The sequence below is a fragment of the Macaca fascicularis genome, chromosome 20 (assembly GCF_037993035.2).
Source record: "Macaca fascicularis isolate 582-1 chromosome 20, T2T-MFA8v1.1".
NCBI lineage: Eukaryota > Metazoa > Chordata > Mammalia > Primates > Cercopithecidae > Macaca > Macaca fascicularis.
The window spans coordinates 78032066-78104154 of NC_088394.1; the positions used below are offsets into that span (position 1 = coordinate 78032066).

General features: G+C 40.2%; 1 protein-coding gene across 6 annotated transcripts; it reads right to left on the reverse strand.

Moving 5' to 3' along the window:
• Positions 1-485: 485 nt before the first annotated feature.
• On the reverse strand, positions 486-21742 carry MPHOSPH6 (M-phase phosphoprotein 6). 6 transcript variants are annotated; one of them, XM_065537559.1, is made up of 7 exons: positions 21641-21734; positions 21198-21319; positions 19453-19510; positions 16061-16173; positions 3751-3841; positions 1634-1728; positions 486-1189 (listed from the first exon to the last, which is right to left on the reverse strand). In XM_065537559.1, exons 3-7 carry the CDS (start codon positions 19453-19455, stop codon positions 1057-1059), a joined length of 435 nt encoding a protein of 144 aa, XP_065393631.1. In that variant the 5' UTR covers positions 19456-19510; positions 21198-21319; positions 21641-21734; the 3' UTR covers positions 486-1056. The 6 variants fall into 6 exon arrangements, 5 of the variants coding, with proteins under 5 accessions (XP_065393631.1, XP_005592704.1, XP_065393632.1 ...); XM_005592647.4 differs by lacking the exon at positions 21198-21319; XM_065537560.1 differs by lacking the exon at positions 19453-19510.
• Between the last annotated feature and the right edge of the window lie 50347 nt (positions 21743-72089).

The window sequence follows — 72089 nt, forward strand, 5'->3', positions numbered from 1 at the left end:
AATGAAAAAAAAAAAAAAAAGCCAGATTAACTTCAAATTCCTATCTTTTCTCGTAACTCACCAGAGAACCGAGGTCACAGAGCAATAAAACCTTACAGAGATTTGAGGAGAGAGGAGACATGTACCTCATTCACTTCCTGGGAGCAAAATTAAACCAGTAGTTCTCAGAAGTCCTAGGTACTTATCTCCAGACAGACAGACACACATACACACACTTAATTCTATGTGCTTCTTTCTATACTTAGCATTTAGACTAGAGTTCAGACTAGGAGATGGTGCCATTGGTCAGTGGTAAATTCTATGGGGCTTTACCGTAAGAAACTAATGGTTGTTTTTGACCTGTAAAAGACAATTTCTTACGGTTCAACCGCATACATCACTATATTCTGACCAATGGCTGTTTTTTAAAGTTACTATTTGGAAAACAGTTATATTACTGAATTAGACTAAAATTGTTATTTGAAAGTACAAGAAAATATAAAAAGTATGTGAAAGCAGGTTTTTATTACAGAGCAATTTTTTTCTATTAATTCAATGCTTTAAATAACACAATACCATAAACTGACAATGACCTGGGAGCACGTAAACACTTAAGCCTGGAGAGGCATATTTATTCTTGATAAATTTATTTAATAAATTCTTAGAATATTTGATTCCAAACTGTATGTATGAATTGGCTTGACATAATAATTTAAATATAAACATAAGGGCAATTTAAACATTGGCAGTAATTTATATGAGTCAATTCAAGGTCAGTGACTGGAGAACTATATTACGATAAACCCGAGGTCAAAAAAACTTTAGGAAGCAGCCCTGTAAAAACATATACATTTGTAGATCAGGGGCTAAAAATTTATGAATGAATACCATGAAGCAAAGGATGTACAACATCCATCACACATCTGTTTTTTTAAACAGCATGGTTCCAAAATGATACATCTCTTTACAAAGTAAACGTTACAGTATTAATAACTATAGAGACGCTATCGGGATGAGCTCCAGATGCGCTGCTGACTTCCATCAAGCACCCATGGTCCATTGCTTAAGGCATCCATCTTAATCCTGGGGCTTTAAGAACATCTTCTTTGCTTTAATCGGTTTTATGTCTCCATTTTCATCTTCTTCGTAATTGGCATGGTCTCTCTTTCTGGCAAACTTTTTCCCAATTGTCCCCACCAAGGTCTCATATCTGTCAAGAGGATAGACAGCACGTTTAATTTCAAATAAAAAGGTAGGAATCAAACCTTGTCAAGAATATCAGACCAAATATGCAATAAAAAAGATTAAGAAAAAGAAAACTATGATTAAAAGAAACCATCTGATTTAACAATTTATGAACTTCTCCAAGAGTGATTAAATTCCTTGCCATTTTGGTGTTTGCATTACCCTAAATAAATTGAGATGTACATTTAAAAATACACATTTCCAGCAGCTCTGGAAATGGGCTCTCAACTGGCAGCCTGAGACAGGTCTGCGGCCCCTGCAGGCCATTAAGAGAAGGCTGATCACAGTCATCTTCCTACTAGGGGGACTCCCTTGAAAGCTGCCGTGGACTGTGGGGTAAGAGAAGCATTCTTGGGAGAGCCAATGAATGCTTGGTCCAGATTAGAAAGCTGCTGCGCAGGACGGTTACCTTCTAGCCATCTCTTCATCTGACACATCAAGCTCCACTGTTTCATCTTCGACTTCTTCTGCTTTGTGCTTAGCATTCATCTGAAGCATCAATTTCTGAAAAATACACCAGTGCTGACCTTCAGGCTAGAAAATGCTTGTGAAAGGAACTGATGTCAAACTTCTTTGAAGGCAGAGAAACTGAAGTCAAATAATCTAGAGAACTAGTTAAAATTGATAAGGGACTCTCTGTAATACTTGATATCACAATGGTCTAACAGAAGTCAGCTCTGAGTCAAAAAAATAGGCAAAGCCCCACTGGATTATATTTAGTGTGAATTAAAAGTGTATTTAAGATCATAAATCTTAGTACTAGTTACTGATATTTAAAGCAGGCATACTGCTGACACATTCCAGTGAGTGGGGGAAGAAATAATAAACTTTCAGATTTTCTCTGAACTTCCCCCACTCCATCTTTAAGCCAAACGGAAGAAGCACTAGTAGTCAATAATTTTAAATGCATCTCTTGGTGGTGGTGGTGGTGGTGCGTGGAGGCGGCAGCAGAAGTGGAAGGCTGGCCCTGTATGATGGAGGGAATCTGCACCTCAGCCCCACCCTCCTAAACTTTAGGGTGGATAATGCATCCCATGTAATATCCATGCACCACAGGTCTCTCCTTCAACTCTTTCACATAAACCTTTGTGATAATTATCCTCTGACCTTTCCTTTTTTTTTTTTTTTTTAAATGTGTAATCTCTTCTTTATAGCAAGAGGAGAAGGAATACAAGATGAGAAATCAGTCTCAACTAGTTTTTCTAAGGCTTAAAAGAGTGACAATAGTTCAAAACCTTTTCCTAGGGGGAGTGTATTCGGTGTTACAGAATCCAGTAATTACGGCCATTTGCTAACACCCATCCCTGCCCCCCATCAATTTCTGCGGGCAGTGGCACCTCTCCTGTCCCAGCGCAGCAGACGTACTGTGGAATGCTCGCCTATCCAAACCGTGCTCTTTGAACACCACATCTTCATAATCCCTGCCTTTTTCTTCCCTTTTTACCCCACTCTGCAGCCCCTCTCCTTCTCAATCTGAAGCTTAATTAAAGCAGGTCAAAGTGAGACCAGTAGATATGAAAAACAAACACTTCTAATATAACACCTTAATTATCACACATGCCTCCTTCCACTCTGCCAAAAAAGCAGAAAAGGAAAACTAATCTAGAGTCTTTCAATAAACTGTGGCAACTGGCTTAGTTAACTGTGGCTCCTGCAGAAGTGGTTCTTAACTGGGGACGATTCTTCCCACCAGGGAACCTGTGGCAATGCCTGGAAACATTTTTGGTTGTCACAACTGGGTTGGAGGGTGGGGTGTGTGTGTGCTGATATTTAGTTGGTAGAGAACAGAGGACAGGGATGTGGTTCATCATCCTCTTAAGAAAGCCACCACCACAAAGAATTATCTGGCCCCAAATGTCAACACTGCCAAGGGCGAGAAACCCTGACTTCGTGTAATATTTACAAAACTAAAGATTTATATCTCAAGTGTCCATTTGGTTCATCAAGTACCTGACAGGATGGCTTTTAACATATGAGCCAGAGTTCTAATGAATATTTGTTAAATAAAGGTCTGCTTCTCTATCCTGGAGCAGAAATTCAAATGAATAGCTCAGTTATAAGGCAAATATTCGTTTTTCAAACAAACTGTCCAAAGGATTCATTTAAAAATCTACTTACAAGCTTGGATTAAAACTGTCCATTAAAAAGTCAAATTATACAATTCTAAAGTAACATTTTTCCATTAGAAAAAATACATTTATAGGTGCCAGAAAATAACTTTTCATAATAGCATCATATGAATAAAATCTTGACGTTCCTGTAAACGACTCAACTTGAAATTCTAATATTTACAGTGGCACTGTCAAGGGCTGTATACCCCTATATGAAATTATCTACTCACCTCTACCACAAAACTAGACTACAATGCCTGCAATTCTTTAAATAGCTATGGTGATATTTCAAGACTTGTTATTTTCTATATAATGAGTAGAAATGGTACTTGGTAGAGAAATATCTAAGCCCAATTATTAGCAGAAAAAAATTCAATTGGAAAAATTTTAAATTTGAAGCAATTATATTTAATACCTCAACCTCAGGATTAAATCCTCTGAATGACATTCTTCCATAGAGAAGATCTTCACATAGTAAGAAACTCTGCTCTTCTATTATGAAACTCCTAAATGGGAACATAGAAATAGCATTTCTCCGTATATAAAGCACAACAAACAAAAGCCAAAACTGTGAATGAAAAAAATCAACCTATGGTTCTCAGTAGAATGAAGTAAAAATACAGTAAGATTTCTAACTTAGGGTTAAAAATAAAATCTGATTAATTTGGTCAGCAAAGGCATTAGGAGACAAGGGCAGCAGGCTGGAGGCACAACCTCTCTTAAACACCACATTTAATTTGCATAAATACCTACATAATATAAAGATCTAAAGTATCTACAATAAACTTGAATTTGCCAAAGTTGAAGCAAAGTTTCTTTTGTGTTTACATCCCCTCACCAAAAATTTTTTTCAATTCTTTTTCAGAAAGGAAATAATATGTATGTAAAAATACACATACAGTATACAGTGACACACTACTCCAAATCATTTTACTAAAGTTTCTGGCATACTTTGTATTTTCTTCTCAGGGATTTCAAAAATTCCATTTTCTAATTATCAAAGCAGCACATTTTAAGGAACATAATTTGGAAAGCAGAATAAAGTATGAGTTTATAAACTGCCTGGAAATTCCTTACCAAGAGGTTAAAAAGGACTGTTAGTATATTTGAGTATTTCCTTCCAGTCTTTTTTATACTTGCATTTACGTTGATTCTTGAACACAGGTCTGAGCTGTGTGGTACACTTATACACAGATTTTTTTCAAAAAATTTCAATAGTTTTTGGGGAACAGGTGGTTTTTTGATTACACGGGTAAGTTCTTTAGTGGTGACTTCTGAGATTTTGGCCCCCACCAAATTCTTATTACAAATCCAGGATAAGTAGTGGGAAATCAGAGGCTTGGGCAGCTTTAACAGTGTTATCAGTCAGAGCTCTTAGCTATAAACACCAAAGGCTGACCCTGGATGACTTCAGCAGAGGAGGAATTTACTGTAAGAACACACACTGTAGGCTCTTCGTTTCCAAGGGGGACTGGTTCCAGTCCCCCTTGTGGATACCAAAATCTGCGATACAAAGGGCCAGCTGTACTGGGCATCTCAGAATCACCGGGAAGGCTGGAGGGGCAGAACTGGAAGATGGACAGAAATAATGGTCGCTAGGTGGTTGCACCGAAACCAAAATCATGCTAGAGAATGACCCTAGGAAAACTGTTGCTGCTGCTGACAGGGCTGAGCACGACACCACTGACGGCATTGGGGCAGGCTGCGTTTCCCTGGACCAGGACATTACTGTCTCCTGCAGAATTTCTCTGCTGAGTCAGCACTTCATGACCCTAAATCCAAGGTGACATATCTATCTCTAGCCTGGCCATAAACCCTAAAGTGTGGCAGGAAAGCAAACATGCGGCTTTTAAGGCTTGTTTGCTGGAGTAGGCTCTGATTCTCATGAAGATTCCCTCATCCAACAAACACTTATTAAACCAAACTGTGTGTATTAAATCAAACTGCAGAAACAGCCACCAATAAAAGAGCCTCAGCTGCGCATAGTGGCGGATGGCTGGAGTCCCAGTTACTCAGGTGACTGAGGCAGGAGAACTGCTTGCATCCCGGAAGTGGAGGTTGCAGTGAGCCGAGACTGTGCCACTGCACCCCAGCCTGGGGGACAGTGTGAGACACATGTCTCCAAAAAAAAAAAAAAAAAAAGCCTCTGCTCTCATGGAGGTTACAGTCTATAGAAAGAGGGGCCAAATAATGAATGAAACATTTATATCACAAAATGGATGAAAATAAAGCAGGTTATTCCATCCCGAGCTGTAGGGGAGTAATTGGTATGGAACTACCTTTCCCGCATCATAACTATATAAAACAGGACAAAATATAAAATGACTATGTTTAGATAATCAACAAGTCCAAGCATACAACTGTGATGCCTGGGTGAAGAAAATCAAATGAAGTGAGCCCCATGAATGCGGAGCTTTCTGCCTGGAGGCAATTTCCAGATTGTGGAGCAGGGAGTGGGAACTCACACAAAGCCCTGTCTTGCTGAGCTTAAGAGACAAACTGTTTCACTGGGGCTTTAGTTGAAAAAAATAAAGACACAAACTGAAGTTTGGGGTTATGGCGGTTGCTGGAATATGTGGGTGAGGATACCACAGAAAGGGAGCTACAGCATGGAATTCAGGACCTGCATATTGGGTTCCCTTGAATCTCTGGCTGACCATTAAGCTGCACATGTGCAGGATGAGTCTTCAGACTTGGGGGAAAAATAACTGCTGGAGAGATGATTTCTGGGAGAATACCTGCTGCATTAGCTTCCTGTGGCTGCTGTAACAAACTTAAGCTAACAAAATTGGTGGCTTAGAGCAACAGAAATTTATGCTCCTACAGTTCTATACAAAATTCAGGTGTTGGTAGGCCTGGGATCCCTCCAGAAGCTTCCACGGTTACAAGGCCTTTCTGTGTGTCAAATCTCCCTCACCTCCTCCTTATAAGGAAAGGTGATTATATTTATGGCCCACCCAGATAATCCAGGATAATCTCTCATCTAAAGATTCATAATTTACTCATATACCAGCAAGGTAAATTTTGCCATATAAGGTAACATTCACAGGTTCCAGAGATGAAAACCTAGATATTATTCGGGGGACCATTTTCCAGCCTACCATACCTGGGGCAAAAAAAGTTACCCTGCAATTGTATGTTGAAGAAATAACAGAGCTTGCACACAGCAAGGAAATGTCTGAGTTCTGCCTGGCCAGAGAGGAGAGAACAAGCTAAACACTCTGTGATATTTAGTAGAAAGGCCACAGCTTAGGAGTAGAGACAATTTAGCTCTAGGGTAAAAGCTACAAAACACATCCTAACAAAAACAAGCTGACTGGCATGTAAGTTAACTGCCTAATGAAACAAAATTCAACACTCTATTAAGAAAAATAACAGAATCCAGGTAGTCAGCAATGTAATGCATATAAATGTACAGCACACAATAAAAAATTCCTAGACATGCAAGGAAGCAAGAAAATGTAACCCTCTCATAGAAAGAAGAAAAACAATTGAAGAAATATGAAATCAGTAGAAACGGACTTTAAAATAGTTATTGTAAATTTATTCAAGGATTTAAATGAAAACATGAATGCAATGAAGAAACAAACAGAAAGCCTGAATTAAGAAATAGAGACTGCAAAAAAATCAGTTAGAATTTATGTAAATAAGGGAAAATTTTTTAAAAATATATTACTGAAAAAAAATCTGAAGTGAAAAATTGGATTAGTCCTGTATCTATTAAATAAATGGAATTCATTACTAAAAATCTTTTCATAGAGAAAGCTTCAGATCCGGATGGCTTCACTGGTGAATTTCACCAAGCATTTAAGGAAGAAATAATTTCAATTTTACACAAACCAAGAACTGAGAAGAGGAGGTAGGAACACTTTCCAACTCATTTTATGGCCAAAACCAAAGACATTACAAGAACTCTACAGTCTAATATCTTATATAAATATAGATGTGAAAATCATCAATAAAATGTCAGCAAATTGAATTTAAAAATTTTAAATGTTACATATGAAGACCAAGTAGACTGTATGTCAGAAATATAAGGCTGTTCTGATATTCAAAAGTTGATATAGTTTTCAACACATTAACAAAATAAAAATCATGATCCTCTCATAAAAAATTATTTGACAAAATTCAACATCATTTATGATGAAAACCCTCAGCAAACTAGGAAAATAAAGGAGTATCTCTGAGCACTGATAAGGGGCATTCACGAAAACAGCACTTCATGTGTAATAGAGAAAAAGTAAAGGCCTTCCCAACTACGATCAGAAACAATTCAAGGACTACTCTTGCCGTTTCTATTCAATACTGTACTGGGTCCTTAGCCATGAAATAAATCAACAAGAGGAGATAAAACGTATACTCTCTTTTTTTGCAGATGACATAATTATGCATGGGAATCCACAAAAAACTACTTGTCAATGAGTCAATTTAGCATTACAGAATACGTCAACGTACAAACTTCAATTTCTACACACCCCTCCACCCCATACATACACACAACAAAGTTTGAAAAACTCTATTTATGATAAATAAATATATGAAGTACTTAGAGATAAAAATGCAATAAGTAAAGAAAATTTTTTCAATAAATGTTAATAGGCACGGTGGCTCATGCCCGTAATCCCAGCACTTTGGGAGGCCAAGGCGGGCAGATCACTTGAGGTCAGGAGTTCAAGACCAGCCTGGCCAACGCAGAGAAACCCTGTCTTTAATAAAAATACAAAAATTAGCCAGGTGTGGTGGGAGGCGCCTGTAATCCCAGCTACTCAGGAGGCTGGGGCAGGAGAATCGCCTGAACCCAGGAGGCGGAGGTTGTGGTGAGCCAAGATTGCGCCACTGCACTCCAGCCTGGGTGACAGAGTGAGACTCTGTCTCAAAAAAAAAAAAAAAAAAAAGACCACAGGTTATCTATGAAAAACATGTCCTTTGATTTCTACCTCATGCTGTACAAAAAAAGTTAGAGGCAAACCATGGATAAAAATGTCAGCACTAAAACTACAAAATTTCTAGAAGAAAACAGAAAATATCTTATCACCTTGGCATAGCCAAGGATTCATTAGACAAGACTCATAAGGAATAAACCATAAAAGAAAAACATTAATAAAACAAAATTAATAAAAACTCATCAAAAGACAACATTAACAGGCTAGAAGAAAATATTCACTATATATATATAGGTGGCAAAGAACTTGTATTCAGAACATAAATAACTCCTACATGCACAGATGTATGTACGTTTTGTCTCAAAAAAAAACCCTAGAAACACTGAGCTTGAGTTAATGATGTGCATGCTGTAATATTTCGGAAACAAATGTACTGATGTCTGCAACTTACTCTTACTGCATCAAAAATACAATAAACTGATGGATGGATAGTGGGATGAACAAATATGTGATATAAAATATTTTAAAAACCAAAACAACAACAAAACTTTCTCAATTTTTAAAATGGCCAAAATATTTGAAAAGGCACTTCACATGTGGAAATGGCCCAAAAAGAAGTTCTTTAACATTGTCAGTCATCAGGAAAATGCAAATTAAAAACCATAATAAGATGCCACTAAAATAGTTAAAAGTAAAAAGATACATAACTCCAAACTCTCATACTTCCTTAGTGAAAGTGTAAAATCATAGAACACTTTGGAAACTGGTCGGAAAATTTCTGTTGAAGTACAATTCGACAGTTACAAAAGAAATGAAAACATAACAAAAAAAACCTAGAATATGAGTGTTCATACCAGCTTTATACATAAGCGTAAAAAATCAGCCTGGGTGTGGTGGCTCATACCTGTAATTCCGGCACTTTGGGCGGCCTGAACCTGAAATCAGGAGTTCAAGACCAGCCTGGCCAACATGGTCTCTATTAAAAACAAAATTAGCTGGGCATGGTGGTGCGTGCCTGTAATCCCAGCTACTCGGGAGGCTGAGGCAGGAGAACCGCTTGAACCCGGGAGGCAGGTTGCAGTGAGCTGAGGTTGTGTCAGTGCACTGTAGCAAGACTCTATCTCAAAGAAAAAAAAAAAAGAAAAAGAAAAAACCCCCAGAAAACTGCAAACAATCCAACCATGAGTTCTTTAACATTATTAGTCATCAGGAAAATGCTAACTAAAAACCACAATGAGATGCCACTAGAATAAAATTAAAAAGATATCTAGCTCCAAATGTTGAACTGTCATACTTCCTTAGTGAAAGTGTTGTAACACTTCTCTATTAATGACAGTCAATAAAACAATGAATAGATATACCGTGGTGTATCTGTAAAATGAAATACCACTTAGCAACAGAAACAAATTACTGATGTTCCAAAACAAGGATGAACATCCAAAACACTTCACTGACACAGTTAAGCACATACTGCATGATTCCTTTTTTATGAAGCTCAAGAACAGACAAAATTAATCTATGGTTTAAGAAATCAGAACAGTGCTTGCGTCAGAGCAGGGGTGAGAGTGATTACAAAGAGGGATGAAGATCTTCATGTGGTGATGGCAATGTTTCCTTGATAGTAGTATGGTTTACAAAGACGCATGTACTATCAAAACACAAACAGCTGTAGACTTAAGTACATTCCACTGAATGCAACAACTACCCCCACCCCCACAGCCGCACACAGCAGTTTAAGGGGAGATAGTGAGGGCAGACTAGAGGAGAGGCGCTGTCTTTGAAAAGAGTGGTCTGGGTAGGCCTCTTGGGTGGGGTGACATCTGAGCAAGGACCAGGAGGCAGTGAGGAAGCAAGATATGAGGATGCCCAGGTGAAGAACATCTGAGGGCCCCATCATAAGTGGGGGCCCTGAGAAGGGAATCTAACCGGCCTGAGAAACATAAAGCCCCTGCAGCCGGAATGGAGAGAATGCAGAGTAGCAGGACGTCAGAATTACTTGCATGATAACACTAAGATGTCGTCTTTTACTGTGTTGACATTTGCAGACTGTGCAAAAGCAACTCTGGGTGAAATGAAATCTTAGCATGAGTGAAAGCAGCAGTGATACCAGACTATCCTGGTAGTTACATTCTTCACAGGTAGGTCCTCACAGTTCAAAGAAAAATGCCAGTTTCACATTAGGATGTTCTTGATGATACAGCACAAATTTATTTTTATTAATCTTAGCCCTCAATTACTTTAAAAAATATTTGGCATACAAAATTGAAACTATATATATAAGATACTTCTTCATAGTCAAATAATCTAACAGCACTTGTGTGACTGAACTGAGAGATGAATTAGACACCTTTTTTCACTGTGACACTGTAACTATGGTTTTGTGGGTTTGGGTTCTTTGGCAGACATTTTCTTGAAAATAAAGTGAACCTGACACTTCAAGGGGAACAACTGACACTATTTATTGCCAATAACAAAATTCAAGCTTTCAAGCAAAAGTTAGAATTCCGAATAGCTTTTATCTGTCATCTTGGGCTTGATAGCTTCCCAACACTTAAAAGACTTTTCTGATGAAATCGACAGTGATACTAATGAATGTGATTTTTGATATTGTATAACAAGATGAGTTAACATTGGGAAAATCTATACAACGCATTTTCCAAATGACAGATGCATGATGTTAAGAAATCATATATGGGTAAAAGATTAGAATACAAGACAGACCAAGACATGAAAAGTTCACTGGTGTTTTCAGATTCCACATTGCAATTTACTCTGAAGAAACTACTACTGATTGAGTTTTGGAGTTGTACCAAAAAATCATATGAAAAGGCCATTGAACTACTCCTCTCTCTTCAACCGTATCACCTGTGTGAGGGTGGCTTTTCTTTATATACTTCAACCAAAACAACATGCTTTAACAGGCTGACTGCAGGCGTTCAGAGTCCAGCTGTCTTCTAATATGCCAGAATGTTAAAGAGATTTGCAAAAACAGAAAACAGTGCCACTCTTCTCGTTAAATATTTTGTCTTAAAAAAGTTATTTTTCATTAAAAATGTTAGGTAATGAGTTTGTTTTCTAAATGAATATTTAAATAATTTAAAAAATTTCTTATATAGTAAATATTGACAAATATAAACCACACAAAACACTCTCTAGGAGTTCTAAGTAACTTTTTTTGAGATGGAATCTCGTTCTGTTGCCCAGGCTGCAGTGCAGTGGCGCGATCTCGGCTCACTGCAACCTCTGCCTCCTGGATGCAAGGGATTCTCCTGCCTCAGCCTCCTGAGAAGCTGGGACTACAGGCACGTGCCATCAAGCCTGGCTAATTTTTTTTTTTGTATTTTTAGTAGAGACGGGGTTTCACCATGTTAGCCAGGTCTCAATCTTCTGACTTCGTGTTCTGCCTGCCTCGGCCTCCCAAAGTGCTGGGATTGAGCCACCGTGCCCGGCCTAGGAGTTCTAAATAATTTTTATAAATGCAAATAGCTTCTGAGTTCCAAAACTTTGAGAACCACTGTGATTTTGGTTCCTCTCTCACTGGCCCTCTAGTCTAGCCAGCACCTCACTTACTTCAGAAATGCCTCTCCCAGAGGGAATCTAAATTTGGGCACAGAACTTGCTGTTCAGCTTTTTCTACGAACTTGGGATACCTTCTCAATTGCCCAATCTTATTCCTTATAGAGTGAGCAGCTGATGAGACCTCCTCAATTCCAAAGTAAATCACCTCTCTAGGGAAAACACCACACATCAAAGCTTTCACTTAAGATAAATGAGGGACCCAGAGAAAGGCAACCTCCAGAGGCCAGGACTGGATTCAGAGCAGGACTGCTGGCCCCTCAGAGGTCTTTCCCACGGCTCTGCACTGACACAGTAACTTTAATATACAAAGGAGCACAGGTGTTTTGTATCTACATGCATGGTTTTAAGAATTAGAAAAATTAATTATAGAGTTGGCAAGCAAGTGAAATACTTCAAAACGTAACCGTTTTTATATTTTAATTATCCAATTTTCATTAATGAGGTTCTATAATTTTAGGGCTAAAACACACAAAATGATCTATTTCATAAATTTCGCAGATGAGAAACTACTGCTGAGAAAAAGCTGCACTTGCCTAAAGCCACAAATAGCATGGCAAAACTCCAGTTAGAAAACCCTCCCTCTCAGTGGGTCTCACATTCCTGCACATTTTTTGAGTGAGGCACTAACTGCCTGTTTGTTCTGGGCTATCTTTGCAAGGATATCTGCATAGCAAGCAGCCTTGAAAAACAGTCTTCCTCTAAAGCAAAGGGCAGATTTGCTCACTGTCCAGCATAATGCCGATGCCTCTTTTGGGGCTGAAGGCAAGTCTGCTTGTGGTCCATTACCAAGAGTTCCAGTTTTCTAGGATCAGGAGATCTCAGCTATGATGCAAATCCACTGGGTTCACAGCATCCACCTGGGCCACTTAATGCCATCCCTCATAGGACTTGGGGACAAAAGAGAAATGATGCAAACTTGATGCTTGGGCTGCTTGCTGTGCAGTAAGTCCTTTGTCTCTGATGGTGTTCAGGATACACTACCCCCAAAATATGGCATCTTGGCATACTGAAAATTTTATGTTGAAGGAATCTGAAAAATGACGTGCAGGTAGGATTTTCTGACTGTCCCCTGAAGCAGGTCATAAAACTCACATGAGAGGTGCCCTCCCTACACTCAGAGGAAAGCAACATCCTTATCTCAGAAGAAGAGACACAGAGGGGAATGTGAACAAAAGACTTGCTAAGTTTCTCCTGGTTTATTACTCTTCGCTCATACCCCTTGGTCTTATCATATTTCTTCACAACTTTCTACTCTTCATCAAACCTAACATAAAAACACTCAGGTTCAATCAATTCTTCAGTCTTCATTTTCTTATGAGGGCTCCTGTGTCACCTAAAACTTTTGTGAAATAAAAGTGTACACCTTTCTCTTGTTAATCTGTCTTTTGTTACAGGGACCCCAACTAATGAATTTCAAATGGTTGGAAGGAAAGGATATTGTCCCTCCCCTACATCTCAGACCTAGAAGGCTCCTATCTTCCACCAGCATCAGTGGAAGTGTGGCAGGCTAACTTGTTAGTTTCAGGTCCCTATAGCTTCTGAATTCAAATACACCACAAAATACAAGCATAAGACGCACAATAGTCAAAAATACTTCTTAAACAACTTGCTACGGCAAAGGGGTAATAAAACTGCCTATACCTGCACACTCTTACTGGACCATATCCTTGGGGGAAAAACAATATGGCAATACATAGCAAAATCTTTGATCTGGTAAATTTCACTCCTAGGAATTCACACTATATCGGGTTCCCTGGAAACAGACTCTGAGACAGAGTTATATGCAGAAAACTTAGCAGGTAGTGTTGTTCAGCAGATGCCCTTCTAGGAAAACAGACAGGAGGACTGGGCAGAGGGAGAAGATGATGTGCAATGTGGCTACACTAAGGCCTCAGCCACATAGGAGAGCTCTGGAGTCAGGAAAGTCCTTCAGTTGTTCCAAGTTGAGGCACGGCAGCTAGATCATCATTCCCCTACACAGTCCAGCCACCGGTTAAAGGTGTCCTCTGTGAGGCAGTGTTAACACTGAATAGTCCTAATTATCTTCACTGAATTACAAACTGATACGGCTGACATTAAAAACGGGAAACTTGAGACTTTCAGAGCATAGACACATGCAATCTCCAACTTCACAGAATAGTTCAGATTAACACTAGCAAAAAAGGATGCACAAACATAAGACAGTAGAAAGGAATGGGCGTACTTCATATACTGAGGTATAAGGAAAAGCACCCAACGGCGACAATCACTGTGCTTTACGCCTGGCGCTATAGTGACTGTTTTACATATATTACCTCATCTACTTCTCGGAATGCACTGGACAGGTACTATCTATCATCATACCCAATATACAAATGACACAAAACAGGTTAAGTAACTCACCCAAGGTGATAAGTAAACAAGTGGCGGAGCTGGGCATCAAACCCAGGTCTGCCTGACTTCAGAGCCCATGTGCTTAATCAACCAATCCCTTCCATGATCTCCCTATTTAGAGTGTTAAAAACAACAACAACTACAATACAACACATATACCAAGGATATGTCATCCATTTACCCCTCCAGACTTACTTCCCATCTTCAGCCCTGTTCTCTGGCCTGGGAGGCTGACTTGAATGTAATGCACGGAAGGGCTCCTTTGCTGCCAGGTACCTGGCTCCCTTGCTAGGATGACCTTGGGCTGGCTGTACCTTTGAATAGAGGTAGCAGCTCCTGTAAGGTGCTCTCTCTACACAGCTTATCTCCAGATTCAGTAGCAGCCATTCCCCACCCACCCCTTGACTCTGCAAGCTCAGGTGGTAATCATTCCCACTACACATGCTAGGAGGTACTGCACTGTCCCGAGGGGCTCCCCTCTGCCCCACCCACACCTTGATAGTCTCTCCTCAGTCTGAGAGTGTCATCTTTTTCTGCCAACATCCTGAGCTGATATACACACCTATACATAAACAGGATGCTGAGTAATGGCAAACAATTATTATTTACCGTCCCAGGAAGAAATGTAAAGGTCATTTTCTGGGAACAATATGCTGTATTTGGGGGAAAAATCTGGAAACAAGACAGAAACAGTCCTGCTCTTTCAATAAACAACTGGAAGGAACACTTTGGCAAGTTGAGTTAACACATAAAATTAAATGATAGCTCCTCAGCAGCAAAGGTCCCTTCCTCCCCGTGACCCTGCGTCTGGCATTATCTTCTCCCTCCTCACTAACATCATGCTTCCTCCAAGAAGTAGAGAAAAAAAGTACCTTCCCCCCATCCCTCCTGGTGGGACATACTTTCTACCTTTAGAGAAGGGTATCTAACCTTCAAACAAGGTCCAGAGCTCAGCCATATGAACAAGGGAATATAACACTCCAAATCAAAGCCCAAACATCAGGTACAGGATGGAAAGACATAAATGTGCCTCAAGATAGTGAGCAGCATCTTCAGTCATTTGAACAAAGTTTAAGTAAAACTACCACAACACAGAGCTTACTAATGGTAAGGAAAGTATCCGGGAAAAATGAAAAATAGCTTCCAGAAGGATTCAGCTAAATTAATGGATGAAATAAATCCATCACTCCTTCACTCAAAATTGTTGATCAGGCACCAGCCAAGCTTGGGGCCAGAAACCGTCTACCCCAGCTTCAGCAGTGACTAGCTGGGTGAACCTGGGCAAGTTACCCTCCCTTAAGCTCAGTTCCTCAACTCCAAAGGGGACAGAATGATAGGAGGCAGCTCCTAAGTTTGCTATGAAGATTCAATAACTAAGGATGTAAAGTGTTTAGCCCAGTTCCTGGTACACACTATAGATTCAGTAAATGTTAGTTAAAATGGATGGTATTACAAGTAATAACAATTTTAAAAAAAGAAACAAAAACTCCTGACCTGCCTTAAAATGCTCAACCTAATGAACTCTGTAATTGAAACAAAACTGGAGAGGTCTGAAGTACACACCTAATCTTTAGAACTTAAGGTGATAGAGAGAACATTATAGCTTCCCTAAAAGGTCTGCTGTTACTATCAGAGACGTGGGCTAGGTTCCTTTATTCAACGTAAAAAAGGACAATGTGATAAACAGTGGCTGGGAGGGGGAGTAGTAAAAATGTATAAATCCATGTACAACTTTTATAGGTTTAATATTTTTTAGTTGTGCTGCTAACTCAATAAACTGAACAGAAACTATTTCATGGGCTTTATGTCACGGGAATGATGAGTTAAATTTACCAGGAGTTTCCTTCTGAACGCCCCAACCATTGTCAGTATAAATTTGAATAAACCTACTCTTTTTCTTTAAGCTCTGGCAAATCCAAGTACCAGTGTTCTTCACTAATGATTTTCTTTTCTTCTTCTTCTAGTTGTTTCTTGGTTTCCGAGTCCAGTCCCCTTTGCATAAACTGTGAAAACAAACAAAATCAATGTCAGAAACTTTTCCCATTTTAGAAATGAGGAAACCCCAAATAATTTTCTTCTATGTGCTCTCCCTCATTTATCTATGGAACCCATCTCAAGATTGAGGGTTGGGGCAAGTGATCAAATGGTTTAGCTCTACCCTTCTAACTTTACACTAAATGATGAGGGATTGTGTCAGGGCATGAGAAAATGCACAATGTATGTTTCCTCCAAAAAACTTAAGGGCTAAGACATCACATTCGAAGGTCTTGCGCTCACCCACAGAGCCCACTGGCTTTGGCACCTGCTGATCTGGGGTTGAAATGCTCTTCTTATCCTCTTTCACCTGGCCAACTCCTCGCCCATCTGACATAGGTAAAGCTACCACACTTCTGTGAGTGCCAGTAAAATTAGTGTCTCTCTCCTAAATGCTTCCAAGCCTCCTCCAATAGACTCACCACATCTTAACTTTTGGGCATCTATCTCTTCTGGAGACCTTAAGGACTGGGTGTCAGGGTCATCTCCTTCATCTATCCCAATATGATGACTGAAGCACAGTAAGAGCCCGATAAATGTAGACAGAAGCAAAGGTACGTCTATAAGTCTGCTCTTCATTTTTATTTTTCCTCTGAAATGCTGCTAAACTCTTCAGCTGTTCTTATTATCAAATCTGCAGAAACTTGACTCAAAATATGGCAGTAAATAACAGTGCTGCTGCCAGTCTCTCATTAGCATGAATACCTGTATTTCTTCAGGGAATAAGTGAACAAACTTAAGAGGCTAAACACAGCAAAATGATAAAATATCAACACTGAAGAAAATAAAATATGAAAATACCCAGGAGCCTCCTAGCAGTTAGGTTTCAGGTTCCACTGGTTTCTATGTATCCCCATTTCTTTCCCTTATTCAGTTCCCATATTTCTTTTTTTTCGAGACAGAGTCTTGCTCTGTCGCCCAGGCTGGAGTGTAGTGGCATGATCTCGGCTCACTGCAACCTCCACCTCCTAGGTTCAAGTGATTCTCCTGCCTCAGCTCCCGAGTAGCGGGGATTACGTGCCTGCCACAATGCCCAGCTAATTTTTATATTTTTAGTAGAGACGGGGGTTTCACCATATTGGCCGGGCTGGTCTCGAACTCCTGACCTTGTGATCCACCTGCCTCGGCCTCCCAAAGTGCTGGGATTACAGGCGTGAGCCACTGCGCCCGGCCCAGGTCCCATATTTCTTCTCCTTCTATTCCAGCTCTTCCAAACATAAGCCTCTTTAGGCGTAAGGGCTTTAACAATGACTACTAAGTTAAATGAAAAAAACCTTAAGAATGTTCATGAATAAAATAGTCATGTGCTGCAAAATGATGTTTGGTCAATGATGGAACCCATATATGATGGTGGTCCCATAAGATTACAATACTGCACTTTTACTGTAACTTTTGTATATCTAGATATGTTTAGATACACAGATACCACTGTTACAACTGCCTACAGTATTTAGTACAGTAGCATGCCGTACAGGTTTGTAGCCTACGAACATCAGGCTGTACCATACAGCCTAGGTGTGTGGTAGGCTACCCCATCCAGGTTTGTGTAGGTGAACTCTATGATGCTCTCACAATGATGTAATCACCTAACAATGCATGTTTCAGAATGTATCCCTGTTGTTAAGTACCACATGACTGTGATAACATCAAGCACTGATGATAGTGTGAAGAAACTGCACTCAAACATTGTTGGTAGGAAAGTAAATGGTACAGCCACTGTGGAAAACAGCGTGGCAGTTTCTTAGCAAACTAAACATACACTTACCATATGACCCAGCAACTGTCCACGCAAAGTGAGCGCATGTAAAATGGTGAAATCTGAGTAAGCTCGCTGTCAATGTCCTGGCTCTTTATTGTATTCTAGTGTTATAAAATGTTGCCGCTGGGGGAGGTGGCATGAAGGATGCACGGGATATCCCTGTATACTTTTTGCAACTTCCTGTGAATCTATCACTATTTTAAATAAAAAGTAAAAGAAAACAAGTTTGCAGACTAGTGTTTTGCAGTCCTCATCCATTTTACCTGTGCCTATATCCTCATCCCAGGAAAGAACTGTAGTTTCTGGAACGTGCACACTATATTTCCCGGTCCTTTTGCCTTTGCGACTTAACAACATGTTTCCATTTTCTGTCTGGCAAAATATTTACTCTTTTAGGCCCACAGCATGTGTCCTTTGGTAAGACTTCCCTGGCTGGCATTTGGCTTGGCTCTTCCCAGGCCTGCTCCTATAAAGAAGCACCTTCCCAAGACAGCCTGATAAACACTGGATTATTGTTCACCATCATGCTGCTTTGGTGTCTCCCAAGACTATGATTCTGAATAGACCATGACTCTTGTTCATCTTGTATCATTGGTACTTAGGCGGCACCCTTGGTACACAAGAGCTCACTCAATGAAGGTTCTCTGAATGTAAATGAACCTAGACTTGTCTTATTTTTCCAGACTCTCTTTCTGGGATGGTTTTTTTTAAGTGCATATACCTCATTTCATCACTAATATGCCTCGTGGTAAAACTCATCAATACCACCCAACTGCCCTTATTTCTCCTATTTAGTCATGTACCTATTCCTTTGGTATACAAAATAGCCATATACATATGTTCTGTACACACAGAAAGGATAGAACTCCCTGTGAATATGAATCAAGCACCTCCAGACTTAGGTAGAAGTTCGATTCTCCTACTCTAGGGCATTTCAGAACACACTCCAAAACCAGTGGGGACTCACAGCAGGCAACAGCACAATATGGTCCTCAGGCTAGATGTCCGTTGTTGTTGATACAGCCATGGTCATCCTGTCCCAAACAACACTGGCAGAGCTGAGTAGTTGTAACAGAGACTGTCTGGCTCATAAGCCCAAAATATTTATTATATGGTCTTTTACAGAAAGCTTGCCAAGCCCTGTTCTAAAAGTCTAACAGTACTAAAATCACAAATAAGCACCCTTTCTACAACCATTCCATACTGGAAGACCTTCCATCCACATCTTTCTTTTTCTGCTTCCCATCGGGATCATCCTGCAATGGCTGACCAAGTCAGAGGCCTTCAAGTGAGTCAGGATTAAATCCTCAACCCTCTCATACTTGCCCTAAAAAGTGGTCCCCAGGGATGGGTTTCCTGGAAGACAATTTTTCCATGGGTGGTGGAGAGGGGAGGGGTAGATGGTTTAGGGATGATTCAAGTGCATTACATTTATTGCGCACTTTGTTTCTATTATTATAATATGTAACGAAATAATTATACAACTCACCATAATGTAGAATCAGTGGAAGCCCTGAGCTTGTTTTCCTGAAACTAGACAGTCTCATCTGTGTGTGATGGGAGACAACGACAGATCATCAGGTATTAGATTCTCATAAGTAGAGCTCAAGGTAGATCCTTCATAGGTGCAGTTCACGGTAGGGTTTTTGATCCTAGGAGAATCTAGGATTCTGCCACTGATCTGGCAGGAGGCGGAGCTCAGGTGGTAATGCAAGCTATGGGGAGCAGCTGTAAATATAGATGAAGCTTCACTCGCTTGCTGCCTGCTGCTCGCCTCCTGTTGAGCAGCCCGTTCCTAACAGGTCATGGACTGGTGCTGCTCCGTGGCCTAGTGGTTGGGGACCCATGTTATATAGGACTTAGCTCTGGTTAAGGCACCCTAAGTGCAGCTGTTCCATGCCTTCTCACAGTATACTCTTTTCTATCAGTATAGATAGTGTCTCCTGCTATCTTGCCAGTAAGTTTTTTCTCATCAATGACCAAAACTGCTAAACCAAATACAGAATCTGGGTGATCTTTTTCCTTCTCCTTTGCTTCCAATGTCCAGTTGCGTCTCCCCATTTGGTGGGAGTGGACACTTGTTTTAAGTTAATTTCTTCCTTCTTAGTTGCAACTCAGATATTTAGTTTGAGCCTGAGTCACCCAGTACATCATCTGGCTTATTCCAAGAGCTAAAACAACTGCTAAAATCTTTTCAATATCTGCTTGGTCAGTTCACTCCACTTCTCTGAAATTAATGTTATTACAAATCATAAAATCAAAAGCAAACTCTGTTCAGTAAAGATTCAAATTTTCCTAATATGCATGAAAGTGCTTGACAAACTCTAAGTTAGATGTAATTTGTCCTGCATCCTCATTCACCCATTCATTCCTAATTCCATCCTAGCTCAACTCCATTCAAATCTTGCCCATGTAATGTTTACTCTCTTTTTTTTTTGAGACAGGGTCTCCCTCTGTCACCCAGGCTGGAGTGCAGTGGCACCATCTCAGCTCTCTGCAGCCTCGATCTCCCAGGCTCAAGTGATCCTCCCACTTCAGCCTCCCAAATAGCTGGGACTACAGGTGCGTGCCACAAGGCCCAACGAATATTTTGTATCTTTTGTAGAGATGAGGTTTCACCATGTTGCCCAGGCTGGTCTTAAAACACCTGGGCTTAAGCGATTTGTCTACCTCAGCCTCTCAAAGTGCTGAGATTACAGGCATGAACCACTGCGAATGGCCTCTCTCTCCAATCTTTCAAAACATTATGAACGCTTCCTTCCTTCTTTTGGAAATTCGACCTCTTTAAACATGACATGTAACAGTTTGCTACCCTCTATAAGTAGTGCTCAGTGACAGGCATCACAGAGTAAGTAACACAGAGCCAGGGTTCTGGAGCAAGACTGCCTGAGTTCCCGTCCTGTCTACACTACTTATTAGCTGTGCGACTTTGAGTAAGTTACTTATTTCTGTTTCAGTTGCCTTAACTGTAAAAAGAGAGTTATTGCCTGTAGTCACCTCAAAGTGTCATTATGTGAATTGCACAGGTTAATATACGCAAACCCCTTAAAACATTGTCTAGTACTATAAATAGTTGCTATTTTTTTATACTGTTCCCCGTGTCAATAGCTTTCCATTGCTCACAAAATAAAGGAAAATATCCTTAATCTGGCCTCAAATTTCCTGCACGTTGTGACCACTGCCTACTCTGCAACCCCATTTCTTAGTACTTGCCTTCCAGACATACTGAATTACCTCTCATTCTTGGAAATCTCCATGGTTTTCTTTTTCTTTCTTGCCTCGTGGACTTCTGAACTCAGGTTTCTCCTAGTTTAGGACGCTGTGCCTCCCACCCTCCCAGGAACCTAAAGGGACCACTACCCCGCGAGAAGCTGGGTGAGTTCCCAGGGCTCCGGCGCTTCTACCCTCACTGCACTTGGTAAGCTGTACCCTGACTGCTTGCTCCTGTGTATGCGAGCTCCCATCCACCCGTGGGCCTCCTGAGAGTCGGCCTAATTCGTAACCCGGTTCCCAGTAAACAGTGCAGACCAGGCGCTAAGTGAATGAATGAGCACGAGAGCTGGAAGCCCTCTGAGGCCCCTCTGGTGTCCCTCGTTCGCCCGCCGCCTCGGCCCTGGCCAGGTCGGAACGATCGGGTGCCCCTACCGCCCGGCATGGCTCTCTCAGTGTCCCCGCACCTTCATGCGCAGCAGATTCTTGGACAACTTTGTCTTCCGCTCGGCCGCCATGGTGGCTTCCGCCCAGCGCCGCACTCCGGCCGCGAGCCTCACTGCACATGCGCGGAGCCGCGTTCGCAGCTGCGTCGCTCTCGTAAAGCGCGCCGCCCCGCTCCGCCCCGCGGCCCCGCCGCTGCGTGTCGCGCGCCGGCGCGGCCACTCAGCGGGCGCTCTGGTGACTGAGAGGCTGGGGTAAGCGCGCGGCGCGGTGGCGCGGGGATGAGCGCGGCAGATCCCAAAAAGGCCAAAGTCAGAGGAGGATCCAGAGCCTGGCTTCCCCGAGCCGGGGGCCGCCTTCCCGGGACGTCGGCCTGGCCCCCTCGGGGACCCATCCTCGCTCAGGGACTCCCTTCCTCAGAGACTCCCTTCAGACTCAGTAGTCCTCGCCAGCCTCACAGGTTTGCGTCACGCGTGCCACCCGCCTGGGTCTGGTTACCCACGTGTATTGTTTTCCTAACGTGGATGGCGGGCTTCCTGTGTTCTGGGTCCCTGTGCAGGGGCCAGGTCGTTTGCTCTTCACCAGGACCCTACGAGTTGCTGCTTTCCTTACAGCAGCCCTGAGTCCCGGGGAGCGTGGCGGGGGCCACCCCAGGCGGGCTGGCTTCATCCCCGGGCTGCTGCCGGTGCGTGTCTGGCCGAGTGATCCCTGCTAAACAGAAGAATCTGAAGAAACTGCAAGGGATGGAGGCAGGCATGGGTGCCAAAGACACCTGAATGAGAAGAAGGCTTGGTTTTGATCTAAAGAATTGAAAAGACCAGCCTGGGCAACATAGTGAGACCCTATCTCTACCAAAAAAAAAAAAAAAAAAAATAGGTGGGTGTGGTGGCACGGACCTGTGGTCTCCATTACTTGGGAGGCTGAGGCTGGAAAATCACTGGAACCCGGGAGGTCGAGGCTGCAGTGAGCTGAGATCCCACCACTGGACACCACCTTGGGCTATAGAGCAAGCCTTTGTTTCAAAAACAAAACAAAAAAGAATTTTAAAAACCACTGAAAATAGAGTGGCATTCATACCCTGGTGTTTAATGCTCTGGGTACCAACTAAACACGTTTTCAAAAATCATTCCCAGGTCCGACGCTTTGGAACACCCTCAAGCTAATAGCATTTCAGCTGATAGCATAGATTCTATGTCAGATTCTTGACCTGGTCACCTTATGGGTAATTAGTTCGCTTAATCTCCATAAGAACCGGAAAGAAGGTATTGTCATCGTGTTGTTAGGGATTCTGAGACACAGAGCGGGTAAGGGACTTGGTGGAATTCACACAGCTAATCCATGTTAGAGCTGAAATTCAAACACCGATTTGGATGTTAAAAGCCCTTGAGGTTTTCCCAGGAGTAAATAAAATCATTGTAATGTACTAAGTGGCTACAGAATCTTATTCACTTGTGACTGTGTGTGAGATGCCGGGGTATAATAGCGTGTAAAAACACCTATCCTCATCTTTCCTGAAGCTGATATTCTGGACATAAGTAAGTGGTGACTGCCGTGAAATAGAGGAAACAGTGTTGTGACCCCTAGAGTAACGTTTAGGGTTACTTTAGACAAGGTGGTCTGGAATGGCCCTTGTCAGATGGTGGTGCTAAGGCTTGAAAGTTGAGAAAAACCTGTTGTATGAAGAGTTGGAGGTAGTGTGCTCCGAAGACAGCAGCAACGGTAAAGGTCCTGAAATATGAACAAGACAAAGTCCCTGGTGTTATAAAGTTTAACAAGTGGAAACAGTAGAGGTTAATCACAAGCCTCATTGCATCCCCCAAAATTCATATGTTGAAGTTCCAACTCCCAGTGCCTCAGAATGTGAGTGTATTTGGAGACAGAACCTTTAAAGAGGTGATTAAAACAAGACCCTGGCTGGGCGCGGTGGCTCACGCCTGTAATCCCAGCACTTTGGGAGGCCTAGGCGGACGGATCACGAGGTCAGGAGATCGAGACCATCCTGGCGAACACGGTGAAACCCCGTGTCTACTGAAAATACAAAAAAATTAGCCAGGCGTGATGGCGGGCGCCTGTAGTCCCAGCTTCTAGGGTGGCTGAGGCAGGAGAATGGCGATAACCCGGGAGGCGGCGGGGCTTGCAGTGAGCGGAGATCGCGCCACTGCACTCCAGCCTGGGCGACAGAGCGAGACTCCGTCTCAAAAACAAAACAAAACAAAAACCAAAAACAAGACCCTTAGGGTGAGCCCTAATCCAGTCTGACTGATGTCTTCATAAGAAGAGGAAATTTGGACACAGACACCAAGATTGTGTTTGCATAAAGGAAAGACTATCTGAAAGCCAATAAATAAATAAATTAAAAAAAAAATGCCTCAGGAGAAACCAAACCTGCCAACACCTTGATCTTAGACTTCTAGTCTCCAGCACTGTGAGAAAATCACACCCAGTCTGTATAAGGCACCCAATCCGTAGTGTTTTCTTACAGTAACCCTGGCAGACTAATATACCACAGAATTAGCTGTAGATGACAGTTGTGATGAGAGCCCGGTAAGGAAAGTATGAGGGTCACGAAAGGGTACAGCAAGGGTACCTAAATCATTCTGGCCTGGAAAAGAGGACGCTCCTAAACGTGGAGAGGAGCTAATCAGGGGAAAGGCCCACCAATCATTCACACTGTTGTGCTGCTTTTACAACCATCCATCCATAGGACTCTTCATATTGCAAAACGAAAACTCTGTTCCCATTAAACAATAATTCCTCAGCCCCTCGCGACTACTTTTTGTCTCTATAAATTTGACTTTTGTGCAGGATTTTCAAAGAACTGCTGTGAGAGTAGAGGTGAAGGGAGAAGTGACTCAGTCTGCCATCTGCACTTGGAAAACTAAGGGGCAACCGAACTAGGATGAACACATGTCTTATCAGCTTCAGAAGAGGAAAACAGCATTCCCGGCAGAAATAAGAGCATATATCTATCATCTAAGGATGCTAGAAGCGCCACACCTTCTCTATGGACTCCTGTTGTACCAGTCTGGATTCTGATTTGTTTTCCTGAAACATTGACATTATTATGTTATTCTTTCACTCTAAAATTTACAATATCTGTTATTGTCTGAGAGATAAAGTTCAACATCTTCAACCTGCCACTCAAAATTCTATTTTCTATTTGATAGTGAAAATCCTTATAATTAAAATGAATCCTCCAAGTCTCTTCCCACCCCTCAACATGTTATAAATGATAAGTGATTTAAGAGTAATTATGTATTTTTAATTTTGAAAACTACCTGACAAGATAATTCCTTGATCTTTCTATGTACCTGAATTGCAGAGCACAGAGGATAGATCTCACAATCAATAGTGTGTTAACCTGTTGTAGTTATCCAGGCAAAGAAACATCATTTTTGGGGAAGAAATATTTCAAATAGGTCTTCACACAGTTTTGAGTCCTGTCATAATGGAATTTTTTGGAAGGATGAAAGCCTCCAATTCCTGCCAACTACTGGATCCATCAATAAAAGGTTCCCTGTGACTGTTCACTCCTGTAGCAGATCTAAGGGTGTGGTGCCTAGTACATAGATGCTTGTCGTATGTGACTAGTGAGCACTTGAAATGTGGCTAGTGCAACTGAGGAACTGAATATTTTAGTTAAATTAAATTTTTATTTAATATTATTATTTTTTTGAGACAGAGTCTTGCTCTGTTGCTCAGGCTGGAGTGTAGTGGTACGATCTTGGCTCACTGCAACCTCTGCCTCCTGGGTTCAAGCAATTCTCATGCCTCAGCCTACTGAGTAGCTGGGATTACAGGCGCCCACAACCACACCTGGCTAATTTTTGAATTTTTAGCAGAGACGGAGTTTCGCTGTGTTGGCCAGGCTGGTCTTGAACACCTGGCCTCAAGCAATCTGCCTGCCTTGGGCTCCCAACATGCTGAGATTATAGGCATGAGCCACCATGCCCAGCAATTTAAATGTTAAAAGTAACAGTGTGAGTTATTTTTCTGTCTATGTGGCTATATTGTTTCGGAAGGAACATATGTCACTTGAACCTTTCAAAATTTAGCATCTGCAGTGAGATGTGCTGTAAGTGTAAAATACATACCACACTTCAAAAGACTTACCCTAAAAAAAAAAAAAACTCAATATTTTTTCATATTATATGTTAAATAATAATAAAGATATATTTGTTTAAATAAAATATAGCCTTAAAACTAATTTCATCCGTTTCTGTGTACTTTTTAACATGTGGCTGCTAGAAAATATAAAATTACATGTGTGGCTTGCATTTTTTTCTTTTTGTTTCTTTTTTTTTTTTTTTTTAAATACTGCAATGGCTATGCATACTTTCCTAGTGCAGAAACTAGAGAAGAATCTGGGGTGAGCACAGGAAGGAACTGTTTTATACAATGAGACAATGAAGGTGGTATATTAAGTATTAGTTTTTGTTCATTTGTTTGTTTGTAGGTACCAGATATTGAAATGACTTGTTAAACAAAATGGTGATTTGGAAGGATACTGGGTAGTTCATAGATGATGAGAAGGCTTGATAACAAGGCTAAGTTAAAAGAACAGAAACCAGGGCATTCCAAGGAACTTAATGACACAGCAAGAATGGTGAGCACCAATTGATTTCTCTGCTCTTTGGACACTTGACTCAAGTTTTTAAAATCAAGGAGAGAGTTTTTGTTATATCTCAGCTAAGGGAGGGCAGGACCTTCTTTCTTGAAGCTGGGAGGCAGAGGTTGCAGTGAGCCAGGATTGCACCACGACACTCCAGCCTATGCTATAGAGCAAGACTCTGTCTCAAAAAAATTATAATAATTATTAAATAAAATTTAATTTAACTAAAATACTCAGTTCTTCAGTTGCACTCGCCAGATTTCAAGTGCTCACTAGTCACATATGACAATTTACAATTTCAAGAAGACTATACACAATGGGGGAGGCTAATTCTTTAAAGAGAAATTGGGTGCTGTTCCTCAGAGATAGTCACTATAGTAGCCAAAACAGCAATGCCAAGGACTTAAAGCAGGATGAGAGTTCTGTTGAGACAGCTGGAAGGACACAAAAATGGTACAGTGTCAGTTGGGAAACTCTTGTCCAACATCAAATCCATCTCAGAAAATGTGCTCCCTCTTTCTCCTTCCCTGATTTATTTATCAATTACATATATATATATATATATTTTTTTTTTTTTCTTTTTTCTTTTGGCTGCCTGTTACATGCAAATTGTGACTCCAGGTTAACCAGCCTAAAAATGTAGTAGTGTAAGGCATTCCTTCTGCTCTTACATTCAGTTGCTTATTACCTTTTCAGAGATGTCTTGGTTCAATGAGAACATGAGTGCTAGAAATGGCCTTATATGACATCTAGGTAACTCCTAAACATCAGTAAGTTGTTATGAGAATGATCATGAAAAATCAAAACACATCAAAACCAAAAAACATTCCTGATTCTCTGGATGATTCTGATGATCAGCCAGAGTTTGGAAACTATAGGGTTGGATGGACCTTTTAATTATGTATACCAAATTATGTCAGCTCAGTCAGAATTGAGGTTTGTTAGCATTCCACCTAGCTTTCTTTTTTTTTACTGTGCCTCAATCCATCCCTTCTTTTCCATTGCTGCAAGCCTATCCCAGAATTTATGCCTAAATCTTAATATTTTATGACTGTCTGATTGCCATAGACTCCTATTTTTTCTGCCTTCTTAATTTTCTATTATTTAATTTAACAAAAATTTTAAGGCATCTCTTATGTTTCTGGTGCTTTGTTAGGTACTGGGGAAACCACCCCACCTCTATGGATATGCCCAAGGCAATCACAGGGATCCTAAGTACTGTCATAGAGATGGAATATGTGGCAGGCAGCATAATCTAGATTTAAAGTGCTCTGAGATCCATCCTTGGGAAAGTGACATCTAAGCCAAAACCTCAAGATGAGTTACACGTTTGTCAGACAAAAAAATGGAAAGGGGCATGGAGGAGTGAAGGGTATTTCAGTCCAACAGAAAAGGGTTAAAGTGATGCCTGTTGTATAGGTGACAAGTCTGGAGAGGCAAGTTAGGGCCAGATCTTAAAGGCCATGTGTTAAATTGGTAGGATTTTATCTGAAAGTCTCTGCAAGGCTATTGAACTGTTTTAAGCAGGAGAATGACACCATTTAAAAATTGCACAATAGAATTGTGTGATTCTCAAGATCACTGGTTGAAAGTGGAGTAGGGAAATGGAGGAAGGAGAAACAAAACAGAAGACAGGGAGAAAGCCTGACCCTCAAGCCATTTTAAAGATTCTTTTAGATTATACTTCATAATTTCCTGTAGATTAATCTTCCGTTTTATCTAGTTAATCCTATCACCTTTGAGATAAAATCCAAACCCAGGTCGAGACTTGATGGGTAAGACCTTCTACACCTGCCTTCTAGCCTTATCTTCTAGCTTTTTATCCGTCTTATATGTCTCAATGTACTCTCCTCTAGCCAAGCTGATCTACTCACTGTCCCTCCAAACATTCCATATTTATCTTTCATATAAATTTCACACTGCCTTCTCTTCTGGAATGATGCCTAGAATAATGTTTTTGGTGTTCTTTCAGCTTTTCAAATCCTACTCCTCAGGGCCCAATTCAAATTTCACCTTCTTCTTACATCAACTGAAAATGATGATAGGGCTGTTTTATAGTTTCAGTGTTTAATTACACACTACGTTTTATTGTTATCTAAAAACGATTTCAGGTGCAGGAGGACAATTCTGGGTTTTATACTCACCTTAAATGTTTCACAGCTTTAAACACAGTTCTTAAGATACTAAAAAAACACTTATTGAATGAATAAGTGAAAAGCTGCCTGCTCTGTAAAATGGGTGAGACAGCATTTAAAAATTTATATACATCCTTTAATAACTTATAAGCCCCACAATACCCAACAAATTCCATCCAGCTGAGTTGACAGGTTTTTTTTTTTAAATTTTTAATTTTACAAAAGAAAATTAAAGAAATGAAAATTCAAGGACAGGGTAATAAAACAGCTTATTTTCCTCTACTAATTCTAGTCAAAATGTTATTTTCAGTTAAAAGATATGATATCTTTGGACCGTGAGGAAATTTCTAAAGAAGCCAGTTGCCATGGGGATTATGAAGAGAAACAATTTAAAAAACATAATCAATTCATGCAAATGAAGCCACAAGGTCTAAACCTGGAAGACATTTGGGAGGGATGGAGGAGGTTCTCTGAGGAAACACGTGAAAATGAAGTGTAAGGGGAACATGTTAGAAACTGGAAACCAGGCCACAGGAGACGTAGAGTTGTTACTTTCCCAAGGAAAGGGGTAATTGTTGCGTTTACTAGTGAGAGGGAACAAAAGAAAGGTCTTAAATCACAGGACTGGAGAGGCCAAACAGTCTTCTCTTTACCTGCAAGGGATCCTTACTCCTAGAAAAGGAGAGAGCAGGTTATGAAGCCGATGCCAGCCAAAAAGAAGGCTGCTGAGCCTGTGGACCGAGTCAAGGGCTCTGGCTCTCACCTTCCTATATCCCTCTACTACTCTAAGAATATGCCTCCCACCATTAAAAAACAGAAAGCCAGTATTTTTCTATAAGGACAGTTACATGTCTTTAAGTTTTGTTATTTTATTATTTGTAGTAAGTTTTTGTTTTTTTTTTTAATTCTTCTTATATTAGTTGTGCTGGGAAGGTGTGTTTGTTCTGTGGCTGCTGGAAAGCTCCACATAAGCTGAATTCAAGCTATGCAGGTGCTCACAGCTTTTGGAGATGGATGCCATCACATATACCTAGACACAAATCATCCCGGCACATTTCCGGTGGTACCCAGGCACTGCTGACCATAACAGTGAGATATCTTCTCTATTTCACACAGCAGCAGGGGCTGAAAGAAACTCTGCAAATCCAATTTCCTGTTTTAAAGAAAACTAAGTTTATGAAAATATGATCTCTACGGGAAGTTGCACAGTGGAGTGGAAAGAACATGATCTTTAGAAATAGAAAGACTTGAATTTGATTCTTGGTTCTAGGATTTCTAGCCATGAAAGCCTGTAGTAAGTTTTGCAGACATAAAAATGCATTTTGTCTTTCGGAGAATTTTTTTCCTGTTAAAACTTTAAAATAAAAACAAAAAACTGCTCTCCTAGATTACTACTTGTATGCTGAGACTATGCCTGAAAAATCAAAGGCAGGTGCCTTAAACCTTGTGTACTCACCAGATGGCGTAGGATGATGGAAAGTGAATTCTTAATCCTGATGCTGATTTTGAAGACTTCTTTATCCCACTGGTGTTCTTACCGTAGTTAGAAATTCCTGGCCTAAAGAGCATGGACAAACAAGGGCAGGGGTTTTAGTGACAGAAGTGAATAGTTGGGAATCAAAGTTCTCTTTTTAAAGCCCTGTAAGTTATTAAAGAATGCTTATGTTTGCAGATATTTTGTTAGCAATGATGTGATAAAGAGAAGATCCAATTAGATATTAGATTCATTTGATTAAAAAAGATTAGTTTCCAAACTATAATATATATATACAAAAAGAAACGTACAAATTAGAAAAATGAAAGTCTCACCTACTTCATTTCCCCAACTCCCATTCCTTAGAGGCAACTTCCATTAAATCTTCTGGCTTCAAAAATTTGCACTAAAAGAATGCTCTTTAAATGAACTTTTTTTTTTTCTCTGTTGAATTGTTTTAAGAAAGATACCTGTTTCTTATAGTAAGAAGGCATTGCAAAGTGCTATAATTGTTTTTCCTTTGTAAATACACCTGCAAACAATTGTTTTGTTATATTAATATTTCTCTGCTGAGTAACATTTGGCCAAGACTTAACTACCACCATTGGATGGCAGCCTAAATTGCGACCCCTGAGGAAGTGAATTCATCCTTGACAATAGCCTCCATAAAATCCATCTTACAAGTGATAATTTTGCACAGATGTTTTAAAATGAAATGTTGAATAAATGGTTCCTCTTGTTTCTAGCAAGAATGTGAGTGAGACAGCGAGCAAGCAAGAGAAATGACTAGTGACCAGTTGAGAAAGTCCTGTCTTCCACTGAGCCATTTCACTCCTGCCCATCTACTCTCAACAGCTCAAGAGCCGCTGAACCCTCGGAACTCTGTGAGGATCAGAGGAGACAACATGTGTGAAAACACCTTACCAATACAAAGCTGTGCAGATGTAAAGGATGGTTATTCCAGAATGGAGGTAGGTTGCTTCTATAGTCTCTTTTATTGGCATGGTGGATTTTTAATGGAGTAGCCTGTACGAAGTAACTACCACAAACTAAGAGCTGTGCTATTGGACATTTTTATTTTCTTTAAATCCACTTAAACTTAAATCTAACATCTCATTATACTTATGGGCTGGCAGAAATTAAGTTGAAATATTTATTAGTGATGTCCTGCCCCAAACAATAGTCCAAGAGTTCAGGATCTTAAATGATGCCGAATCATAGGTGATGATCTCCTTGTCATTGATCATGCATTATCATGTCATTATCTCACTGATAATGCAGAGATATCCGTTTTCCATTCATCTTGATCTTTTTAGATTCTGCTTCTCCCTTGCTTCCAGTCCACGTTCAGTGTCAGATATCTTTGAGAGGACTGGAAGTCTAGCATCCAAAATCGCTGGGTGCACAATACAGACACTCTTTGCCTTGTAAGATTCTTTGTCTCACAGGATCTTCTGAACTCTGACCTCTTCCCAATATTGAAAAAACTAATTCTTCCCTTTTGCTGCCCTAGAAAGTACTGTCTCTCCTGTGTGCCTCTGGGCTTCAGGGACATACCTCTTTAGTGTGTGTAGACTTTTACAAAAGCCAGGAGGAACTATAGGATTCAGGCAGTTCCCCCTCTATGTCCTATAAACCTCCTCTCCTGCCCCAGAGACAAGACATACTAAGGGCCTGGCCACCTTCCTGGAAGTGTTGAGGTGTGCATAGAGTAAAACACGAAACTCAAAATATTATTCCGCTCCAGCGGCATAATAAAGAACTTCTTTTAGCTTCAGCATGGCAACATTTTGGTGAGCACACTCCAGGTTGTATGTGTCCTCCTAGCTGGGTGAATAGAACACTCCGCATGATCTTTTTGATTTCTTGAGTGTAGCTAGTTTAAACAACTGTTTCTGTTTTTTCATCCAGCTGCAATAATTTCAATGTAAGAGCAAAAGGAAAACACTTCATTAACTCTAAAAAAATAATAATTATAATAGTTTATAATTTGCACTTGTCGATAAATAGCTCCCTTAACATTGGTGACATACAATAACCAGCTTCTGTGGTTTCGTTACTGCATTTGAATTTTTATAGCATCATTCAAAATATAAGAAAGCTAAGTTGTATTTGGTTTGTGCTGCTTAGGGGATGTGTGTTAGGAATGATTAGTCTTGTTGATTAAGTTATTATCTAACCAGTCAGGAGGAATTAATTGCTGTGATTTAAAGATATGGCTATTTGGCATTTATTCGATCAGTTTTAAGGAGGGAAAATGTTAAAATTTTTTGCTATAAAAAATTTCAAAAATATTCAAAAGTACAAAGAGGAGAATACTTTCATCCCGACATGGTCATCAGCTAGCTTAATTATCAATTTATGACCAATCTTGTTTTATTTATGTTTCCCAGTTTTCCTCTTTCCATCCCTCTTTCAGTTTGAAGCTAATCCTAGGCATTATGTAATTTTTCTGTAAATATTCCAGTAGATATCTCTAAAAGGTAAGGACTTGAAACAAAACTTAATCCCAATGCCATCATCACACTTAAAAGCTAAGCAACAATGAAAGAACACTTTTTAATGATCTTTTTATTTTCATGATTTATCTTATCATTTATCTCCTTATCATTTACAATTTAATATTAGATTTATGTTAACAGCACAAATCTGCACCTACTAACATATTATGAAAGATATGCAGGGTACATAAGTGAAAGAGGAAGTAACAATAACTTCTATAACATGGTTTAATTTCTATTTAAAAAATTATAAAAATGAGGCCAGGTGTGGTGGCTCACGCCTGTAAACATAGCACTTTGGGAGGCAGAGGCGGGCAGACCACAAGGTCAGGAGATTGAGACCATCCTGGCTAACATGGTGAAACCCCGTCTCTACTAAAAATACAAAAAATTAGCCAGGCGTGGCAGTGGGTGCCTGTAGTCCCAGCTACTCGGGAGGCTGAGGCAGGAGAATGGCGTGAACCCGGGAGGTGGAGTTTGCAGTGAGTGGAGATGGCGCCACTGCACTCCAGCCTGGGCGACAGAGTGAGACTCCATCTCAAAAAAAAAAAAAAAAAAAAAAAAAAAAATTATAAAAATGATATCTATGTTTGTTTAAACATGTGAAAGTTTGGAAGCATATATCCCACATCCAGAACAGTGGTATTTAAAGTCATGATTACAATTGATATTGTGAGTGGGGAAGAGACTCTCACTATAAAACCTACATTAACAAAATCTTTTTTGAAATATGTATTACTTTTTTTTTTTTTTTTTTGAGACAGAGTCTCACTCTGTTGCCCAGGCTGGAGTGCAATGGCGCAATCTTGGCTCACAGCTATAAAAATTCAAATGCAATAATGAAACCACAAAAGTTGGTTATTGTATTTCACTCACTGCAACCTCTGCCTCCCAGGTTCAAGCAATTCTTGTGCCTCAGCCTCTAAGTAGCTGGGATTATAGGCCCGCACCATCATACCTGGCGTATTTTTAGTAGAGATGGGGTTTTGCCATGTTGGCCAGGCTGGTCTCGAAGTCCTGGCCTCAAGTGATCCGCTGACCTCAGCCTCTGGGATTACAGGCAGGAGCCACTGTGCCTGGCTGAAAATGTATATTACTTTGCGGATTAAATTTTCAAAGGAGAGTTTATGAAAGGAAGAACTTGCATATATTTTGTTAAAATATGAAATGAGAGACATTCTCAGGGCAGGGTGTGCTATCCAAATACTGTCCCTCAGTTGGATGATCTTACTCCTGGGTTAATAGGAGTAGCAGCTGGCATGTATAGATTACTGGCCATGTGCCAGGCACTGGGATAAGTGCTTTCAAGCTGATGATTTATTTCTCACCACAATCCTTTGAAGTAGGTATTGGTATTATTCCCATTTCACAGATTAAGAAACATGATCTACTGAAATCCTAGTGCTTGGCTTGGAAGGCTAAGATGGGAGGATTGCTTGAGGCCGGGAATTCAAGGCCAGCCCTGGAAACACAGTGAGAACTCATCACTACAAAAGATAAATATATAAAAAATAGCTGGTGTGGTGGTGCATGCCTGTAGTCCCAGCTGCTTGGAGGTTGAAGTGGGAGGATTATTTGAGCCCAGGAGTTTGAGGCTGCAGTGAGCTATGATTGAGTCACTGCACTACATCCTGAGGTGACAGAATAAGACCCTGTATCTAAAACAAAAAAAGAAAAGAAAAGAAACATGATCTAGAGCAGTGAAATTACTTGCCAGAGGTTTGGAAGAGTCTGACGCAGGCTTGGTCCTGAGCTGGTGGGACTCTGTTGCCATTGCTCCACTCACTTCATTGATCATTCTACTTCCCTTGGTTCTGAAGTCTCAATATTACCAAATGAATTTTGTTATTTCGGTTCCTACTTGTTTGCCTCTTTTGTTGCTGAATTGACATATTATCCTTATTTTATTACAAACTCAATGGCTCAGACAAGACAGAGTAGTAATTCCTCTCATTTTATCCCTTGTCCATGGAATCTGATTGGCCTCAAAGGTGAAAGGGAGAAACAAAACAAAAGGAACTTCATGCCTTTTCTGATTTAGGAAACATTTACATGACAAGCAGATGGTTCTTGTCATCAATGGCTTTTTGTATTGTTCTTCAGCTGCCTGAAGTTTTTCCTTGGTGGAAAATGTCATAAAGTTCTTTTTAATTTATGTATTCCATAAACCTAGGACAAAGATATAGCAAGGATGTGGGAATAGAAGTGCACAGCACTTTTATTTGGAATACATTTCACATTACAGATGTAGACAAGCTGCTACTATCTTTTTAAGCAAGTTGTTATGGATTACTCCTTGCATACTGTAGCACAAGTTGCCCTTAGCATCCACAATGCTTTGGAACCTTTTGGTCATCTTTTGTTCAGGAATAACAAATTAACTTTATTATGTAATAAAAGAATAATGGGATTGCAAAACAAAATCCATAAAATGATATGCCCACATACACACACATACTATAAGACATGACTTATTTGTACAGTCACACTACTATTTCCCTTATCTATTGGAGATAATTGAGATATTACTGTACACCCAAAAGAAAGTTGATCCTTAACAAAAAGTTTGCTGATTTTTATATTCCAGTGATTGTTTCAGAAGAAAATGTTTCTATCCTTTGCACTTCTGTGCCATGGCCATTCCAGCAGGGGCCACAGGGACTGGGTTGAGAAAACACCTCTGACTAGGACAATTTCCAGAACTTAGACCACTCAATGACCTTCTTTACACATAGTGAGAAAGTACACCAAGGATGAACTTCTTCACAGACTGCAGGAAGATGCTGCGCAATCCTGCTTGTATCCTTAACATATGATTAGAGACTAGTCATTTAGATTACAACTTTAACTCTTCAGATAAGCTGAATGGTATTCCCTTCTAGTGAGTAGTTAGTTCACAGTGTTGGGAGAAAAAAAATTAATATTCTTCTGCAAATGTATCAATCTCTATGCCTCTGTTTGGGTATATCCAAAGAGGATATTTTGAGAAATCCTATGAATACTTATAATTATGTTTGGTGAGATTTTTAAAAATACCTTAATTCTAACTCTTTAGGAGACTCAGAGAGATGAAAGAATTTTTGCTCTGAGGCCGGGCGCGGTGGCTCAAGCCTGTAATCCCAGCACTTTGGGAGGCCGAGACGGGCGGATCATGAGGTCAGGAGATCGAAACCATCCTGGCTAACGCGGTGAAACCCTGTCTCTACTAAAAAAATACAAAAAACTAGCTGGGCGGGGTGGCGGGCGCCTGTAGTCCCAGCTACTCAGGAGGCTGAGGCAGGAGAATGGCATGAACCCGGGAGGCGGAGCTTGCAGTGAGCTGAGATCCGGCCACTGCACTCCAGCCTGGGTGACAGAGCGAGACTCTGTCTCAAAAAAAAAAAAAAAAAAAAAGAATTTTTGCTCTGAGAGGCAAGAATTTTCCATTGTTAATTGTCATGAAACATTGTAGTGTACTTTGAAAAATATTTGGTTAATTCAGGAGCCGTAGTGTAGGAAATTCAGTTCTGTAGCCTACTTTCTAGGTAGGTCTCACACGAGTGTCTGGGATACCTTATGAATTTAGGTCTCATAAACTGTAACATTATTCCTCCAAGGGGATGTAATTTTTCTGTGACTTATATGTCATGGTTGGCTTTTTAGTTCTTCCTTCTTCCGAATTACCTTGCAGTTGTTGTTACTTAGAAAGTCCAGAGATGGGTGTTCACTTGTGTGATAAATATAATCTTAATATAAACCATATGGCTGAAGAGAATGTCTGTAAGGTCATGGCTTTCATGACATTTTTAGTATTAGGGCTGGAAATGTTCTTCAATATATCAAATTCTTAATTCATTAGAAAACTGTAACCAGCCCCCCACCCCCCACCAGTTTAAGCAGCTAGTGCCAATTCCAGAACTAGAGAGGTGGTATTGCACCACGATTAAGTGCTTTGGCTCTGAAGTCATGTGGTTGGGTTTGAAGCTTGCCCCTACCACTTACTAACTGTGTAAGCCTGCACAAGTGACTCTGTGCACCAGTTTTGTGCTTCAGTGTGAAAATGGGATAATCATAGTACCTGGTTGACAGAGTTATCAGGAGAATTAAAGAAACAAGTCCAGGTTAGACACTTGGCACAGCACCTGGTACACAGTGAGTGCTCAATAAATGCTATCAGACTTAGAATTCTCTTTCCTGCCTCTCAGTTGATTGCTTTATTGCACCACATTGTGTTTCCCGACGTCCCTTAAACAGAGTAAAATATTTCAATAGTATTATTTCTCATGAGAATTGAGTAAATATTTTAGAACAGTGCACACAGTTAACAAGTATCATTGTAGCCATTTTTTCTATGTGGGAGATGGTGATGTGATAAATGAAAATTTAGAATGAAATGAAAAATGAAACAATGTATATCTGAATATATTCAGGTAATATGTTATACAATACATTACTTTTTAATACAGCCATGTTCCCTAATTTGCATAACAATTGACCACTTTAGTAGCTCATTAGATAAATTGAGCCCAATTAACCAATTTAAACTTATTACAAATGCACGTCTGTAATGTGAAACTGTTACTGGAAACTCACTGGAACTCAAATTTCCAGTAAAAGGAACCCTTGATTTTTCAATAAAAGAGGAAACATCTATTGTGGGTCCATGTAGATGATATGGATTTAGCAATGATTTGTGCTTCAATTATAATCACTTACTGCCTTTTACAGAGAGATTCATGTCTTTCCAGCTCTCTGTGAAGATATATTGCTATAACAACAATGGCTAATCTTAGATATATGATACTGTTCACCTGTTAAACTGTGTCAACTCTATGAATTGAGCCATAGCATAGTGAGTTAAGCTCTATTCTATTTCTGTTAGTTATATGTGGTTGATACTTCAGGCTGCCTACCCCATTGTCATTCTCACCAGCCTTATTTGTTACTGGTAGAACTCTAAATTTTCTCAAATATTGGGCAGTCATGTGTTTTAGGGGATTTCCATCAGCCTTGAGAGGAGGTGAATCTTGAATAGTCTAAATCAGACATTCTAATTCTAATTATTACCCTTCTAGTGATTGATTTAGACTTGGGTTTGTGATATAAATTTGTCCAATAAGTATTGAGGGAGAGTCTTTGGCTTAGGTGTAGGGTGCTTCTGTGTAAAATTTACACTTAGAAGCAAACGTTTCTGCCTCTGATGATTGCCACCCTTATATAATACCTGGAACTGCAGAAGCCACCTTAAGGATCTTGAAGAGAACCAGGCTCAGAGGGCAAGCCAACATGCTTAGGTTGGAAGAGTAGAAAGTTATAAAGAAGTTTCCTTTTGACATCGGTGAGTTACCAAGTGAACTCACCATGGAGTCACTCTAGCTCTGGACTTCCTGCTTTGTGATATGATAAAAGTCATTATTTAAGCCAATTCTGGTTTGCCTTCTTTTATTTCCAACAGAAAACACACTAACCAAAACCATGTAAAATCACTTCATTATAATTCTGGTTTCTTTGTGTTCTTTGATCATAGTTGTCAGAATGAGCTAATGTCTGAAAATTGCTCATAGGATCAGGCATAGCATCGCCCTTGTCTCTTGTGTTTGCACTTGACAATTCCCACTATTTCAATATTTGTAAGTATTTAAACTTATGTTAACTGGTGACATTTCTTTATTCTTGAGTTAGCATTTTAGGTATAATCTTATAACTATTAAATAATAAAGTTAATCTCATAAGATTCCCTTTGTGTTGCAGTTTCCTTTGCCCCTACTAAGCTCCTTGGATACAATCATTTTTTAGCACAGCTCACTTAAGGATATCAACTTGAATGGGGGTTACCTCAGTGAGCAGAAGGAATGAGGTAAACCTTTTGTTACATTAGCACAACCATCTCCTTTAAGCTGACATACTGGTTTTCTAACATAAATGCTTAATTTAGATTTCTTAAAATTAAATTGTTTCTTTTTTTTAAGTTGATGAGCACAGAATCATGCAATAGCAACTGTGGATTAAGAAGAGTGAACAGGGCTGGATTCGGCGGCTCATGCCTGTAATCCCAGCACTTTGGGAGGCCGAGGCGGGCGGATCACGAGGTCAGGAGATTGAGACCATCCTGGCTAACATGATGAAACCCCGTCTCTACTAAAAATTTAAAAAATTAGCCAGGCGTGGTGGCGGGCACCTGTAGTCCCAGCTACTCGGGAGACTGAGGCAGGAGAATGGCGTGAACCTGGGAGGCGGAGCTTGCAGTGAGTGGAGTTTGCGCCACTGCACTCTAGCCTGGGCGACAGAGGGGACTCCATCTCAGGTAAAAACAAAAAAAAAAAAAACAAAAAAAAAAAAGAAGAGTTAACATATGTGAATTGAGATTGGTGTTGTGTTAAATGAAACAAACAAAAAAAATAATTGACATATACCTAACGTATTTTTCTGCTGGATGATTACTACACATAGATGTTAATTGATTCATGTAAATCACCAGAGTTACAGTTTATGGGAGCCTTTTAAAAATAAGGGCAATTTGATAATGATGAAGTCTGTAGGAAGGTCTTACCACCTTTAGAAAATCATCCTCCCTTTCATTCCTGAATAAGTCACTGCATTTTGGCTATCATTCTTTTACATGTCCGTTCTATGTGTAGTTACTGATATGGTTTGGGTCTGTGTCCCTGCCCAAATCTTATGTCAAATTGTAATTCCCAGTGTTGGAAGTGGGGCCTGGTGGGAGGTGATTGGATTGTGGGGCAGATTTCCCCTTTGGTGTTGTTCTCATGATAGTGAGTGAGTTATCATGAGATTTGATCATTTAAAAGTGTGTAGCACCTCGCTCCTCTCTTTCTTCCTTCTGCTCCAGCCACGTAAGATGTATTTGCTTCCCCTTCATCTTTGCCATGATTGTAAGTTTCCTGAGGCCTCCCCAGCCGTGCTTCTTGTATAGCCTGTTTAAGTGTGAGCCAATGAAACTTCTTTTCTTTGTAAATTATTTAGTTTCAGGTATTTCATAACAGCAATATGAGAAAGGACTAATACAGTTACTGACAGAATAGTATCTCCTTTTGCTATGTGAGTAACTCTTCTTTAAATGTGATTTCATCAAGAGATTTATCTTCCAACCGACTAAGGACCAAACCATGAATGTAGGGAATGGGGTTTCATTTAAAGGTGGCACTGTGAAGTCAGGTACTTCTGTCAGTCCTTCTATCAGCACTTTAGGCCAAGCAAATTGGAAGTGAACTGAACAGATGGGGCTTGTTAAGAGAAACCCTTAGGAAGGTCTCCAGTTGGGGCCTCAATCCTTGACTTTGCTACATAGCAAATTCTTCTTCTCTTGGTAATAAATAGACTAATGCACCATGATTATTTTTCTTAATCAAAGAACCAAACTCCTAAGCCTTTTTCTGATAGACAGCCTGCTGTATATCTACACTGATGAAGAAAATAGGAAATGTCTAATAAAGCTTAAGATGTATCTGCTTATGCTTAAAGCCTGTTTAGAATGCCTCTGCCTGCTAGCACTTTTTAGTAGGTATGTCTGGAGTGAGATTGGTGAGAAACTCATTCCTTCTTGTCCAATATAAGGCAGAACAAAGGTGTGACTAGGTGTCAGTGTCACTGTGGGTTTTCAATTTCTGCTGATAGAAATGTAAAACTTTCTCGGGACTCTTGGCTTACATGTTGGGAAAATCCTCCTAACTCAGTCCTCATAGAAACTAACAGTAGGAATGAAACTTTTTTCCAATCTCCGCTTCACTCCCTAACTGAGCAATATCGGGTTTACATGATTAGAAATTCCCATCTTTAGGCAAAAATACTGGAAGCAGTAGAATAATACTGAGAGTTTGTTTTGCATTGCATTTGACAGGAAATAAGAAACATGTGAGGTCCTTTTGTGAGTCTCTATCTTCTGACAACCTGAAATTTCTTCCCCATCATGATATTAAGAATTGAAGTACAGTTTCTGTTGAAGATGAGAGGTGTATTCCTAATTCTGGAATATCGTAGAACAGGCCCTAGTGCCAGCAGTCTCAGATTAGTCTTAAATCACTAACTCCTTTGGGGGAATAAGAATGGGAATATTCTTATTGTATAAGAATCTTGGGAGTCAGGGGGTTTATGTAGCTATTGTGCTGGACTCTATAAGCTCGACTGCTTTTACGCATCTGGCACAAAGCGAAATAATAAAATAATTTTGAAAATTTTAGTCTATCTCATTTATATTAAGGAGTGGCAAGAAAAGTGTGTGTGTGTGTGTGTGTGTGTGTGTATGTGTGTGTGTGTGTGTCTAAGAGTGAAAGAGAGAGAAAGAGAGAGAGAGAAATTCCAGAGTGGAGCTGTGCTAAAGTGGCCAGCCCCTGTATCCTCTTGGAGAAACTCCTTCAAGTGCTGAAAATTCTGCATTTCATTTTAATAAAGGAGGTGAAATTCCCAATGTAGTGGCACATACAACCCCATCTAATTATATAATAGATCACATTATTTTTCAGGCTTGAGTATTTTTACATGTTTTGCAAGCATTTTTCCAAATCCAGTTTCTACTACAGATTGTAGCCCCTTTTGAGGAAACAGATTTGTATTCTAATTCTTTTTGTATTCTTGCACTCAACACATGCCGCAAACTGCGGGGATTCAGTAAATCCTGGTAACTAGCTGGTTTTAACTAGTAGATAAGACAGTTCTTTAAAGGTTATGAAAAACTTTAGCAAGTAGCAGCAGGAGCAGTCGTAAGCTTTTTTTCTTAAGGAATACATTTAGGGAAGGATGTGAAAACATTTCAGTTGTCTTGGTAGCATTATTCCTACGATTTCCACTTCTTGAAGAAGGTAACAATAGAAGTAATTGAAGCACTTTAGCTGCTGTCGTCATCTAATCTATTAAGCACATAATTGTCCAGTATACACTTTCTTTTTTCACATCCCTTATGAATCATACCTGCTTCTTGTTTTGTTCTGCAGCATATTTTCGTTGTTAGTTCAAATGCCAGTTTTCCTGCCCAGTCAAGTAAGGTGTAAAGCATAGAGGGGACTGCGTCTTTTGGGTGTCAAGACTTCTCTTTCTCTTTGTCTCATTTGATCCATTCTTTTTGGCCTCCATTTCTAGAGTGCACACCTGCCCTACAATTAGCATTTAATGGCAACTGTGAGGCTCATAGCCTCAGACATTTGCAAGGACTCAAGACTGCAGCTGAAAGAAGCGGCAAGCACGCCAAAATTGATAGATTTCCCTTGGTTAATGAAGATTACAGATGGAAATACTTTTTTGCTTGTGTGTGAACATGCTGGGATTTTAGAACTGATGCTATTAATCAATCTGTACTAAAACAGAAACAGTTGCGAATATGTAATATAGAGTACCAATGGAATAGAAAACAAACCTTTAACTAAGCCTGATTTTTTTTTGAAGTTGGAAAATGTTGCCAGCCTGTTTTGATGTAATTGAAAATGTTTAGAAGCTTTCCTGAAGAGTTGATTAATATATCAAAATCAGAAAAGGCAATTTTGAGTCTAATTTTGTTTGTTTACATTGTAATACAGGATTCTTGGCTTTGAAATTCTGCAGGGTGAAAAATGACTGTCAGTGTGAAACAAAGTAGTTTATTGAAAAGAACATTGTGTCTAGTAGGGAACAGCTGATACCAGTCCAATGCATGATATCCAGAATTACAATATCTTCATCAGTCTGAATAGTTCCTTACTGGTAGAGTCCAGATTTGGCCAAGGGGGAATCTTTGGCCCCTCACCTCTTAGTACAAGAACCTAAAATGAGGAGTTGGTCGGGAGTCACTCTGGTCCAGGGTGGAGGAACAAGGATAGTTTGGCATCTTGATGAGCTGCAGACTAGAACATCTGCCATGTGCACAAAGGTGGAAGCAATGTCATGAAGGAAGGTCTGGCATGGCTCTTGTGGTAGGGCCTGGAAATCTTGATGATGCTCCAAGAAGCTTTTCCAATGACTTCTTGACTTTCTTAATGCAAATGAGCTAGATTATAATTATATTTGTAATTATATTTTGGCACTCAGCCTTTGGAGGAAGAGGTCTTAGTTCCAGAAAACTTGCTGTGCAAGGAAAAAAAAAAAAAAAAAGAACTTTTACCCAGAGTTTCTGCCTTCTTGGTTGAAACATGAGTATTCAAAGAGAAGTAGATGCCTGCCGTAGAGTGATTTAACTTCTTCCTTTTTCCAGGAAAGTTCCAATTTCATATATTTTTCCCATTATTTCATCACTGATATCTCCTAGAAATGACAATATTTTGGTAGTTGTACCTGCTAGACTGTCTTTCAAATCTGGAAGCAACACAAAAGTCTTTTATGGTATCATAGGTCTTGGATTGGGGTTCAGAAAATAAGGTCACCACATGTAGAAGGAGATAGAACTGAAAAAAAACAAACAAACCCTAAAATCAACCTAATCTTCTACCCCTTTGGGTAGATACTAGAGTTTCCAGGCCAGGTGGTGACACAGCCTCTGCTTGAATATCTCCCCTAATAGATTGGAAACTCGCTCATAGCAGGGAAGGCATCTAGTTGTTAGTAAGCTTTGTATTTTTAATCAAACCTCTTTCCTATAGTCTCACTCATCAGGAACAACAGAGAAGGTTTCCTTTTTTTTTTTTTTTTGACAGTTTTTCAGATAGGAAGATAGATATCTTCATATCTCTGAGTCTTCTCTCTCCCAGGCCAAGGTTTACCAAGCCCTTTAATCATTTCATTCATAATGAGATTTTCACCATTCCAGGGGTCTTAACACTCTACTTTAACTTTCATTTTCCTGGTCTAGCTTTTGCAGAATAAAACTGGAACCCCTTTCCCTTAAAAAAATTCCTGATAATACAGTTTAAGATTGTTTTAATTCATTTTACAGCCACTTATTACTTCTGGTTTAGACTAAGCCTGTGGTCAGTTGATGCCTCTTGGTCTATTTCAAGTAAATGACTATCCTCACCCTCTTCTTCCCCCTTCCTCCCAATTCGTGCATATGATGCTTAGAATTGGTATATGGAACTTCATCTTCATACCTAATATATATATATTTGAATTCTGACCTGCCATTCAAATCTCAAACTCTCATTAAATCTTGATTTTTTTCATCTAACGTACCAGTTTTTCCAGTCAGCTGCAAATTAAAGTAGGTTTCCCATGCTTTTATAAGTGTTATCATCATCTTGTGAAAAGGGACACACTTTTTAGTGAGACAGATCTCGGATTTTAATCCCAGTTTCATCATGTAACTGCTGTCTGATGTTAGCCAGTTATTTAAACTCCCTGAGCCCAGTTTTGCTCATCTCAAAGAGAAGATGATAATTTCTACCTCTTAGTTTTGTTATGAGCATCTCTAATAGTGTAAGAGCAGAATACAGTGCCTATCACATAGTAGGTAATGGTGATGACAGTAATAAATAATAAAGATAAATGTTTTCTTGACTGGGAATCAGAATCAATTTTCTTGTTATCTTTCTTCTTTTCTGTCAGAGTTAATATTTTGGGTAAGGCCAAGGACTGAACACTATAGCCACTAGAGACCATTCTCCAGATTGACATTCACTAATTGACAAATGTTATTGGGCAATAAATGTGTATTGAACACATCTATGTTTTAGTACTCTTCTAGTGACTAGGAACTCAGTGGTAAAAAAGACAGCAAAGTCCCTGGCCTCATGGAGTTGACATTCAAAAGGCCAGAGCTACTGCATAACGTAGGGACATAATTCACATAGAATTTGTTGGCTCTACAAGAGGAGGAGAGAGACCAATTTTGTGTATGTGTACATACATACATAATGTATATAATATTGTATATAATACAATGTCAAATAGTGACAAGAGCTAGAATATATAATATGATGTCAGATAATGACATGAACTATACATAAAAAGAAAACAAGGTATTCAGTGTATTTAGAGGGCAAATGCTATCTTATATCATATGGTTAAAGACCTCTTTATGGAGGTGAAACTCGGGTGGACTCCTAATGGAAAGAGGCCATGAGCTGTGCAACTCTGAAGGAAAAGTGTTCTAAGAAGAAGGACATTGATTCATAAATGTAAGCTTTTTTGGTATGAATGGTCAATCAGGTATTTGTTCTCTTAAAAGCACTGTCTTATCCATCAGATCTCCAAGAATAATAAGAGACTTTGTAAATATGCTTACCCTAACTAGTCTAAACCACACATGGATCTGAGCTTGTCTGGGGATTCTGGGGAGGCACAGGATTTGTATTCCCTTGCCCATATGAAGGCCTTTCTCTCTCTGGTATTTCTCCTTGAGCAAGTGTGCAACTTTATGGAACATAAAGCAAAGAAGGGGATCCATCACCCAGCCAGATCAAATGAATCAACCCTTGTGGCCTACGGGGTGATAGGACCCCCATCGAGGTTGCTCTCCCACCCCTTATTGTACACATGACATCCTCACTCTCACCAGTCCTTAAAGCTACACACACAAGAAGGCATGTAGAATCTGTTATTTCTCTTTGGTGAATCCATCCTGGTTTCTAGTGATCACCACTTCCTTTTTAAGGGCTGACACACCGTCTAGTCATACCCTGTTTCAAAATCAAGCTTGCAGATCTGTAGGACACAGAATACACTTTCCTCCGCCTCATTTTGAAAAATTAGAATACTAATTTCCTAGCTCTACATGTCTCTAGTACATGTCTCTAGTACCTTGCCCCAGCACCTTTTCAATTCTCTATGATCCTGTAAAGATTACTGACAGTGACTCTTAGATTTCATCTGCAAAATCTCTTCATACTCCAGGATGTAATTTGTTTAGGCCTGGAGACATAAACTCATTTAAAACAACAAGATGGTCTCCTGCTATCACCTTACCTATCTCATACTTCAGTTCCTTCTAAACTACATTTATTCAACTGTCCTGAGTTTAAAGATTATTATCCCTGATAAAGGAGATGGAACTACAACAGGAGTGGAGATATATGACTTTCGCTTTGTTATTTGTTAATGTTATATCATCTGCCGCAAGCAGTGAGTCTGTTTTTTAGGTTTATCTTTTTACTTTGATTGTAGCTGATAAGAGGGATGTGTGTGTGTGCATGCGTATGTTTGTGGATGAAGGCTTAAGCATATTTCACTTCAGCTTATTGAGGGATGAATTCTCTCATCTTGTTCATTCAGTTCAGTACTCCTATGCATTCCCTTGCTTCAGTGTGTGGTTTTACGTGAAGGCTCTAGAATCACACCACCCAGGGTCAAATCCTGGTGGTTTCACTTCCTATAGCAGTGAGACCATGGGCAACTTAGTTCACTTCTATGAACCTGAGTTGGCCTTATCTATAAAATGGAGGTAATAAGACCTTAAGGACTTAAGGCCAGGTGCAATTGCTCACACCTATAATCCCAGCACTCTGGGAGGCTGAGGCAGGTGGATCACCTGAGGTCAGTAGTTGGAGGCCAGCCTGGCCAACATGGTGAAATGCAGTGTCTAGTAAAAATACAAAAATTAGCCAGGTTTAGTGGTGCATGCCTGTAGTCCCAGCTACTCGGGAGGCTGAGACATGAGAATCACTTGAACCTGGGAGGCAGAGGTTGCAGTGAGCTGTGATCGTGCCACTGCACTCCAGCCTGGGTGACAGAAGGAGACTCTGACTCCCAAAAAAAAAAAAAAGATTTAAGAGTAAATGATTGAATGTACATAAAGGGCTTAGAAGAGTGTCTGGCACATAGTAAGTGCTACTCACCACCACCATCATCATTTTTAAATGTATTTCCATCATCTTTCATATTTGTGTTTCAGAGATCTTCCTGGTCAGCCACAGTTTGTCTTACCGTTAGGACACACTTAATCCAATTCTTTGTATATTCTATCTCTGTGTATTTAGGCCCAAACAGTGAGCATTGAAATAAATGATGATGATGTGAGGCTCTCAAAGAGCATAAATCATCAAATAAATATGAAATTACATTTAATGTACTCATGGCAGGAGCAAAGTGAATGGATGCATTTTACAAAGGCTCTCAGCCAAGTCTGGTTTGAAACGGAGCAGAGACTTTATAATATTCTTGCTCTAACTAGTAGAAGCCATAGATAGTTCTGAGCTTGTCTGAAGGGGCTCTGGAAGGCATAGATGAAAGAATTGTCTTCTTAATCAAAGAACCCAAATAAGCAATGTACCCACTTTCAAGCGTTCTGGCTTAGTTCAAATGCTGAAGGAAAAACTTATCTTTATCCCACACAAGACCAAACAAATCTATAAAACCTCATGGGAATCCTAAAATATTGTTTCATATGTATGTTAAAAGGTAAACTTGGAATCACTAAGGGAATTCTCAGCTTATCGATCTTTGGACCATATGAAAGCTGTTGGTGGGACATTTGATAGAATTTAATTGGTTACTGTATGGAGTGCCTGTGTACTTATGTTTTCATAATGAATTGCCTTTGTTTTAACAGCCATTGTCACATTCCTGGCCTTCTTTGTTTTTTTTTTTGTTTGTTTGTTTTTTTTTTTTTGGTGTTGTTTGTTTGTTTGTTTGAGACAGAGTTTTGCTCTGTCGCCCAGGCTGGAGTGCAGTGGCGCAATCTCAGCTCAATGCAACCTCTGCCTCCTGGGTTCAAGCCATTCTGCTGCCTCTGCTTCTCCAGTAGCTGGGTCTACAGGCACACACCAGCTGGGACTACAGGCACGGGCCACCATGCCTGGCTAATTTTGTATTTTTAGTAGAGACAGGGTTTCGCCATGTTGGCCAGGCTTGTCTTGAACTGCTGACCTCAGGTGATCTGCCCACCTTGGCTTCCCAAAGTGTTGGGATTACAGGCGTGAGTCACCGTGCCTGGCCCTCCTGGCCTTCTTTGATTGAAGAAGGAAGTAAATCTACTTAACTCAGAAATTTCTCTCTTTCTTGGAGCTCTCCTATTTCCAGGACACTGACATATGTTAGAAACTTACAGAAGCAGCTACAGCCTGTGTAGGGAGGGTCCTACAGTATTGCAGGGATGCCTTGGACTGGTGGGTAAATCTGACTAATTAAGGAGTATTAGCAAGTCCATTTGTTCTCAATTCTCCAGCGAAATTCTCTTAGTCTTATCAGTTATAATAATAAAGCTGACATTTTGATCTCTATGTTTCTGTTTTTTGTGTCTTATTTCTCGATAGGTTCTTAACTTGAGAAGGGAAGAGACAGCTATTATTTTTTGATCTCCTCATACCTCAAATGATGCCAAAAAGAAGAGTGAAGGTAAGCAATAGTCATTAGCTCCTTTCTTTACATGTAACCAAGATGTGAACCAAGACAGTCTGGATCAGTTGAACAATTTATCCCTATGAGTCAATCAAAATCGAATATCACTGAGGCCATGCTCTGGAGTGGAAAATATGGACTTTTAGTATCATAGATACTAACCATCAGTTAGCTACTGGTTATTTGGAAATTGTTGGTGTCTGTTCTTTGTCCAGACTTTGCTGCCTATTTTGCAATGCATAGTTCATGCTTGTTCTAGTTCTACCATTCACTCCAATTTATGGGTCATGTATAATAACATTCAGCCGATCCTTGGTTTCCAACATGCTCAGGTTAACCATAATGATCCCAACTTCTGTTTCATGTTGGCTCTTGGTGTGTTTACCCAAAACACATAGAGTTCTATTGGAAAGAATGTAAAGCAAAGTGTAAAATCATGAGAGGAGTTCATTGCAATATGCTGGACTAACTTTTGGCCAAATTTATGTCTTGGGGGTTGATTTGGAAACAGTGCTTTCAATTCCCTTTTACCATATATGTCAGAAGAATTTCCTGTTAAATAATATGATGTTTTGACTTGGTTTTAATATGTTCTAGTACAAATACCCAGGGACAAATTCTTCAGCTGAATACATCTGAGAGATGAATTGTTTAATTGATCTGACAGTCTTTAGGCAACCTGTGAGAAAATGATCTGATTGACTTCCCTCTGGGAAAACCTGCCCTTTTTTCCACCTTTCATCATGGTTAAGCAAACAGACAGACAAACAAACAAAACATAAATCTAGGAAGTTGTGATGAAAAAGGAGTTGTTGGCAACATGTAGGCAGAGGCCAAAAATAAACAGAGCTGATTGGAAAGTGACTTTTTTTCTGGGGACGGAGTGTGAGGCTTTTTTTTAGTTGGAAGATGGAGGAATCTCATTGTCTTGGGGAAAAGAGAAAGTTTGAGCAGGATCAAGAGCAGAGGTCATAGAGATGCAAAGAAAGGAAAGTAGGAAATTTGTTAAAGTTTTGTCTGTTCAACAACTATCCAGTAGCTACAGACATCCTTTGTCTCCTCTTAATGAATGCAAACCAAGCTTAAATCCTTGTTGAGCCAGAGAGAACTAGAGTAGACAGGATGGTGGAAAGATAAAAGGTGGCCTGGATGTACAGGAGATGGGATGGCGATGCAAAGAACCCAAAAAATAGGGCCAGATTTAATAACTAGTTAATGAGCATAATTCAAACAAATTGACCAGAAGAGAAGACCCTGGATGCACTAGGCATGACCTTCCAAGGGTAGAAGGAAATGAGCAGAGAAGACATTAGTTGTCAAGATGAAGCACCAGAGAGAGCTCTGGTGGTGAGCCACCAAGTTAATGCCAGGAAAGCCTGAAGATAGTATTCTTTGGGATGCAGATTAGGGATTGGTTTTTCCAGGGGCCAGATATCAGAGTTGAACCTAAATTAAAAATGAATGAAACATATATTGGTTAATTGCTATGTGCCCATCACTGTGCTGGGTATTGAAGATAGGATGGAGGTGGGGGGGGGGGTGGGCAAGACAACCTAACTCCCGCCCTCCTGGGGCTTACAATTCAGAAGGAGGAAGAGCAAATTACAAAGTTGTAGGCCAGGTGCAGTGGCTCATGCTTGTAATCTCAGTGCCTTAGGAGGTCGAGGCAGGAAGATCACCTGAGGCCAGGAATTTGAGACCAGTCTAGGAAACATAGCAAGACATTGTCTGTACAAAAAATAAATACATAAAATAAAAACTTAACTGGGTATGGTAGCAAGGGCCTGTAGTCCCAGCCACCTGGGAGGCTGAAGCCAGAAGATTGCTTAAGCCCAGGGATTTGAGGCTGCTGTGAGCTATGATTACATCACTGAATTCCAGTCTGGGCAACAGAGTGAGAGACCATCTCTAAGATTAATAATAATAAATAAATAAATAAATAAATAAATAAAAAGTTGCAAGTGCTAAGTGGTACAGGGTGTCATAGCAACACATAGGCCATACCTGACCCAGTAGATGGGAGTGAGGTTAGGGGAGTCTTTCTGGAGGAAGTTATGTCTAAGTTGAGACCTGAAGGACAAGTTGGAGTTAGGCAATTAAGGAACAAGGAAGAACATTCCAGGCCAAGTGAGTAGGATATGGGAAGGCCTGGGGGATAGGCGAGAAAGAGCTTCAGAGTTAAGGATTCAGAAATCTGAAAGTAGGTTAACACCACACTCCAGGCACTTTTTACAGGTAGTGACTTTGCATGAGTTTGAGTCTGTAGAAAAAAATTTGAGTCTTGACAAGGTCACCAGGTGGAGAACATTTCTTGATATTTGTTCCTTGGGATGCAAGGGGTGGGGCAATACAACGGCACTGAGGGGGTCCCCAGGACTTTGGTGGAGAACCCAGCAAGCCTATTGGCAGGGAGTTCAGCAGGACAGTGGAGCAGGTTTTGTGCGATTCTCTGGATGCTTGGGCCATGGCCAGTAGACCACATGCTGCCAAGTTCAGAAGAAAAGAATCATACTTCATAGGAAAGTGAATCTTGCATGTGGCCAGAAAAAGGAAAGACAATTTAGTTTTATATGTTACATTTTAATAATAGTCATTTGTAACTGCATAATGAAATCTGTGAAAAAAAAAAGTTCATTTCCAGAAGAATAATCTCTAACTGATATGCAATGCCGCAGTAGGATTTGTCCAGGTTTTAATTAATTTGAATAAATAATGTAAGATACTAGCCTGGGTGAGATAAAAGGAAATCTCTCTGCTTTCATCTCTCCATGATGGAAATAATAACTACTTTATTTCAAAACAAGTTTCCAATTAGTTTCTGTGAAATATTATTATCCCCCTTTCCCAGATACTGTAGCTCATTTTGAAACTTAATTTTGATAATATATAAACATTTCTGAAACTTACTCTACAGGAATGACAGTTATATTTGAAGGGAAGAATGCTGCTGGGCTCTAACTGTATTATTTGGAATGGTTCTAAATAATGGTAAAAATAATAAATGGGAATCAGTCAAAGTGCAATCTCATTTCATGGGTATTTATGACCTAGTAAGGACTTGTCTTCACCCAAGAGCACAGATGAAGGAAGGCCACTTTCTCCAAAGTTATTCAGTGGAATTTTTTCCTTTCAGCACTAGTTATGCTTTACTTAAGAATGTATATCATCTTGTTCTTATTTACAGAGATGGTCTTATTTAAATAATTAGTGAATTAAGCATAATGGAACACCTACTGTGTTCCAGACACAGGGCCTGGGACTTGTGTGCTGGGATTTGCATGGTCAAATAGGTAGATGTGACCTCTGTCTTTGGGGGATTTATAATCTAGAGGAGAGGGGCAGGAGTTAAACAATTTCTCTGTCTCTGTCTCTCTTTCTCCCTGCCACCCCCCACTGCCCACTGCCCGCACCCCCCACACACAGTGATAGAAATAAGAGGTCTATGGTGACTTGAGAACACATAATAGGAAGAGTCAGACTAACCAGACTGATTACCCTGGGCAGGGAAAGGCTTTGGTATGATTCATTTGAGGTAAGATATAGATTAGTTATGATGCAAGCTAAACTGCTCTCACAAAGATGCTACATTGTCATGGCTTCACTAAGATGTAAGTTTCTTTCTCTTTTGTATGACAGAGGTGAGCAGTTCAAGGTTGGTGGGCAGCTCTGCTATCTTCAACTTCTGGCTTCCAGTCCTATCTCTGTGGATACCATTTTGAGCCAGAAGGAGGGGAGAAAGAAATGGCTTTCAACAGGTGACTTGGCAGCTGTACACATCATTGTTGCTTGGCCAGCATTTAGTCACATGACCACACCTAGCTATAAAGTAGGCCAGAAGATGTTGTTAGTGGTGCTAGCTAGTTGCATAGGAGTTCTATTTAAAAGGAAGTTGAGAGTGGATGCTGGCAGGTGGATGGGACAGTCTTTGGCACAGAAATGAAGGATGAGTAAGAGTTAATTAGGCTGAAGTGGAGACAGAGGGTAGCACATGGAAAGTCCGCATCACAGGAGAAAGTGTGGTGACCTTCACTGAAAGTAGGTCACAGGCCTGGGTCATAGAGGTGGGCAGATTCAAGGTGAGCTGGGCAGGAGCCAGATCATGCTTAGCTTATGGTTCAGGGCAAAACATTGGTCTTCATTCTAGAGCAAGTGAAGCCATTAGGGTTGAAAATGGAAGGAAGGGGACCCATGAAAATTCTCACTTTGAACAGATCGCCTATTACAGTGTGGAGATTGGATCAGAGGGCACAGTGGTCATACACCATGTCAGACACCATGCTAGGTGCTGGGAAATGGCAGTTGAGCAGGATAGACCCAGTCCCTGACCCCCCCGAGTTTACATTCTTTGGGAGGGAGGGAGAAAGCTAAGGCAGATCTAGGAGCCACAAGGGATAACTTTCCTACGACAGAGCCAGGCAGGGACTGTCAGTGGCATTTTGGCTATAAGCTGGGAGAGGCCCTGGTTCTGCTTTAACTGTAGTGTCTCTCTCCATAAAGTGGAGGAAGCCTCTAACAATGGGTTAATCCAAGGTGGAGGTATTTTCTACCAGCTTCCTTTTCTTTCTTTAATACAGAGTCTTGTTCCATCACCCAGGCTGGAGTGCAGTGGCATAATCTTGGCTCACTGCGACTTACACTTTCCAAGGTTCAAGCGATTCTCCTGCCTCAGCCTCCCGAGTAGCTGGGATTACAGGCATGCTCCACTACACCTGGCTCATTTTTGTTTATTTTTGGAGAGTTAAGGTTTCACCATGTTGGCCAGGCTGTTCTTGAACTCCTGGCATCAAGTGATTTGATCACCTTGGCCTCCCAAAGTGCTGGGATTACAGGTGTGAGCCACTGCACCTGGCCCAGCTTATTTTTCTTAATTGAGGTAAAATTCGCATAACATAAAATTAACTGTTAACCACTTTAAAGTGTACAATTCAGTGGCATTAAGTGCATTCATGATATTGTATAACTACCATCTCTATCTAGTTCCGAGACATTTTCATCACCCAGAAAGGAAAACTCATACCCATTAAGCTCCATCATACTCCTACTCCCTGTCCTTCAAACCCCTGGAAACCCATTGGCCTGCTTTCTGTGTCCATGAACTTACATATTCTGGAGGTTTCATGTAAATGGAATTGTGCAATATATAACCCTTAGTGACTTGATTCTTTCATGCAGCATGATGTTTTTGTAGTTCATCTGTGTTATAGCATGTATCGGTATTTTATCCTTTTTTACGGCTGCACAATATCCCATTGTATAGATAGACCATATTTTGTTTATCCGTTCATTCATTGATGGACATTTGTACTGTTTCTGCCTTTTGACTGTTGTGAATAGTGCTGTTGTAAACATTTGCGTCCACTAGCTTATTTTTTCCCCAAAGTAGGTTTTTTCACGTTATGTGTAAAAAACCAACAGGAGAGGAAACAAAAGATGAATTGAATTCTTCTGTCCTCAGTTGAGTACCGCCACCCCCATCACCCTGACCCAAGTGCATCTACAGGCTCCGGGGTCCTGCCGTACTCCACTCAGGCTCTCACAGTTCTCTCCTGTTGCCTGCTGCACTTCTATTCTCCATGCCAGTTCTTCTGTTCTCTCAGTGGGATTTCTGTGGTCTCTGCAAGAAACACCACACCTCTGCTTTTGCTTCCTGTCTTCTCACTACTCTTCCCATCACCCACACCTGGAAACGCCACCCCCATTCCTGGCTTTCCAGACGCCCTTGTTCGTCATTATTTCTTTTCTTCAAAGTCAGCACAGTGTCATCATTCGAGGAAGGTGGGAACAGCATGAGGAAGTGAGGAGAGGGCTGTTGATGTGCAAGGAGGTCAGTTGGTTCATTCTTTCCTGTTCATTCATTCATTCATTGTTTTATTTATTCTTCCAGTGAAGATTTATTGAGCACTCACTCTAGATAAGAAACTGATGCTAAAGCTTCAGACATGGACGCATGGCCTGGCTCTTTTGGAGCTCACAAGTGAGTCAGATGTCTAAACAAATAAGCCACAAGACAATACAGACTTTTAATAGGGATACAAACAAGGTATTGTTGGAGCTTGGACAAAGCAGGTGGGCTAGGGGTATTTGAGAAATTCCAAGGGCACTTTGGGGGAAAAGTTTTTCTACCCAAGTTTTCTCCTAGATCCTACAGAAATAAAGTCATACCTTTACCTTGTATTTTAAGCCAGGACATGACCATTATCTGTGAATCATTCCAGATGGATAAACTGAGGCACAGAAGACTCAAGCTCAAACCTTTAGTAACAAAGTGGTGATCTGAGTGAAAAGTTGATTCCCTTACGTGTTCTTTATTTCCCAGCCCCCATAAGCTCACTTTTCTGTAATTGCAGGGTGGAATTCTCTGTTTTTCTTCCCTCAGTGCAGAAAGCCAGACTGGTGATGCTATTTTTCAGATGAAGAAAACAAGACAGGGGGCGTTTACTCAAGGCCACTTATCACTTTTATGGAGGAGCCAGAATCACAGCTCCTACCCTTTGAGTTTCCAGCCTGTTGCCTAGCTACCAAACCTCCCTGCCTCTTCCACGGCACAGCAGCTGAGCAGGCACTTAATAATAATAATTGATGGTGTTGGCTAACAGGGAGAGTTCAGAGTGGCTCTGGGGAGTTTGTTTTCACATATCAATAAATTTTATTCTTCTGTGGTCAATAACCTATATTAATTTGCTTTAGATAGCACCCCTGTCTTAACTCACAATGAAACTTTCTTAGCTGCATTGATGATTTCTCTTTTTTTCTTTATCTCAACTATTCTTTCTTGGGGACTACAGTTGCTGTTTATAGTTATTATACATTTAAAAAGGGGAAATTGATACAGTGTCTGTCCTAGGGCTTCCAAGAGAAGAGCTTCATTGTAACAATTTTAAGAAATGGAATGAAATTCAGTGAAAATTAAATACAGTTCTTCAGAAAGTAACATATCTGCTTCTTAAAGTATTAGCTTCACTTATTAATTGATTAATTATGTTAAAAATATTTGCACACCTAGATGTTCCAGACACTAACAGGAGTAAAAAGATAAATCTGTTTATTCTTTAAACTTTGATATACCATGTTAATGCTGGGGATGCTGTGATTTTCCTCATGTTGCACACAGTCCAGTAGAAGTTGGATGCCCTCACCTGATCAACAAGTGGGCAATTGCAGCCTTCATATGCATCTCACAGGAGAAGCACACAGAGCTGTGAGTACCCCTGGTGGGTGGATTTGACACGATTAGGGAAGGCTTCCCAGAGGAAATGTTGCTCAAGCTGAGTTCTGATGAATAAGCAGGGGGAACCAGAAGAAGAGGGAAGGAAAAAGTGTTCCAGACAGAGGAAACACCTTCAAAGACCTGGTGGTGGGTGAGAATGTGTGGAGTCCAGGAGCTATAAGACTAGCATGGTTTGAATGAAGTTAGAGGGTGAGAGGAAGCTGGAGAACTGGGCAGAGGCCAGACCATGCACGACATCAGGCACCTGTGCTACACCACGTCGCTCCCACTCTAATTCCAGCCAAGGCTACAGTGAACAGTGCCTCACCAGCTCCCATCAGCTCTGTGCTGACCTCATCCTAGGTGTGCCTGGAGCTTCTCTGGTTCGAGGCCTAGGCCTTTGCAGACCTGGCAGCCATATGTGGGCAACCCACACATACCAGGGAGTTGGTGCCCATGGAGCAACTCTCAGCCATTGGTGGATGAAAGGCTACCCCTTCAGGGTAGAAGCATTCACCCATTGTCTCTGGTGGACGTTTCGGAGACACATTCCCCATGGTCCCTCAGAAATTCCTCACAGAATTGGTCATAGTTCCTCACAGCAGTGATCAACTTACTCATTCATTCATTCCCTCCTTCTCTGTTTTACCGACTTTCCCTGATCCATGAACTCCTGCTCCCTGGAGTCATGTCCCAAATTAAACTATGCAGGCACACTTTTGTGACCTGCTGTTTTGGGGGAAGCCAGACAGAGATACAATGTTAAAGAGTTTTGTCTTTGTCTTAAAAGCAATGGAAAATGATTGCATATTTCCACAGGTGAACTTCCTTCCTTCCTTCCTTCCTCCCTTCCTCTCTCTTTCTTTCTCTCTCTCTTCCTTCCTTCCCACTGTCCCTCCCTCCCTCCCTCCTTCCCTCCCTCCTTCCTTTCTTCCTCCTTCTCTCTTTCTTTCTTTTCTCTTTCTTTCTTTCTTCTTTCTTTCTTTCTTTCTTTCTTTCTTTCTTTCTTTCTTTCTTTCTTTCTTTCTTTCTTTCTTTCTTTCTTTCTTTCTTTCTTTCTTTCTTGACAGAGTCTCACTCTGTCACTCACGCTGGAGTGCACTGGCATGATCTCTGCTCCCTGCAACCTCTACCTCCTTGGTTCAAGCCATTCTCATGCCTCAGCCTCCAGAGTAGCTGAGACTACAGATGTGTGCCTCCACACCCAGCTAGTTTTTCCTTGGTATTTTTAGTAGAGACAGGGTTTTGCTGTGTTGGCCAGGCTGGTCTCGAACTTTTGACCTTAGGGGATCTGCTCACTTTGGCTTCCCAAAGTACTGGGATTACAGGCATGAGCCACAATGCCCGGCCCGAAGTTAATACTTTAGTGCTTCGAACAGATCATTTTGGTTGTAGTGTGGAGAATTAATTGGAGGAAAACAAGAGTAGGTGAGGGTAGAGTAATTACTGGGCTTTACTAGTCCAGGCAAACATTAAGGTAGTTGGGATAGAGTGGGGACAATAAAGGTGGAAAGAAATAGACAGATCTGAGCATATTTAGGGCATCTAATTGACAGGACCTGGTGACTGATTGGATATGGAAGGCAAGGGAGATAGAGGAATTTGAAATGACTCCTAAGTGTCTGCTATCCTTAGGAGGATGGATGATGACATAGTTTACTGAATTGGAGACTCTGGAAGATCAGGTATAGAGCAGAGGGTATCAGTTAAAGTTCTTTATGATCCAAGTGATAGAAAACCTAACATGAATTAGCTTGCACAGAAAGGAAATTAGTTGACTAAACTGGAAAAAAGGTTATATTGGCATTAGGTATGGCGTGAGGTCGAACAATATGACAAGGATCAGTCTCTCGGCTCTGCTTCCCTTGGGTACTTTTGGCCACTTATGGAAACAAGATGATCATATACTCTACTCAGTCCACCAAGTACAGAGAAAGGGCAAAGTCTTCTCTTTCTAGGAGCCCCAGCTAAGGCATCACTGTGACTTGCTTGGTTTGATTGGATTATATACTTACAGTCCAAGAGTCACCCTGGCCAGAGTAGTAGATGAGAGTGGAGGAACCTCATAGGGACCGGCTTGGCCAAGAGTTGGAGGAATAAAGTCCTTAAAGGAAATTAGGATACTGCTGCTGTAAGAAACAGGGAAATTGATGCTGGGAAGGTGTATTAGTCTTTTCTCACATGGCTATGAAGAAATTCCTAAGACTGGGTAATTTCTAAAGAAAATAGGTTTAATTGGCCCATGGTTCTGCAGGCTGTACAGGAAGCGAACACTTTCTGCTTCTGGGGAGGCCTCAGGAAATTTACAATCATGGTGCAAGGTGAAGGGGAAATAGGGATGTCTTATACAGCCAGAGCGGGAGCAAGAGGTGAGGGGAGGTTCCACCCCCTTTTAAACAACCAGGTCTTGTGATAACTCATTTACTATCAAGAAAACAGCACCAGTACAGAAATCTGTCCCCATGATCCAATCACCTCCCACCTGGCCCCACCTGCCACACTGGGGATTACAACTTGACATGGGATTTAGGCAGGGACACAGATCTAAACCCTATCGGACGGTAACCCCAAGTTCTCATTACTAGCAAGAAAGTTCCTTAGTTGTGTTTTGAACATGATGTATTTGAGGTACCTTTAAGATATTCAAAAGATCATGGACACTTGGGTTTAATCTCACTGGTGGGTTCCGGGCTGGAAATACACTTTGGGTGTGATTTGCATAAAGGTAGTAGTTGAAACCAATGGAATGAAGGAAATCAACTAGGGAGAGGAATATACACTGAGAAGATGAAAGAACCAAGGAAAAAGTGTTGAGGAATTCCAATATTGAATTGAGATTGAATTCTCCATTACTTGAATTTTCAGGTAGCCAGAGAGGTAGGAAGAAATCCAGGAGGACTCATTTAACAGACACAGTAGCTGCCTTCTTGGAATTTATAGACTAATAACCAGACTTGAAATAAAAAAACAGTAATATAAACAATTATAACATCATAAGTTAAGGTTGTGTTAGAGGTATGAACTCCCAGAGCATCCCACAGGAGCACAGAGAAGAGGCTGACTAATTGTTCCTGGGGGAGAGAAAAGCATCGTGTGGGAAGTCTTGAAAGATGACTGAAATTTTGTCAGTTGGAGAAGAAAAAGCTGCAGACCCAAGCTGAACTTATATAGGAGACTCATGAAGGATTTGAGTCAGATCTATGAGAACTTTAGGAAACAGGGCAGGATGAATGTTGGCTAAGGGGGAAAAGTTGGAATTATCACATAGGTCACCTTTGTGGATGGCTGTTTATCTTAGGGCTTGACTATGTCACTCCATCATTTCAAAAGTCATCTTGAGACCGGGCACGGTGGCTCATGCCTGTAATCCCAGCACTTTGGGAGGCCAAGGTGGGTGGATCACCTGAGGTCAGGAGTTCAAGACCAGCCTGGCCAACATGGCAAAACCACGTCTCTACTAACAGTACAAAAATTAGCCGGGCATGGTGGTGGGCATCTGTAATCCCAGCTACCTGGAGTCTGAGGCAGGGGAATCACTTGAACCTGGGAGGCGGAGGTTGTAGTGAGCTGAGATCATGTCAGACTCTGTCTCAAAACAAAAACAAACAAACAAAAAAAGCCATCTTGAAGTTACTGTTTTATCCTAGATTTGTGTTTATCTTGGATTGGCTGGTTGGCTAAAATATTGATGGGCATTTTTGGCATTAGAAAGATAGAGTAAATTTAAAAGGTTTCTATATGGTGAATATTGACTAGTTATTTTCTGTTACTGCCAAAAGGAAGACAAGAAGAAATATGATTACATTTCAACAAAGATATTTTAAGATAAACATTAAGAGGAGTTTTCTTATCAGCAACATTTATTTTACTTGTCTGTATCAGCCTTCGAATTTATAGGCTTAGACAGACAGTGGTAATAGCAGTCAAAGATAGAAAGGTTATACAGTAAACAAGCAAACAAACAAAAACAGGAATAAATAAAGTCAATAAGCTTATTGGGAATGGGTGAGTTGAGGAAATCACATCTGAGGTAATCTGAGGAAATGAAATAACATTTCCAACCAGCTAGGGACAAGTTTCTGGAATTTATGACTTAGGGACCTGATTTGACAGAGAGCTTGGATAGATGCACACATTCCAGCCATTCCTGGCAAAGGGTAGCTGTGATAGGCAGAATAATGGTTCCCAAAGTTGTCCACATCCTAATCCTGGGAAGCTGTGAGTGTGTTAGGCTATATGACAGAGAAGAATTAGGTTGCAGATGGAATTAAGGTTGCCTGTCAGCTGACCCTAATTAGATGGGGATTTTCCTTGTGGGGCTAAGTTAATCATAAGTGCTTTTTAAAGTAGAATAGGGAGGCAGAAGAGAAAGTCAGAGTCAGAGAAAGATTTGAAGATGCTACACTGCTGGCTTGGAAGATGGAGGAAAAGGCCATGAGCCAAAGAATGCAGGCAGCCCCTAGAAGATGGAAAAGGCAAGGAGGCAGGTTCTCCCCTAGTGCCCCCAGAAAGGGAGGCTCGGCTCTGCTGACACCTGGATTTTAGCCCAGTAAGACCCATTTTGGACTTCTTACCTTCAGAATCACAAGACAATACACTTACGTAGTTTTAAGCCACTAAGTTTGTAGTAACATAGTACAGCAGCAACAGGAAACTAAACAGTGGCCAAGATGGTCTAACAAATGATAGACTCATGGAGTAGGTTAGCTTCTGGGATAGACAGAAGCTAGGTGGTAATAGGGGGGGCCAGGGACTCAAGATGTTATCATTACCTCTATTTTGTTAATTTAAAACAAAACGTTTTATTTTGGAATAAATTTAGACTTTTAGAAAAGTTGTAAAAATAGTACAAAGAATTCATGTGTATCCTTCACATAGGTGGAAATAGGGGAGTTCTCTATTAATACATATAATATAATAATAATCTGTGAGGCTCTTATTTCCTTTTTTTCAGTTTATTACATTGACTGGGATGCATCCAGTATGGTACATCCAGTATGATGTTGAGCTGGACTGATAAGAGAGGACATCCTTGGCTTGAGCTTAATAGGATAGCATTTAGTCTTTCACCATTACATATGATATTTCTTCTTTTTTTTATGTTCACGTTGTGAATTATATTGATTAACTTTCAAATGCTGAATCAGCATCCCTGGGATAAATCCCACTTGATTGTGATTGATATGGTTTGTATGGTTTGGCTGTGTCTCTAACCAAATCTCATCTTGAATTGTATTTCCCATAATCCCCATGCGTCATTTGGAGGGACCCGGTGGGAGGTAATTAAATCATGGGGGTTGTTACCCCCAAACCGCTGTTCTTGTGACAGTGAATGAATTCTCATGAGATCTGATGGTTTTTTGAGGGGCTTTCCCCCTTCTTTCACTCTGCACTTCTCCTTGCTGCCACCATGTGAAGAAGGACATGATTGCTTCCACTTCTGCTATGATTGTAAGTTTCTTGAGGCCTCCTCATCCATGCAGAGCTGTGAGTCAATTAAACTTCTTTCCTTTATAAATTACCCAGGCTTGAGTATGTCTTCATTAGCAGCGTGAGAAGGGACTAATACAGTGATATATGATTCTTTTTATATAGCACCAGATTTGATTTGTTAGTATTATGTTGACTATTCTAGCTGACTGCTTTTCCCCAGTGTCCATCCAGTTCCATCTACCCCAGGTAAGCTAGTAGTTACATCTCCTCTCTCCTTGAAGGTATCTGTCTGTCCTTTTATTATGGACCAACTGATTGCCTTGAGACCTCAGTTCGCCAATGGGTTTGAAAAAAGTAATGAATTTGCAATTGTCTTGCCTTGTTGTTTTGTTGCTGTTCTAAGGGAGAGGGCAAGGCTCTGTCCAAGTATTTATATCCCTAAGTGGAAAATAGAGGCTCTGCAATTGTTTTTTCCACCATTGTTTGTCTGAGATAAGATCCAAATTAGATTTATACAACCTATCGGTTGATATGTCCCTTAAGTCTCTTTCGATCGACAGTTTCTTCCTCTTTTTCTCTCTTTTTGTCCCCTACCCTCTTTTTTCTGTATTGTTGTTGGAGATACCAGCATTTTCTATCTTAAATTTTACCACAGTCTGAATTTTACTGACTGTGTCCCTGTGGTATGGTTTAATATGGTTCTCTGTCCCCTGTGTTTCCTGTAAATTGGTAGTTAGATCTTGAGACTTTATCAGAATCAGGTTCATTTTTTGATAATTCATGATGTAGATATTTCTTTGTGTGTGATGTTATCAGCTATTGATGTTCAATGCCTATTAATTCATTAGGATGTGTTCATTTGCTTTCTTTGATGGATGAAGAAAATGAGGCTCAGAGAGGTTGAATTCCTTTCTTAAAATTCCTTTCTTTCTTTATTTCCTTTTTTTTTTGGAGACAGAATCTCACTTTGTTGCCCAGGCTGGAGTGCAGTGGCATGATCTTGATCTTGGCTCCCTGCACCCTCTGCCTCCCGGGTTCAAGTGATTCTCCTCCGTCAGCCTTCTGAGTATCTGGGATTACAGGCATGCACCACCACGCCCAGCTAGTTTTTGTTGTTGTTGTTGTTGTATTTTTAATGGAGATGGGGTGTCATTTTGTTGGCCAGGCTGGCCTCGAACTCCTGGCCTCAAGTGACCTGCCCACCTCGGCCTCCCAAAGTGCTAGGATTACAGATGTGAGCTACCACGCCCAGCCTGAATTACTTTCCTAAGACAATACAGAAAGTAAAGTTGTACCCAGGCCTGGAATCTGTGTCTTATAAATGCAAGCTTTATATCCATTTATAAGCCTATTGACTTTCCAGACCTAGCATTATTAAGCCACAATAATATCAATGTTTCATCCCTACGGACACGGGACACTCTCACCTCTTTTAGGAAGAGACGAACCTCTCTGAATTCAGTTTTGCTTGGAGTGATTATACCATACCATACCATACCATACCATACCATACCATACCATACCATACCATACCATGCCATGCCATATTGTACCGTACCATAGCAAGTGATTATTCAAAATATTTTCCCCTCAAGTTCTGGATTACATTTCTTCTTATGGATACAATTAAAGAATTATCCATTGCTAATTGTAGTGCCGGGAGTGGTATCCAAAATCAACTCAGAATCCTGAGCACATTTGGATTTCTGCTTGCCTCTTCAGTTCAACGGAAAAAAAGCAACAAAACAAACAGATATAGAAAATAAGTACTACAAAGCAATTTGTTTCTTTTTTATATTGCATTCAAAACTTGCTACTAAAAGTTCTCTTCAGCTCTGAGAGACAGAGAGAGGGAGAGAGAGGAGAGAGAGAGAGAGAGAGAGAGAGAGAGAGAGAACATTGCAACTGTTTTTTGTCTACTACCTAAATTTTTCATGAGTTTGTATCTAAGGTGACATAGTATCTCCATGGAAGAAATCTTTATGGAAGAAATTCCATAAATTATTGGTTAGAGATAGTGGAAACAATTCAAGAAAAATACATTTTTAACTCTATAAAAAATAAATTTGTCATGTTCAAATAGGCCAAGGATAGACATCTCTCTTGACTTGAGCTTTTATTTTTCAACACAAGCGGATGTACTTAGGTTCCCTTCCTGTATCATCTGACCTAAGAGTGTGACTTTCTTGAGCTTATTTTTGAAAAGAGGTCAAGAACTTCCCACCCTGCAAATATTTTCTTGGAAACTTGGAGTTTATGAAATCAGTAATATAAAGATTATTATTGAAACAACTTCTAATCTATTTCAAATACAACTTATACAGTGAGGGATGATGAATGTGGTTTTACCTTTTAACCACAGAGCTCTGGGATTCCCAAGCAGAGAAAATGCTCTGCTTCTCTACTTCCTCCTATGAAGATTCAGGAACTCTTAGGTGAGACTGGAACTTTTTGACCTGAATGGAACTTTTTTTTTTTTTTTTTTTTTTTTTTGAGACAGAGTCTCGCTCTGTCGCCCAGGCTGGGGTGCAGTGGCCGGATCTCAGCTCACTGCAAGCTCCGCCTCCCGAGTTTAGGCCACTGAATGGAACTTTTTGGTCCTGTTGGACACTAGGAGAAAATCAGGCAGAAACCTATAAAAACTACCAAACTTTGGAAACACTGTCAAAGAGCCAGGACAAGGACCAGGGTTGACAGACATAGATTAGGAATTATATTTGAAGTATTAACGTAGTGTGGAGTCTCGGTGATTATCTGGTCCAACACATTTTGAATGGTGACTTTACAAAGTTGCAAAATTGTCAGTGGTCAAGCAGAGATTGGAGTCTGTTCTGCTAAGCTGTTCCTTGAACTTCTCTCCTGCTGGCATCTGAATTTAGAAGAATTGGGCGTGGGTTCTGGCTCTGAAGTTCACTGTATTGGTGACCTTGGGTAAATCACACTGATTGTCACTGGACCTCATTTCCCCCATCTGAAGAATGCAGACGATTGCGATTCAGGTTGTAGTGAATTAAATGGGGGTAATGAGTGTGGAAGCCTTCGTAAACTAGAACGCACATGGAAAAGTTATTAGAGCTATGCAATAGGACTGAGTCTGGTTAGATCCACTGACATTCCCCGGAAAATTTTACACTAGATCAAGATTTTCTCTCTTCCCAAAAACCTTGGGTGTGAATCCAAAGCCCATTAATATCTTGGGAATAAAGAGTAGCAGGTTGGTCAGTTCAGTAAGATCATCTTGACAGGCTCATGTATAGTCTGGAAGGAGCCTAATACTGGGGAGTCACCAGTAGGACTGTATGGGTGTCCTTTAGTATTTTCTTTCTACTGCTGCTGCGGCTTCAAAAACGTGCAGTTAATAAATTTCACTAATGCCTATAGGAGCGCTTGCTAGGGATCTTTGGAAAGAGTAATCTTCACATTTAGAAGTATTTTCTCATTGTGGAAAATGGGATGATGAGGTGAAAAATGATCTTAGCTACTTATGATTCTAAAAAGCCTTCAGATGGAATAACCTATGGAGAATTAGACATAATGGCAGCAAAGAAATAACTCATTTACTACAAGGTCCACTTAGTTATTTAATCACTGTTACTGTCATACAAATATGTATTCCATACAAAGTGATGAAAAGCTAGTAGTGGCATAAAATGCAATTGTGGAATGACAGCTTAGCAAATGCAGACATAAACACACACATATATTTACATGTGTATATCATTTTTGTTTTGGAATAAGTTTTGATTTACATTAAAGTTGCAAAGATAGTGCAGAGAGTTCTTGTGTACCCTTCTCCCAGGTTCTCCTAATGTTAACATGTTACATAACCAAAAGACAAAGTTATTTTGATGACCTAAAGTAAAAAAAAAAAAAAATTAAGCACATCGAAGACCAATTAACAAAGTTTGTGCTGAAATTAAGGTCATTCTAAGTGGAGAGACTGGGATAAATATTTTCAACATATGTAACAGAAAACGTATTAATACCCAATATGAAACTTCTATGAATTAGTTGCTATAAATGGCAAACACCTAAATAAAAATGTGCAGAAAAAGAAATATTGGGTAATTTGCAAAGGAAGGAAAAACAATGTCCAAAATATTAAAGGAGATAAGCTCATCTGAAGTTGTAATTAGTAACATAAAAAATAAGATAATCATTCCTTAGAATGTCAAAAATCAAAAAGGTTGATAATACCAGATATTTACAACAGTGCAGTAAAATACACATTCTCATATGTTGTTGGTGGAAGCATGACTTGTTCAAGCCTGTTGGGAAGACACTTGGTTAATATAAATCAGATTTTAAGGTTCACATACTTTTTGACTTAACAATCCATTTCTAGGAGACTTTTAAACCAAAAACCCTCAAGCACATGTTTTATAAAAATCTACGTACAAGGAAGTTCATGTTAGCATTAGTTATAAAAGCAAAAAACTGGAGGCAGCATGCACATCAATAATTGAGCGTGTAGTGAATACATTATCATATACCTTTTCTGTGCAATGCTATGTAGTCATTATAAAGAATGAGGTAGAGCTGTGTGTTCAGATGTGGGATGACCTCTGAGATGTGTCGCTGTAAAGTGGAGAAAGCAAGTCACAAAACTGATGGATTCCTTTTGTGTTTTTTTAAAAAAAGTGTGTTCATATATGTAAAGATCCATGTGTAAATCCATGCAGCAATGGAGGGTACCCACCAAGGAACAGGGAAAGGGCCTACTCATGTTTTATATTGTGTGATTTTGGATGTTTGAATCTTTTACAACATGAATATATCTATATGCTATTTAATCATATTTAAACAAGAAAAGGAATAACAATTTTCTCTGTTACTGTCCTTTTATTGTTAAGAATATAGAACAATATGTATTTACAATGAAAAACGGGGATTTAGAGTGAGGTCGCCTGAATATGTCTCCTGACAAAAGGCATCTCTCGATACTGGCTCACATTTCCAGATGGGTCAAGCTACCTTTTGGAAGCACAGATCTCTGCAGCAATTTCTTCCCTTTTGGGGGGGTACTTTCTAACCAGCTTCCCAACCCTGCGCCAGAGCTGAGGGCCCTTCTGTTTCGCTGCACAGGCTGGCTGTTGGCAGCCTTTGCTCAAAGGCAGACTGACGTCCTAATCAGAGTGCTTTGCCGATAGCACTGGCATTTCAGAAACATTGACAATCGCGGCGGAAGCAGCAGATAAACAGCGTATCACCCGCTAGAGTGGGCCTTGCTGTTTCTCAGATTAAATGGAAACATATGCCCAATTGTGAATTTTAAACAGCGTTATCAGACTGTTTGACAGCTCATCCAGTAATATAATAAGGCTCCACTGAGAGGGTGGAAGCTATAATCCAAATCTCGGAATTTCCTTTTATATATTGGTAGATGAGAGGGTTATGGGTATGGTTTCCACGTACCTGGGACTGGTGTGTGTATGCACACATTCAGATGTGTACAGATGTGCGTATGTGACAGTCCCAATTTAAAATATTTTATGCTGTTTTCTTTGTCAACCACCAACATGTTCCCCAACGATAAAATTCTTATGTCTAAGCCACATTCCCAAGGGGCCAGAGGGTGGTGGTATACAGGAGGGGGGATGGAAAGCAAATTCTAGCTGGGGTTATGCTGTTTAACGATTTATAATTTCTATTCTAACTGTGTACCATCCATTTGTCCATCCATCCACACAATAAGTATATTTTCTTTGTTAAGAAAAACTCAGAAAGAAGTACAACAGATTACCAAATATAGAAAGCAACTTAAGTATTCATCTTTCATAAAACTTTTGATGGTAAATGGTTTCATTCTGAGAATCTTTTAAATTTTAATTTTAAAACAATTGAAAATAATTGATGTGTTTATGGCCTTCATTTGTGTTCTTGAAAGGAGTGTCTTGGATCATCAAAATGTTGCCAACTTCTACAACTTGTGCCAGATGTGTGGGGCTGAGACAACTGTAAAGAAGTAGTGTGTGGTGTGTGAGATGTATGAGTGTGGTTTGTGTGTGTGATGTGTGTGTGTGTGGTATGTGTGATGTGGTGAGTGGGGTGTGTGGTGTGGTGTGTGTGCTGTGTGTATGGTGTAGTGTGTGTGTGATTTGTGGTGTGTGCTATGGTTCGTAGTGTTTGTGTGTGGGTATGTGATTGTGTGTGGTGTGGTGTGTGAGTGTGTGGTGTGTGTGTATGATGTGTGTTTGTGTGGTGTGTGTGGTATGTGTGGTGTGTGTGGTGTGGTGTGTGCAGTGTGTATATGATGTGTGTGTGGTGTGCGTGGTGTGTGTGTTGTGTGTGTGGTATGTGGCATGCGTGTATGATGTGCGTGTTGTGTGGTGTGTGTGTATGGTATGTGTGTGGTGTGTGTGTGGTGTGTGAGTGTGTGGTGTGGCATGTGTGGTGTGTGTGTGTGGTGTGGTGTGTGTGTGTGATGTGGTGTGGTGTGTGTATGATGTGTGTGTGGTGTGGTGTGTGTGGTGTGTGAGTGTGCGGTGTAGTGTGTGTGGTGTGTATATGATGTGTGTGTGAGTGTGTGGTGTGAATGTGTGACATGAGCATGGCAAAGGGCAGGATTACACCAAAAGCCAAAGCGAGAACCTTCTTTTTTTCCGTCTTTCCTTTCTTTTCTTTCCTTTTCCCCTTTCTTTTCTCTCATCTGATTACTTCAGTCTTCTCTTCCTCATTCTCCCTTTTATTCTATACCTCCCTTTAAAAATGTTTCATAACTTAAAAAAATTGATATATCATAGTTCACAGTTGGGGGGCGTACACATGATGTTTTGATACCTGTATACAATGTGTAATGATCAAATCATGGCAATTGGGTTACCCATCACCTCAAACATTTATCTTTTCCCTATGTTGGGAACATTACAATTCTTTCTCCTCTAGCTATTTTTAAATCTACAATAAATTATTGTTAACTATAATTTCCCTACTGAACTATCAAATACTAAAACTTATTCTATGTAACTGTATTTTTGTACCCATTAACCAACTTCTCTTTTCCCCTTTTCCTCGTTCTCTCCCCAGCCTCTGGTAAGCACTATTCTACTCTCTACCACCATGAGATCTATTTTTGTTTTTAGCTCCCACATAGCCATGAGAACATGTGATGTTTGTTTTTGTGTGCCTGGCTTATTTCACTTAACATAATGACCTCCAGTTCCATCCATGTTTCTGCAAATGACAAGGTTTCACTCTTTTTACTGCTGAATAATATTCCATTGGGTATACATACTACATATTCTTTATCCATTGATGCACACTTAGGTTGAGTCCATATCTTGACAATTGTGAGTAGTGCTCTAATAAACATGGGAGTGCAGTATATCTTCAATATACTGATTTCCTTTCTTTTGGATGTATACCCAGCAGTGGTATTTTTGGATCACATGGCAGTTCTATTTTTAGTTTTTTGAGGATCTCCATAATATTTTTCGTATGGCTGTATGACTTTGCATTCCTACCAACAGTATACAAGAATTCCCCTTTCTCTGCATTCTTTCCAGGATTTGTTTTATTTTATTTTACTTATTTTATTTTGTTTTGTTTTATTTTATTTTATTTTCGAGATTTTATTATTTTATTTTTGAGTCTCATTCTGTTGCCCAGGCTGGAGTGCAATGGCATGGTCTTGGCTCACTACAACCTCTGCCTCCCAGGTTCAAGTGATTCTCATGCCTCAGCCTCCTGAGTATCTGGGATTACAGGTGCGCGCCATCACACCCAGCTAATTTTTGTATTTTTAGTAGAGATAGGGTTTCGCCATATTGGGCAGGCTGGTCTGGAACTCCTGACCTCAAGTGATTGGCCCTCCTTGGCCTCCCAGAGTGCTGGGATTACAGGCATGAGCCACTGTGCCGGCCGGGATTTGTTATTTTGTATCTTCTTGATAATAATCAATCTACCTGGAGCGAGATGATATCTCATTGTGGTTTTGATTTGCATTTCCCTGAAGATTAGTGATGTTGAGTTTTTTTTTAAAATATATAACTCTTGGTCATTTGTATGTTTTCTTTTGAGAACTGGCTCTTCAGGTCTTTTGCCCAATAAACAAAATTAGGAATGGGGTCTTTCTAGGAATGGGGTCAGCTGGGGTGTTGCCCAGGCCAGCCTCAAACTCCTGGGCTCAATCCTCTTGCCTCAGCCACCTGAGTAGCTGGGACTATAGGCATGTGCCTCTGTGCCTGGCTCTGTCCGTTTTAAAATCAGATTATTTGTTGTTTGTTTTTTTGTTCTTGAGTTGTTTGAGTTCTTTATATATTCTGGTTGTTAACTCCTTGTTGGACACTGCTATAGTTAGGATATTTGATGATCCAAACCTTCTATTGATATTTGATCCCCAATGATGGAGGTGGGGCCTAATGGGAGGTGTTTGGGTCATGGGGACAGATCCCTCATGAATGACTTGGTGCCATCCTTGTGGTAATGAGTGAGTTCTCCCTCTATTAGTTCCCAAGAGCTGATTGTTTAAAGAGTCTAGTGGTACCTTTCACCTCTCTCTCTTCCCTGCCCCCACACTATGTGGTCTCTGTACACACCTGCTCCCCTTCACCTTCCACCATGAGTGGAAGCAGCCTGAAGCCCTCACCAGAAGCAGAAGCTGGTGCCAGGCTTCTTGTACAGCCTGCAGAACAGTGAGCTAAATAAACCTCTTTTCTTTGTAAGTTACCTAGTCTCAGGTATTCCTTTAAAGCAACACAAATTAAGACAGATGGATAGTTTGCAAATATTTTCTCCCGTGCTGTTGGTGGTCTTTTCACTTTGTTAATTGTTCTCTTTGCTGTGCAGAAGCTTTTTGGCTTGATACAATCACATTTGTCTGTTTTTGCTTTTGTTACCGATACTTTTGAAGTCTAACCCCCCCAAAATCTTTGCCCAGATCAATGTTTTTTTTTTCTTTGGTAGTTTCATAGTATCAGGTCTTACCTTTAAGTCCTTAATCCATTTGGAGTTGTCTTTTGTATATGGTGAAAGATGGGGATTTATCCCACTTTTTCACATCCACTATTCTTATTTTCCCTCCTATCTTTTTTGTATACATGGTTATAGGATTTTTAGCAGTGTTTCATTATGTTTTTAGAAAACATGTTTTGCAGAAGAGAAACTCTTATGAATTTTCTGTAGTGCTTCAAATCATAATCATTCAAGGAATATATCCCAAGTAGCTCTGATAGGAAACACTATTGAACAATTAGTAAGATATGTCCATAAGAATCATTATGAGGAATAAAAACAATTAAGTTTCTTAAAAAGAAAAAAAAACTTTGGGAGGCCGAGGCAGGTGGATCACGAGGTCAGGAGATTGAGACTATCCTGGCTAACATGGTGAAACCCCGTCTCTACTAAAAATACAAAAAACTAGCCGGGCGTGGTGGCGGGCGCCTGTAGTCTCAGCTACTTGGGAGGCTGAGGCCGGAGAATGGCGTGAACCCAGGAGGCGGAGCTTGCAGTGAGCCGAGATCACGCCACTGCACTCCAGCCTGGGAGACACAGCGAGACTCCGTCTCAAAAAAAAAAAAAAAAAAAAAAAAAATCATTTTTTGTTAGAATGATCTTTATTTACTTGAACACAAAGAAATTTAAAGCAGTATTAGAAAATGTAGCATTTGATAGAGTCTTTACACATCCTGTTCTCAATAGACAGTTTTTCCTCAAGGAATACCTGAATTTGGTTGTGACATTAAATTAGCAAATTTTGGTTGTGTATTTTTAGTGCCTTATTTGTGATTTTGTTGTTTTAAAATAAAAACTTCAGTGTGAATAAATTTGAATTGGCAACCAAAATGGCCTACTACCAAACAGTCAGTAACCAGATTCAGTAACCACATGCCAAGCCAGAACATCAGAAGAATCCTCAAGCTAATGAAAACATAGGCTTTAATATATCTTAGCATTTGCTGCTGTTCTATCCAGAGAGGGCAGGCCCCTGTTGAGTTGTGTTAGCCTGGTACTGGTAGTTCAGGAAAAAACAAAAGCAAAGTGTGAGCTCAAGTTTATTAAGTTTTATGATGTTCAGTTTTTTCTGTGAAATAGGCATAATAGTAATAGTACTTACCTTGTAGGTATTCATATTATTATAAAATGAGAAATTGGGCATATGAAAAATTGGATATGGTATATATTAGTTATTATTCAGTGCTCGGGGGACAGAGGTCATTGTTCTCAAAGGTTTTGCTCTAAGTTTCATTTTTGCTTTTCATTTATGGTTTGACTGCAGCAGACATCTGTATCTATTGTCTTGATGAAGTCTTAATATCTTCATTGAAAATTTTATGAGAGAATAATAATAAGCTCATTTAAAAGTTTAAATGTCCATGGTCATTGTATTAGTTAGAGTTCTCCAGAGAAATAAAACCAATAGAATATGTAAAGAGAGATATGAGAAGTGATTTATTATGGGAAGTGGCTCACTTGATGAGGCAGGAGAAGACCCTTGATATGCCATTTGTAGCTGGTGGGGTAATTCAGTTCGAGTCTAAAGGCCTGAGAACCTGGAGGGTGGGGAAGTGGGTGGTTGGTGCTGACATAAGTCCTGGAGTTTGAAGGCCCAAGAACCAGGAGCTCCATTGTCAGATGCCAGGAGAAGATGGATGTTCCAGTTCAAAAAAAGAGAAAGAGAATTCACCCTTCCGCCACCATTTTGTTCATTCATGACCTCAGTGGATTGGATAGTATCTTCCCACATTGATGAGGATTGATCTTCTTTGTTGCGTCTACTGATTCAAATGCTAATCTCTCCTAGACACACCCGGGAATAATATTTTACTAACTATCTGGGCATGGATTAGCTCAGTCATGTTGACACATAAATTTAACCATCACAGTCATTATCTTCAAAAAGTCCCTGGGGCTATGAGTTTCTTAAGGAAATGCCATATATTATTATTCATGTCACTGCCTGGTTCTTGGTTGATGATAAGCCAATACTTGTAGCATGACCCAATCTACGACCCTGTTTATAGGAGACGATGGTGATCCAGTCCATTATTAAGCAATTAGCATTTGAGAATCAAGCACACGCAGTTCAAGAGAATACCCTAAATGATCCTTTATTCTCAAGTTGAACTGAGCCCATAGGTAGAATAAGGTTTTGGAGTAGCCCTTTTTTGTCTTTAGCTTCAGACCTGTTTATTCTTCCTGGCCTCTGCAGCAGCTTCTCAACCATCCAGTTTCATTTAGCTCCACTCTAGAATGAGTGGTGGTTGTGGTGGGTTTAGATCCAGACAACTAGACCTTTTATATTGCCGACATTGATCCCATGGCTGAGTTTCTGTTTGTTATGATGCTAATAGAGTCTCAGTCTCTTTTTCTTCCACACTGAGTTTTATTACTAAATTCTCTTTCTGGTCCCAAGCTTTGTATGTGCCATACCCTAGAAGGAGGATAAGGTGGATGGGGCTAGGGAGAAGAAAAAGAAAGTTCATCTCATCACAAATGAGTGAACATACAGCAAAGAGGATATTCAATGAGGATCTAAGGTTTTGTTTCCCCTACACAAACCACCACAGCTTTTTCAGTAGAAAAAATATTTTTAGTGGAAGCTGAAGTTACCAACACCATTGAGGTTGGAAGAGGAATCTTTTCTGGCAGCTGAAAGTAAACAAAAAGAGTCGTAGCCACTGACAGTGAGTTGTGTGTGAAAGCAGCAACCTCAGGCTCACTGGCCAGGAATAAAGATGTCAGAGAGCACTGCCTGATTGAAGAAACCAACGGGAGAGACCAGTCTGAGATGTTGCGGATGGCCAATAGCTGGACTGCTTGATAAATGGGGTCCTGGCTGTACCACTTAATAGCTGGAATCTATGCAAGTCACTTGATCTTTCCGAATCTGAGGTTTTCACCATAAAATGGGGGAACAAATAATTGAAATCTGCTCTACGTCATAGGATTGCTATCATTGTAAAAAAAAATGACAAAGATAAATAGTCAAATGCTTCTCT

Bases quoted from the DNA above. Each gene is read 5' to 3' on its own strand.
- MPHOSPH6 (XM_065537558.1), bottom strand. From the start codon at position 21,740: ATGTGCAGTGAGGCTCGCGGCCGGAGTGCGGCGCTGGGCGGAAGCCAC. The intron at 3,842-16,060 runs GTAGGTTTATTC...GTTCCCATTTAG, and splicing joins CCAGAGCTTAAAGAAAAAGA to GAGTTTCATAATAGAAGAGC. The intron at 1,729-3,750 runs GTATTAAATATA...TGTATTTTTCAG, and splicing joins GATTTAATCCTGAGGTTGAG to AAATTGATGCTTCAGATGAA.